The sequence below is a fragment of the Mauremys reevesii genome, linkage group 3 (genome assembly GCF_016161935.1).
Source record: "Mauremys reevesii isolate NIE-2019 linkage group 3, ASM1616193v1, whole genome shotgun sequence".
Lineage (NCBI taxonomy): Eukaryota > Metazoa > Chordata > Testudines > Geoemydidae > Mauremys > Mauremys reevesii.
In genome coordinates, this window is record NC_052625.1 from 68,502,812 (window position 1) to 68,574,900 (window position 72,089).

General features: G+C 40.6%; 1 long non-coding RNA gene across 1 annotated transcript; it reads left to right on the plus strand.

The window, feature by feature from the left end:
• Positions 1-21,817: 21,817 nt before the first annotated feature.
• On the plus strand, positions 21,818-47,208 carry LOC120401653. Its single transcript, XR_005596614.1, has 3 exons — positions 21,818-21,946; positions 27,292-27,385; positions 46,360-47,208. It is a non-coding gene; the product is annotated as an uncharacterized LOC120401653 (long non-coding RNA).
• Positions 47,209-72,089: the final 24,881 nt, after the last annotated feature.

Genomic DNA, 72,089 nt, shown 5'->3' on the forward strand with positions numbered 1-72,089 from the left:
AGGTCAGGCTAGATTCTCGGTAGGTCAATGGTGCGTTTTCAGAAGTGCTCACACTTGACCTGAATGAAGCTTTGAAAAAAATGGGAAAAGTCCTGTTGACTTTAAGAAGAGTTGAGCCAGTCCACTGATGACTGCTTTTGAAAGCTCCAACTCTAAAAATGCTGTACAGCACTATATTTGCCACCAGCAGCGCATTTCAGCATGAGGCAGGCATTTGTGAAAAATCAGACTAAAGTATCTGGATTTTTTAAAGTGAGCAATACATACTTCAGAAGTTTTTTTCTTTCAGTTTTCATGGTATATAGGAACATATTGAAGGCTTACCTGAGGACTTGTACTGTTATGACTCAGGAAGTCAGTATCAGTCAAAAATTATAAATCAGGCTGAGTTGGCTAGCAGAGGAAGGCAGGGAGATAGGGATTTTTTTTTGCCTTAACTTGCAAAAACACTACAAGGAAGAATCTGCAACTGGAGAAAAATGGTGCATCACCATGAAGCCAATTAGTTCATTTTATCATCCATTTATATTTTATATGCTGTTATGGTCAATTCACATGTTATTTAATATATAATCAATGTATGGTAAATAGATTTACATTACTAGCCCATAGGCTTACGAATGAACCTAGGAATAACCCTAAGAATAATGCTATGCCAGCAAAGTCACAAGATTATTGCAAGATATGTGCCAATAGGTAAGGTCACAAAAAACTAGATTGCAATAAACCACAAGGTATTGTCCAAGATTGTGAGACACCTAATTGTAACATCATGGATAATTGTGTCCTGACTGTGTGGCTCCTCTTCCCACATAATCATATTACATAGTAGATCAAATATACTTGGACTTCAGTAAAACATTTGATGTGGTACCACATGGGAAATTATTAGTTAAATTAGGGAATATGGAAATCAGGGCAAGCATTGTATGGTGGAATAGGAATTGGCTAAAGGAGAGAAAGCAACAGATTGTGCTGAAAGATTAATTATTAGACTGGAGAGACGTTACTTGTTGAGTTCTTCTAGGATTAGTATTGGGACCAGTCTTCTTCAATATTTTTATTAATGACTGTGGCACAAGAAGTAGGAGTGTGCTAATTAAATTTGCTGATGATACAAAGTTAGGAAGCCTTGTCGATGCACAGGAGGAACGGAATATTACATAGGATGATCTGGATGACTTTAAAGACTGGAGTGATACAAATGAGATAACTTCAATAGTACAAAGTGCAAGATCATGCACTTAGGATCTAATAAGAATTTCAGCTACAAGCTGAGACACATCAGTTGGAAGCAAAAGAGGAAGAGAGAGACCAATGTGTGTGGGTCAGTCACAGGATGACTATGAGCCATCAATATGATGAGGCTGTGAAAAAGGCAAATGTGACCTTAGTTTGTATCAGGCAAGGTATTTCCAGTAGAGATAGAGAGAGATATCAATGCCATTGCAAAAGGCACTAGGAAGAACCCATTTGGAATATTGTGTACAATTGTTACCCATGGTCAAGAAAGATGAATTTAAACTGAAACAGGTACAGAGAAGGACTACTAGGATGATCACGGCAATGGAAGATCTATCTTATGAGAGGAGACTGGAAGGCCTTGACTTATTTAGCCTAGCAAACAGAAGGCTGAGAAAGGATATGATTGGTCTCTATAAAAACATTGGGCAGTAAATAGGGAGGTGGACGAGCTATTTAATGTAAAGAACAATGTTGATACAAGAATACGTGGATCTAAACTGGACATGAATAAATTCAGGCTGGAAATTAGAAGACGGTTTCTAATCGTAAGAGGAGTGAAGCAATGGAATGGGGTCCTAGATGGAGTTGTGCAGGGTAAACAACTTAATTAGTTTAAAAGAAAGCTGGACATGTTTGAGTGCAATTGTTGGCTGGAGTTGGCTTCATTTCATCAGTTTAACAGCCAAATAAGGGTTCTGCACTTTTTTCTTCTTTCATTTAATATGTGATCATAGAAATAGCAGTATAACAACCTGAGGGTGTTTCTGTTCAATTCTATGATGACCATATCCTGAGCTATTAAAACTCTCCATTTAGCTTCATAATTTATTTGTTATAAACACTTTAGCCTTGGAGCTAATTCAACCTCTAGTAGAATAAGTTACTCAAAACATGAAGCACCTTGAAGTTATATCAATAATAAAAAGGTCCCATGGGTGCACATAATGCATTTCCACAAGAAAGTTTATGGAATGTATTTCTTCTGCTCCTCTGTTTCATGATGACTCAATTGAATAAACAGATGCTCAGATTCTGTCTGTGCAAAGGCTGGTACTGGATATCCTTGGATTCAAAACAATAGCTTCCCCACCTACCAAAAGAGAATTTCAGATTGGAGCAGTAGGACTGTAGCAGGGGCATCCTCTCCCAGGCTACCAGCTACTACAGAGCAAACTCAGGCATACATTTTCTCTATATTAAAACATATCCATATCTGTGCCTCTGTAAAGTCAAGATTTTACAATCTCTCCAAACTCTAAAAATATCACCATTTTAATTAATGAAATTTGGTACTGAAAGCAATGGATTTTTTTAGAAGGAAAATATTTTCTCTGCCCTTACAAAAAGGGGGGCGGGCGGTTTTGCCTTAGTAACCCGATTAAAAGATAATTGTAGCTAGCAACTACTTTGTTCTTCATTTTGCTTAGAGTGCTACACAATGGAGAGAAGACAAAGGAGACAAAATCTGAACAGAGAACAAACTACAAAGTGCTGTGGATAGAAAATGTAATTAATACAGGCTCAATCCTACAGCCATAGAATTAAAATGAGATGAAGATCCAGCCGCATGTATTTATTTTTAGTGCAAAGGCCTCACAGAGCATGGATTTCATACCCATTTGACATGTCTGAAACAGAAACCACCAGCATTCTATTTGTGCTTAATGCACTTGCTGTCTTTCAGAATATTCCATCACCAAACTTACCAGTGTAGTTTTAAGAGAACTGTAAATTGGATTTTCCTAAAGGAACAGAGCTAGTATGATTCCCATTAGTTAGATGGCTGGTGAAAACCCACTGGATCATATCACCACAACACACCTCATTCCAGGAAGTTTAGTTTGCTTGTCAAAGTCATTAGAATATACCTGCTAATAATAGATGTATCCTCTATAGTATATTCAGTCTTATTGTTTTGAAGTTGGTACAAGCCTGTTTGAAAACAGCAGTTTCCATAGGAACAGTTTTCCCAACTAACTCTTACATGGAGAAGTATGTCATAAATAATTAGTCTTGCCCTGAAGGAACTATTAAACACCCAAAGAAAATGCAAGAAGAGACACAGAGAAAAGGAAAGCTATCGGAAAGGTAACAAGTGATGGCAGATTGAAAAAAAGTACATATTTTTGAAATCTCTTTACGATTCACACTAAAATAAAACGGTATCACCCAAAATATAAAAAATATTGTCAGAAATGAGCACATTAATATTGTAACTATTGAGATAGATATTGAAGTTTTATTCCTCTTTCACTGTAACTGTTAAAATTGCATAGAGTACAAATCACTATAAATTATAATATAGTAGCTTTCTGTAGTAAATAGCATTCTTAAAAATGTATTTTGGCCCATTTGTGTCCCATTTATGTGCCTAATTTGCAGGAAAAAAAAGAAACTGAAATGGGCTGTAAGCATAGCTGGAAACAATTATAAAATTGTAGCGGAAGGGCACAGTCAACTACAAAAGGGAGCATTCATGTGTTACAGAATGTACCCATGTGTCCATACCTTACATGCTACTTTGGAACCCCCTTTCAGGTATTTGAAAGCAACTATCAAATACCCCCTCCTTCTTCTCTTCTGCAGACAAAATATGCTTTGTGAGGTATCATTTGAAAACTCATAATTTGCAGGTCATCCTGGTAAAATATGTGCGGCAACACTGTATGTGAAATTATAAGATTCCACTGTATGTTAACACGTGTACCAAACTGCGATTGGCAAACAGGTCTGTCTCAAACAAGTGAATGTGTGCTCTGCTTAATTTGCATGTAGGCAGTAAACAGAGTCATCAAGTAGGAAGGGGAAACAAAGGATGTTCAAACAGGTGGGAAAAAACCAGCAGGGAATATCCTTCCACATAGACTCTGTCTTCTGAATTTCATCAGGAAATATTTTTCAAGATGAGGACTGAAACTATAAAAAGGAGGGACAAACACCAAAAGGGACCTCTCTCCCTGCCCATCGTATTCACAGCATCTGAAGCAACAAAGGAAGCATTTGTTGGATTCTGGGAGAAGGGAAGTTTGATCAGTATGACTGCTGAAAGCATGTGCTGAGGAAACTTTGCTTTGAATTTAACACTGGTAAGTTAGGCACCAGTGGTGTTTTATATTTATTTTTCTTGTAACCATTTTATGCCCCATTACTTGTACTCACTTAAAATCCCTATTTGTAGTTAATAACCTTGTTTATTGTCTGATCCAGTGTGTTTAAATTGAAGTATCTGGGAAACTTCATTTGGCATGGCTAGTTGTGTGCATATTATTTCTATTAAAGAAATAATGGACTTCATATAAACATGGATTGTGTAGGAGAGGGCTGGGCAGTCCAGGACTTTGATATTCCCCAGGGTGCAACCTGAATTGCTGAACTGCTGTTTCCCTTTTGCTCTCTACCCTGGGATACCTTTTACACTGCTTTGCTCATGAACAACAAACCCCTCCAGGCTCTGTTCACTCACAGCTGAATACATGAATGCTATGCCCAGCCATCCATGAATTTTCTACAGGATGACATCCACATATCCCTTGGCCCCAGCCTTGTACCTCAGAAACGTGCCTCTTGTCGTGTTCAGTAGCCCATTGGATGTTACCAGCTCATATTTAGTCCATCATTCCAACAATGGGTAATGAATATGCACCAGCCCTGTTGACCTGAATAGAGATTTCCCGAACACTTCAATAAAACTCACTGGTTTAGATAAAACAGAAAAAGATAGATGTTAAGCAATTTACAAGTGATAAGGCATAAAAGTCAGTGTTGGTACAAAAGAAATAAAAAGATGCAAGCTTTACCAAGGCTAATAAGTTTAAAAGTAGTATGGTATCTCTCACCCAACAGCTTTCATCAGATTTCAGTGGCTGGAAAAACCTCCAGGCCAGGACTACTCACCCCTCCCCCACCCAGGTCAATGATGCACCTTTGTCTTTCAAGTCATCTTGCTGCTGTGTGTAGAGGTAATTTGTGTGTGTGTAATTTGTGTGAGTTCTCCATTCTTATACCTTTTCCCCTTCTTTGAGGATTACACCCAGCTGGGGTATAGACAAAACAGTCCCCTGTGTATGTGAGATTCAAAATGTTTTTTAGGTGAATTGCAATTTTCTTGCTTACACCTTTGGTGTATATGAAGTTTAAGCCACCTTGGAGATGACATGTAACATTTTTGTTTACAGTATCCCCTTCTAGTGAATGGTTGCTTCAGCAATTAAAAAAAGGGAAGGAGGAGGATCTGGGAAACTACAGGCCAGTCAGCCTCACCTCAGTCCCTGGAAAAATCATGGAGCAGGTCCTCAAGGAATCAATTTTGAAGCACTTAGAGGAGAGGAAAGTGATTAGGAACAGTCAGCATGGATTCACCAAGGGCAAGTCATGCCTGACTAACCTAATTGCCTTCTATGACGAGATAACTGTCTCTGTGGATGAGGCGAAAGCAGTGAACATGTTATTCCTTGACTTTACCAACGCTTTTGATATGGTCTCCCGCAGTATTCTTGCCAGCAAATTAAAGAAGTACGGGCTGGATGAATGGAGTATAAGGTGGATAGAAAGCTGGCTAGATCATCGGTCTCAACGGGTAGTGATCAATGGCTCCATGTCTAGTTGGCAGCCGGTATCATGCGGAGTGCCCCAAGGGTAGGTCCTGGGGACGGTTTTGTTCAATATCTTCATTAATGAGCTGAAGGATGGTGTAGACTGCACCCTCAGCAAGTTTGCAGGTGACACTAAACTGGCAGGAGTGGTAGATATGCTGGAGGGTAGGGATAGGATACAGAGGGACCTAGACAAATTAGAGGATTGGGCCAAAAGAAATCTGATGAGGTTCAACAAGGACAAGTGCAGAGTCCTGCACTTAGGATGGAAGAATCCCATGCATTCTTACAGACTAGGGACTGAGTGGTTAGGCAGCAATTCTTCATAAAAGGACCTAGGGGTTACAGTGGATGAGAAGCTGGATATGAGTCAACAGTTTGCCCTTGTTGCCAAGAAGGCTAATGGCATTTTGGGCTGTATAAGTAGGGGCATTGCCAGCAGATCAAGGGACGTGATCATTCCTCTCTATTTGGCATTGGTGAGGCCTCATCTGGAGTACTGTGTCCAGTTTTGGGCCACACCCTACAAGAAGGTTATGGAAAAATTGGAAAGAGTCCAAAGGAGGTCAACAAAAATGATTTGGGGTCTGAAGCACATGACTTATGAGCAGAGGCTGAGGGAACTGGGATTATTTAGTCTGCAAAAGAGAAGAATGAGGGGGGATTTGATAGCTGCTTTCAACTACCTGAAAGGGGGTTCCAAAGAAGATGGATCTAGACTGTTCTCAGTGGTACCAGATGACAGAACAAGGAGTAATGGTCTCAAGTTGCAGTGGGGGAGATTTAGGTTGGATATTAGGAAAAACTTTTTCACTAAGAGGGCAGTGAAGCACTGGAATGGGTTACCTAGGGAGGTAGTGGAATCTCCTTCCTTATTGGTTTTTAAGATCAGGCTTAACAAGCCCTGGCTGGGATGATTTAGTGTGGATTGGTCCTGCTTTGAGCAGGAGGTTGGACTAGATGACCTGCTGAGGTCCCTTACAACCCTGATAGTCTATTAATAGTTTTCTAACACCTGTGGACAGTCCTTTGTTGTCTCTGAGGAGCTAGTATATGGGTGTTCCCCAGGATTACAACATATTTCAGTAACAAACATAGAGAAAAATCATATAGTTTCACATGCAGTGTTGTTGCAAACACATTTCAACAGGTTACCCCGGGTTAGAGGGCAGGGGTGACATAGCTACTCACTAATCTGGATTGTACCCTGGTACGTCATATCATGACTGGCATTCTTACACTTTTTCACGACTTCCATCGTAAAAGTCCTGCGGGGGGGGGGGAACTACACACAGACAAGTGTTTGATAGTTTATCCCACCTCCTTGCAGATAAATGTTACAAGTACTGTTACTGACTGAAGCCCTCAAGCCAGGACACCTACAAACTGAGCCTGTCAGATCTTAGCTCTAAGAGGAGTTGAGTCGATCAGTAACTGGGGAGGGGAAAACCCAAATGATGTAAGAAGGAAAACCCAGTTGCATCTGATGAAGCCCATGAGAGCTTATGCCCAAATAAATTTGTTAGTCTCTAAGGTGCCACAAGGACTCCTTGTTTTTGCCAATTGCTTCTGGCAATTGCGCTTATAATTCAGTAGGCAACACTATTCTCCCAGACTTGATACAGAAACATATACTTTCTATAGTTTGCCCCATGGTGTTAGGTGCCACTGTTTGCAGAGTGTAATGGGGTGTCTACCCCACACTGCACATAGGGGGCTAATAGAGGCCAAGGGAGGTGGCACAGGAGGCAGCCAATTGGAGAGGGGCTGTGAGGAGCAGCCAATCAGGGCTGAACAGGCCCATATAAGAAGGGCTGCAGAGAAGCTTCAGTAGCTGTCTGGAGCTTGAGGAGGGAGGACCAGGCTCCTAGCAGGAGTGCCAGCACCCTGTGTGACGGGTTCGGTCACAGAGACCCCCCCTTGGGGCTGTCACCTAATGTGCCAAGACTACCTCCCTTTTTCTCTGCCAGTTTGGGCCTCCAGAACCCTGCCCAAGACACACAAGCCTGCTGCAACACAGACCCAGGGTCTGAACCACACCCCAAAGCTGAAGACTTAACTGAAAACAGCTTAAGAAGTGCTCCTGTCTCCAGCACCCAGATATCCAGCTCCCAATAACCCCAAATAAATCTGTTTTACTCTGTATAAAGCTTATACAGGGTAAACTCATAAATTGTCTGCCCTCTATGACACTGAGGATATACACAGCTGTTTGCTCCCCCAGGTATTAATCATTTATTCTGGGTTAATTAATTAACAAAAGTGATGTTATTAAGTATAAAAAGTAGGATTTAAGTGGTTTCAAGTAAAAAGACAGAAAAAGGTAAGTTACTAAATAAAATAAATCAAAATACACAAGGCTAACAATACACTAAGGATCTAGTTACAAATACTAACTACTCATCCTAGATGTTATCTCAGGTACAATCCTTTTCAGACCAACATTGTAGTTTATGTCCTGGGTCCAGCAATCACTCATACCCCCGCAGTTATAGTCCTTTGTTCCAGTTTCTTTCAGGCATCTCTTTGGGGTGGAGAGGCCATCTCTTGAGCCAGCTGAAGACAAAATGGAAAGGCATCCAGGGCCTTTTATAGTCTCTCTCTTGTGGGCAGAAATCCCTTTGTTCTTCTGTGCAAAAATCTGTGCAAAAATCACATCAACAAGAGGCGTTTGTAGCCACCTGTCCATAAATGATTCAGCTTTTTGCAGGCTGATGCCATTGTTTACATGTTAGTTTGAATGTTCCTAGGAAAGCTCAGGTGTGGATTGGTGTCTCCCAAAGTCTATTGTCAGTTAAGTACAGTACTCCCAATTACTTGAATAGCCCCTTCACAACATGTTGGCCAAACCTTCTTTATGTGTTTCCTATAGCAAACACTTCAAATACAAGCACAGAGCCAACACTCATAACTTTAGATATAAAAATGATACATGCATACAAATAGGAAGAATATTTTCAGTAGATGATAACCTTTGCAAAGATATGGCAAATGGAATATTTAACACAAAGCATGTTCCAGTTATATTTACACGCAGAAGCATATTTCCATAAACATATAGAGTGTAATGTCACATCCTGATCAGAGCAGTGCTACCCGCAGCTACCGGAGAAGCTAGAGGAACTCCTGGCTACTTGTTAAGACTGGCAAGCTGAAGTCCTGAGGTAAGGGCAAAGAAGGTGTTGGGGGCCATGGGGAAACGGCTCAGGGAAATGAACTGAGGAATCATGTGGCAGCCATCTACAGAGTCCCTGGGCTGGGACCCAGAGTAGTGGGCAGGCTTGGTTCCCCTCCACCCCCACTGTGATACAGTCCTCTGGAAGTGGGGAGCACAGAGTGTGGTACAGCTAGAGGGCTGTCTCCTGAAGAGGACACCACGGTCCTTTGAGAGACATGGGTCCTGGAGTGGAAGTGACGGTAGTGAGACACCACCAGAAAAGGGTGCACTGGCTAGCAGAGCTAATCCCCGGGAAGCCGCAGTGGTGAGTGAACCATGTCACACAGTGGCTGACAGTTTTTTTGGTCAGATGTAAAAGAGAGCTCTTGACCACTTGTGGTCATTAAAGAGACACTGGCTCTTTTCAAGAATTCCAACTTGGGTAATTGTGTTCTGCCTACCTAAAATTTATCCTGTGGTTTTAATTGATTATAGTATCCTTTTTTAAGTCACTGTGTAGTGTTGTGTGCTGTTAAACAGCAACCATCATGGAAAGACCATTCAGCAGTACACTCTTGGGGGCAGTACTGAAGGCATTTTTGTCAAAGTTTATGTAGACATAGCTATGAAGTGAGGAGGTCCGGTTGCAGGGCAGAACTTTGATCCACTATCAGGGAAGACAGAACTTTATGGGTTTGTCTAACTGCAATTAGACATCCGTGGCTGGCATGGGCCAGCTCACTTGGGCTAAAGGGCTATTTAACTGCGGAGTAGACATTCTGGGCTAGGACTGCAGCCTGAGCTCTGGTATCCTCCCATCTTGCAAGGTTCTAGAGTCCTGGCTTGAACGTGAATGTCCACAATGCAATTGAACAGCCCCTTAGCCCAAACCCAAGTCAGCTGGTACAGGCCATTTGTGGGTTTTTAACTGTAGTGTAGACATACCTGCGGACAGTGAGTGATGTAGGCAGTCAACAAATTATCATCGATAAAAATGGTCTTTGGGGCACTAGTGGATATAATGGAATATTCATATTACAATAATTGAATGTGTAATTCAATTGAATGTGATTGAATGTGTAACTCTGAAGCGCCAATACCAGGTGTTTCAGAGGGAAAGAATAGAACAGGTAATCATCAAGTGATCCATCCCCTGATGCCCATTCCCAGCTTCTGGCAAACAGAGGCTAGGGACACCATCCCTGCCCATCCTGGCTAATAGTCATTGATGTACTTCTTTTTTGAACCCTGTTATACTCTTGGTCTTCAGAACATCCTCTGGCAAAGAGTTCTACAGGTTGACTGTGCATTGGATGAATAAATACTTCCTTTTGTTTGGTTTAAACCTGCTGCCTATTAATTTCATTTGGTGACCCCTAGTTCTTGTGTTATGAGAAGGAGTAAATAACACTTCCTTATTTATTTTCTCCATACTAGTCATGATTTTATAGACTTCTATGATATCCCACATTAGTCGAATCTCTTTTGCAAGCTGAGAAGTTCCAGTCTTATTATTCTCTCCTCATATGGAAGGTGTTCCATACCACTAATAATATTTTTGGCCCATGTCTGTATCTTTTCCAATTCCAATACATTTATTTTTGAGATGGGGTGACCAGACTGCATGCAGTATTCAAGATGTGGGTGTACCATGGATTTATATACAGGCAATATGATATTTTCTGTGTTATTATCTATCTCTCTCCTAATGATTCCTAAATTCTGTTAGCTTTTTTGACTGCCGCTGCACATAGAGTGGATGTTTTCAGAGAACTATCCACAATGACTCTAAGATCTCTTTCTTTAGTGGTAACAGCTAATTTAAACCCCATCATTGTATATGTATAGTTGGGGTTACATTTTCCAATGTGCATTGCTTTGCATTTTTCAACATTGAATTTCATCTGCCATTTTGTTGCCCAATCCCCCACTTTTGTGATACCCCTTTGTAACTCCTTGCAGTCTGCTTTGGACTTAACCATCTTGGGTAGTTTTGTATTATCGGCAAATTTTGCCACCTCACTGTTTACCCCCTTTTCCAGATAATTTATGAACGTTGAATAGGACTGGTCCCAGTATAAACTCCTTGGGGACACCACTATTTACCACTCTCTATTCTGAAAACTAACCATTTATTCCTACCTTTTGTTTCCTACCTTTTAACCAGGTCCATGAGAGGAACTGGTTAACCAGAACTCAGAAAAGGGAACTCACACCCACATTACATCTGGTACACAGTAGAATTGTTTTCATTCATGAAGGTACTGGTTTGACAGATTACTTTAGATCCCAGTACTCCAATTTCCCCTGATGCACTAGAATCTTCACTGTATTACAATAAGGCCATATTGACTTCAGTAGAATTACACTGATTTACACCAGCTGAGAATCTGGTCCTATGTGTCTTGACAGTGGATGCGAACATTTTGAACATTTGTCAACTGTTACCAAACCCTAACCCTAACCCATGTTACCAAAAATGATATTGGAATGAAAAGCATGAAATTCCCTCTGCAGGAAATGATTTTAGGAATAGATAATACAGAAGTAGCAAATGCTAAAAAGCAAAAGATGGTAAAAGTGTTGTTCCTGGCAGGGAATCTTTCTATAATAAGGACACAGAAATCAACATCTTTGCCATCCCATAGTGAGTGGTTAACCAGGGATTGTATCCACAGGTAGCAGAAATAGATAACTGGACTTGTTCATATCAAAACAAACTGGCAAAAATAAAAGTTTTGTGGTCTTCTTTTCCTTTTGTCTTCCCGCCTTCCAAATCTTTCCTTCCATCCCCGCACTCCCTCCTCCTTCCTCCAAAACAATTGATTCTGCGCCCCCAAAATAGAGTAATTAATTCTGCCATGCCATGTGGTAATTCTGACCCATAAGCTCTGAATAAATTTTCTCTCATCCTCACTTCCCAATTCCATTATTGACAACTGTCAAGAGTTCAAAAATCATGACTCAGTTCCCCCCCCACACAAAAAGACTCATGAGATTTAAAATAATATATTCTGACATTTTTATTTTCCTCTGGTTTCTGAGCCCTCAGGCTTCACTTGTTTCACATTTTCAAATCTTTTAGAAACCACGAGTGCTAGAAACTTTTTTTTAAAATGAAAACAGATTTCTCCTGAAATCTCCTAATTCCAGGAAATCACGAGATTTGCAATCAAATCACAGGAGCCAGCAACACTGTCTACACACACATCTCCTTGTAGTTGCCCTATGGATTCTCTTGCTATTTTTCCTACTGTGAGACCCTGGGACCAAAGGGGGTAGAAGGCAGCTCCAAGAGAACTTTGTCCTTCCCACCCCATGTTTATTAAACCTGGGAAAGGGGGGCAGCTATGGGCAGGATCTCCAACCCCTCCTTTCTTTCCAAGGTTTGTGGGGGAGGAAAGCAACCTGCAAGGATTTCCATCCTCTCCCTTTCCTCAGAGGATGGACAATGCAGTAAGCTAGAGGACAGTAGAGGACATTCTATAGAGTTGACAGGGAGCAGCAGCTCCTCAACCAGCTCTGAAAATCCAAGACTGAGTCCTCCAACCTTGTGCTTTTAGTGGGAAAGGGGAGAACTCTCCCCACTAATTGAGGCAGTCCCTCAGCATATACATCTGCTTTGATTGACTGTCCATCCCCGAGTGTGTTGACTGGACAAGCACAGTCCAATCAGAGATGGATTTCCTCATAGACCTGGCAAGTCTATTAGGGTGAATGTGTTCCTATATGTCCGTCACTGCAGAGGTACAGTGGGTGTGGCTGAATATAAGTGACAGTGCCCATACATGTAGGTAACATGATCTACACTGATTGGCTTACTTATTGGAGGGGAGAGGTTCTTTGTAATCGCAGGGTTTACAAAGTACTCAGATTGCTATTTTCTTTAAAAGTGATGGTAAGCCTGATACAATTTGTGTTACACAAGCTGTTAAAAAATGACATTATTAATAGTTCAGGCCAACTTTGGTCAAGATCAAATCATTTTGGTTAACATTTCCTTAAAGTGCAGGGAACAAGAGAGAGAGCATGTTTCTTTAAAACGTTGGGTGTTTTTATAGTAGCTGTCATTGTCAAGCGATATTTTAGCATGAATTGACCAATAATAGTTTCTGATTGTAGAGGAGATTTTAATTGTGCCAATGAGGAGGGTACAGATAGAAGCCATCCGGAACCTCATCCATTATTTGTCATTTTATTTTGCGAGCCAATGGTTGAACTGGTATATGCAGGAATTTTAACTCTCATATGAGAGAATATACTTCGATGAGTAATTTTCAGTTTGTCCCTAGGGAGATTAGACAGATTTTATGCTTTTCAAAACTATTTAAATATCCTGATTGTCCCAAATGTGTTCTCTGATCACAGTAGAGTTTTATTTACCTTAATTTTATTTACCTTCTTTCACAACCAATATTTCAATACCTGCCTTTTATGGGATGATTATTTTTGTAATGTTTTAACATTCCTGGGGAGAGTAAGACCTGGGATACCTTCTCTTTATTGAGGCAAGGGTGGAAGGTAGATAAGGTTTAGATCAGATGTTTTTGCCAGCAATGCTCATAGCTGGGGACACTACAGCTTACACCAGAGGGGAAATAAATGAATTGGAGGAAATAAAAGAAACCGAAAAAGTATCTGACAATACCACACTAGGCTGAATCCATGCCTCAAGTATTTTTTTTAAAAGAGCTTTTGATGGTTCTTTTGGACAACAGACTGCACTAGTTTGTACTGTTTTAGGAACTAAATAAGATGAATAAACCTTGTGTGATGTTGGAGGGTATAGGGCCTGTCCTGGTGTCCCAGATCCTAGCGATCACCCCTTTGCAGCCACTCAGTAGGAGTGCTGTGAAAGGACTCCAAGCCTCTGCGCTCTGGATTCCATGGGGTGTGTTAAGCTCCTCCCTTGACCTCACAGCGGACATTTCCTGGGCACTGACTCTCAGTCTGCCAAAGAAGGCAGGCAGAATATCTCCTGCCTCTTGCGGGTTAGTACATGGTGGTCTCTCCCCTCATGGACTGGAAAATAATGGTCCCTGGGCAGAACACGTCTCTGCCCTTTTTGAAACCGTAAACCCTCCCTGTCTCAGCTTCTTCACATGAGCACAACTCCCCGCCAGGTGACTTCATTGCCAAACTGATTTCCCTGCTACTGAACCAGTTCTTCTGGACAAGGACCAGTTTTTTATCTATAGTGAATAGATTTTCAGTGACTGGGTACTTAGAGTGAACTACCCTCTGTTGTTACTCTTTTGCCACCAGCCTTTGGAATCTTAACCCAACAGGGAGGCAAACAGACCACAGAGAAAGCAAAAGGCTGCACATTCAAAATTGTGTTTGCAGCCTGACACAGCCACATAGGTTTATAATCTCTGTACTGAGGCAGCTGCCCCACTCCCTGAGAGCATAGGCTGCAGTAGGCCAGTGGGCCTGCGCAGACCGACAGCCAATAAGAAAAGGGCTTACAGGGGGGCCAATCAGAGCCAAGATTGGAGACAGCCAATCAGAGCTCAGCTTGGCCTTATATAAAGGCTGCCCAGGAAGGAAGCAGGCAGTCTGTGCCAGGCCTTTGACAGGGGAAGGTCAGTCTCCAGAGCTGGGATATTAGCATTGTGGACAATGCAGTGCAGCTAGGCTTGGGGAGCTGCAGGCCTAGAGGGTGCAAGGGGCCCTAGGGGAAGCAGCCCAAGGAAGTGGACAGATGAGAGGAGAGAAGGACAACAGTGAGGCTACTGCCAGAGGGTCCCTGGGCCGGGACCCAGAGTAGAGAGCAGGCCTGGGTTCTCCCCACCCCCACAGTATACCCAGCCATTGGCCGTGAGGAGCGGCCATCATAGACTATGCCAGATCCTTGACAAGAGGGATTAGACTTTGGGGGTATGGTGGACATGGTGGCTGAGGTGTAGGAAGACTACTGATCACCCCGTTGTCCCCCCCCCGGAAGGGGGTGTGGATGGACTGAGGGGCACTGCTGGAAGGCAGTGGTCCGAAAGAGGATGCCCCGAGCTCGGGAGCGATGCAGGCTCTGATACCAACCAAGGGTGAGACAATGGGCAGGACACGACCAGGAGAGGGTGCTCCACTGGATTGAGCTAATTCCTGCAGGTAACCAGTAGGAGGCGCTACAGTGGTGAGTCCCAACCCTGTCACAATCTCAAACAGAATTCATAAATTGGAATGTCATGTTCCAAAATCATCAGAGGGAATTTTTTAATGTTTCTTTCTAACCAAAACAATTCAGTGAAATTGACATGAACTTGCAAATTGTTTTGATATTGCCAAATCTGCATTTTTTTTGGTGGGGGGGGAAGAGGAGTGCTACTCAGAACTGTTCCTTGCAGAGAACATATGTCAGCCTGAGACGAAGCAGTGAGGCTATTCTGAAGACTGGGGTGGGGGTGGGGGAGAATATGACCCTGTTTTTGACTTTCATGTAATTGACAGCTACCCTTGATCCATAAAATAGTGGGGAGGTGTGTGGCACTGAAGGCCTTCATGTAGAATTTTCTAAGGCATATTTGTGTGGCTGATTCATACCTATTTTTTAAGGTCCGCATCCAGGAGAAATAATAGTCTTTCAGTTGTCACCAAACGGTCATCACATTATAGCCGAAATGGTGGAAAGAGGTCAACAGCTAATAAATCTTGTAAGCAGAATTGCTACTTGCAGGCTGCAGTCCCCATAGAAATTGTTTTTTTTTTGTTTTGTTTCCCCCCCACCCCCCCCCAGATGATGAAGGGACTGGCTTTTACTGTCGTCTGACAAGATGAAGGGACAAGGTTTTCAACAGAAAGCTCTGTTGTTGCTGTTACTCTTTGACAGAACTGGAAAAAATAAATTGTCTGCATTTTATATGGTTGTTTTAAATGATTGGAGAGTTCAGAAGGTTAGGAGTCAAGACAGGACTTTACAGTTACCATGACTACTTAGAGAACATATTTGTAGCCCTGTTTGAGTTATTGAAAGTAACTTTTTGTCCTCATTGGTTCTCACTGACCCAGTTCTCCCCTCACCTTTCACATTCTCATAGAGTTTAAGGTCAGAAGGAACCATCATGATAATCTAGTCTGACCTCCTGCACATTGCAGGCTACAGAACCTCACCCACCCACTGCAGTGCGTGTGTGTGTACCAAAGTTCAATGAATGGTTGACCCTCTTCAGCATTTTCAGCCCTGTCTCTGGGTCTTTTTAAATTCCAGCCCTTCTCTGGGCTTTGTCTACTGCCATTAGGGGGATGTGGACCTGCCCACTACTCCAGGTCCCAGCCCAGGAACCCTCAAATAGCAGCCACATGATGCTTCCTTTAGTAATTACTACTGCTATTCCCCGGGCCGCTTCCCACTTAGTCCATTGTATTTCACCCTTACCTCAGTGTTCTGTCTGTTCCTTCCCTATGCAGGGCCTCTCCCAGGCCTCCTTGCCTGGAGAATTTCTCTGTCTTATCCCTTCTGGTCCCTGCCAGCAACAGATCTGCTTAAGTCTTGCAGCTCCTTTTATTTGAGCCCACTGGGCTCTGATAAGCTGCTTCCCTGCAGCCTTTCTAATCTGGCCTGGAGAACCCATATTCATTGTTCCTTTCCTGGGGTGGGATATGGTAGGACTGCAAGGCCTCCAGCAGGGGGCCTCAAAGGGCTCGGTATACCCCACTCAGACCATCCCATGAACATAATACATTAGCCAGGAACAGTACCCACCATGTAATTAATTAGCCATGCACAGACAAATGCATGGGCTGCAACCAAGGGACGACTCATGATAACTGGCATCTGCCTGGGCCATGTTGCTCTTCACATCTTTGCTGACAAAGCACACATGTTGGATTTACAGTGCTCAGTGCATGACATCAATACTGATCGTATAATGGTGCCCAAGCTGCCACGCTACGCTTTCCCACCAGGACCAAGGTTCCAGGGAGAGACATGGCCAGTCACCATTCTTGTGCTTCCAACTGAGTGTTTCATAGGTGTTTGTTTTTATGCTTTGTGCCCTAAAGAAAGGTAACCACTCTGCTCTGTTCCATTTCAGGATGACATCTCCAGTCTCACCCCACTGGGGCAGGGAAGGAGGTAAAAGGACATATACCTCCATCATGCTGTCTATTCATCATGGTATTTGCATAGCAGAAGCACCAAACTCACTCTTTGGAGTCTGTTTTTGAAGTTTTTTTGTTGCAAAATTGCCACCTTAACCCATTCCTGGGATCTGATGATACATAAATAAAGGTTGCAGACTCACAACATATTAGGAAATTCATGTATGTTACCCAATTTAGCCAATACAAAGATTACACTTTCTCTGTTTTCAGGGTAGCAGCCGTGTTAGTCTGTATCCGCAAAAAGAACAGGAGTACTTGTGGCACCTTAGAGACTAACAAATTTATTTCAGCATAAGCTTTCGTGGGCTACAGCTCACTTCTTCGGATGCATAGAATAGAACACACAGACAGGAGATATTTATACATACAGAGAATATGAAAAGGTGGAAGTATGCATACCAACTGGAAGAGTCCAATCAATTGAGATGAGCTATCGTCAGCAGGAGAAAAAAAAACCTTTGAAGTGATAATTGAGATGACCCATAGAAGGTGTGAGAACTTAACATAGGGAAATAGATTCAATTAGTGTAATGACCCAACTATTCCCATCTCTGTTTAAACCTAAGTTAATTGTATCTAATTTGCATATTAATTCGAGTTCAGCAGTCTCTCTTTGGAGTCTGTTTTTGAAGTTTTTTTGTTGCAAAATTGCCACCTTCAAGTCTGTCACTGAGTGGTTAGAAAGGTTGAAGTGTTCTCCCACTGGTTTTTGAATGTTATGATTCCTGATGTCAGATTTGTGTCCATTTATTCTTTTGCGTAGAGACTGTCCGGTTTGGCCAATGTACATGGCAGAGGGGCATTGCTGGCACATGATGGCATATATCACGTTGGTAGATGTGCAGGTGAACGAGCCCTGATGGCGTGGCTGATGTGATTAGGTCCTATGATGGTGTCACTTGAATAGATATGTGGACAGAGCTGGCATCGGGGTTTGTTGCAAGGATAGGTTCCTGGGTTAGTGTTTATGTTGTATGGTGTGCGGTTGCTGGTGAGTATTTGCTTCAGGTTTGTCTGTGTAACTTTGCCACATTTTAAAGTCTTACTGAATGGCTTTCTTTAGCTAGTTGCATAAGTTTGGTAGATATAAATGTTCCCAATTATTTTAAACACTTATTGATCTACTGCATAGGGCAATTTGGTGTTAAGAACTAGCTTTCTTTTTAATTAATGGTTCATAATTACTTATTTTTCCCTCTGTCCTGGGGAAAATTCTGAAACAAGAATGGATTCCAGATTCATCCAGTCACTCAAATCTTGTAACGACTGTGTGGCCTAACATATAAAAGAAATCAATTAGTAAATAAGCTGATTTTGTGTCTCCATGGACCTACCCATCTCCAACTGTCTACATTTACTTCTCACCGCTATTCAGTCCTTATAGCTATTTCCAATGGTTCTACAAACAAAAAAACAGAGAAGGGAAAGAGATACAGACAAAAAGGTAGGCCTTGTTCCCCTCTTTGGACTAAAGGGTTCAAAAAAATTTCCATTCATTTTGAATGTGGTCATTTGATCTCTGTAAATAATGAAGATTCAGTTACGACATACAGATCCAAAATCCTATCAGTTGTATTATCAGTCCTTATCTATTGTATTTCAGTAGTGCCTAGATGCCACAGTCATGGAGAGCCTCATTGTGTTAGGCACTGTAAACCATATGCAATAGAAAGAGTAGCCCTGCCCAAAAGAACTTACAATCATGTGATGAGACAGTACAGGTGGAGATAACAAATGGAGAGGAGGAGCAGGGTAAAACAATTGACAAATGTCTATCACCAACCTTCAGTTAAACTACACCGTCCCCCATCAACAGTTAGGGTATTCCCTTTAGGGTTTTATATACATTGCTATTAATCATTCTAGCTTTGATAAACCATGTTTGGTCATTATTATATTATAGCTAAATATTGGGGTGAGTAATCACAAAATTGTTTTGCCATTCTTCAGTCAACTCCAGGCCCCATTCCAACAAATTGCTCTACATAGAGAAACAATGAGTTCAGTGGGGCTCTATGTGGGAAGCACCTTTCAGGTTTGTGACCATAATCCTCTGTGCAATCTGAGGCATATAGCCTGGCAATCTATTTGCTGAGGCTTTTGCAAATACCTCATTGTCAACATTATGTAGTGAAATAGGATTGTATGAAGAGCAACTTTAGTATTACTCGTTTTTTAGAATTTATTTCAGTTTATAAAAAATAATACGACATTCTTAATCTAATGCTCTAGAAGCATGTACAAAATACAGTTAAATAATACAATTATTATGTTTCAATGCAGGAGGGAAGCCTCCCTTTAGAGAGGAGTATGAATATATTTTGAGAAGGGTAATTATATATATTTATATTTTTGGGAAAATTCAATAGAAAACCCATCTGGGCCTGATGTTTTACTGAAATTAGATCATCAGTTGCTGTCTGTATTTCTGCTGGAGCTAATGTTTATTTAAATTGTTCCTGATTTCTTCTGACAGGTTGGGGAAAGGCAATTTTCATAAAAGGGCTTTTTACAGCCTTCACTTTTTTCTTCAATATATAATATCCAATAGAATTTTTAAGGCAATGGTGATTTCTTTGTCCTTTAGCACCCACCTTATCTGGATGCTCTCACGGGGACTTTGCCTTCTTGAGGTTTGATTAAATGTGCTATTAGTCACCTTGGTTTATTGCAAATTCAAAAAGTCTTTTACACATAAGTATCCCTTCCTTGTCCGTTTGCCAAGAAAAGCAAATTGTTCTTAGGTGTTCTTCATTTTCACTAGTAAAGGGAAGGACAGCTTCATAACTGGTAGCTACCTGACTCCAATAGAAATGATTTGCCCTCAAACTAAGTTGAACTTCTATCAACTATTATCACATAATTCAGTTACTTGGGGGCATTGCACATCCTTGTTCCTCTTGCTGAGCTCACACACAACAACAGCACAGTGAAACAAAGTCTCAACAAAGAATTTTCAGTGAGCCGGTACTGGAGTGGCCTAGGTATCCCAGTGTTTTCCCGCCTAGAACAGATACACCTAAATGAAATGCAATTATTTCTGTGTCTAAAGAAAACCAGGTGACAGACCCAGAACAAGTGGATTTACATACTATCTTTGACAGATGTGTAGTTACATTGCTTAATGTACAACTCAAAGGTGCTCAGATATTATAGTGATGAGCGCAATACACAAATCTACACAGACTAGCATCAGTTGGGACATAAATACCTATGCTTGCCAGGCATTCAAATGTCATTGCAGCAAGAAAACACCATAAAATGGAATGCAAGTAAGCCATCACTGTGCCTGCTGATAGCATGTGCTACAAAAAGAACAGGGAAGTCAATCCATTCAGAGGTATAAAAAGGTTTTACTTAAAACATATTGGTCTTCAGTTACACAGCAGGACGTGGAAATGTTAGCTTAATATACAGCAGTGATGTGTTTTTGAGACATGGAAAAACTTCCACATAAAGAAAGACTGAAAAGATTGGGACTGTTTATAGAGGAAACATAAGACAGGAATAATGACAGGACATTTATATGGATAATGAGAGCATCCAGAATTATATTAGTCAGGATTTTTAAAAAGTTTGGAAGAGATATAAACCATTATGTTTATGGGAATAAACCAACCTTTAACTGACAAGAGTTTGAAAGAAACATTCCCTAGGAGCAGGTTGTTACATAACTCCCTACTGCAGTTTCTTGTTCCGGCATATCTGGAGACAAGTTGTTGGACTAGATGGACCACTGACCTGATCCAGTATGGCAGTTTCTAAATTCCTAATTCACTAAGAGCTTCTATACATTAATCTGGGATCAAAATGTAGTCAAAGCTCATTCTGTGGGAAAGTTGGTGATGGAAAGGTAAGGGAGAGGTCATCTGATGATTAAAAATCTACAGATTCATAATTTCAATGGTGTCAAACTCTGCACCATGGCAGAGGCCCTGGGTGCCCCCACCTCAGCTCCCAGAACCAGGTCCTCTGGTTGGTGAAAAGTTTGAAAATACAGTTTCACGGGATATGGATTGAGTTGGGCATCATTTGAAAGCCCTTTCTCCCATGAACACAATGGTATCAAGCATGACAAATATAGAACAATTATGTAGATATATATTTGAGAAAATGCTTAAAAATCAACTTTTTAAAATTATACTTTAACACATAAAAACAGACATTGATCTTTGGTAATTCTAATGAAGTTAGCATTGACATGTAGGACTGAAAAAAATTATTCTCCAAAGTCATCATCAGTGGTTGTCTCCACTTATGGCAGCTCTGCTAGACATGTTGTCACGCTGATTCTCATCAGTGCCATGTTCACCCACCACCATACAAGGCAGGCTTCTGGCCAAACATTTGTAGGTGGTAAGCATCTTTGCACACAAGCATTTGATTATCTGACGGATTGATTGTGAAGTGCAGAGTATTTCACATATGATCAGTCCACCCTTCAAGACCCACCCATTCCATGCCCAATAGAGGAAGAAGTTTTGGATGCACTTCATCATCTCAGAGCCATTCCATTGCTTGATAATTTGCCCTCTTGATTGCTTGTATAAATGCACCCCTTGTCAGTGGCAATTTTTCTCCGTTTGTTTGCTTCTTGGAAAACATTCACCGACATAGCTCTGAAAGTGTCATAATGTCGGTCTTCAAATGGTAAATATGGCATATAAATGCCTCTAGTGCATTTATGACCTCATCAGTGATTGTCTCCACCATTCCAGGAACCTTCAGAGTGAGGAGAGAATCTTTGGAGGCTGAATCAAAAACCTTCCAGTAAGAGGGTCTTTCCAGCTGACCTTCTGGTAGTGTCACATCCTGAAAGAATATTGAAATCTGGCAGTATGGTCTGTGTGAGGTATGCAGTGATTCTGTTCCCCAGAAGCAGGCACAAAAACAGAATCCTGTAGATGTCTTGGGTAGCATTCCACAGAGAACACAAGAACGTGTGTGTAAAAATCCAGAGTTTAGTTGCATCTCTCTCTCTGTAAGACTGAAATCATGCAAGATAAGCTTAGTGTCAGCCTCCTCAGGGGAACGGTGAAGAAACTCCACTGAACAGTGAGAGGCAGCATGTGATGACAATTTTTGGGGGAGCAATTCTTTGCATGTTGGAGTATTTTTCCTGCAAGGTATGTGGTTAGCTCATCGGTCATGCGAGTATGAGACAGTAGCGTCTTTCTTGTGACACTGGAAATGTTTGTGGAGTCAATGTTTTTGTTGGACAGGTACAATATCATGAAGTCTCTTCTTTCTGGTAATATTTTTAATTGATTTCTCTGCATGTGTCAAACATGAGATGGACTTCGTCATAGGTCCAGTATTTCCTCCATAGTCTCATAATGAAGTGTTCAGCCAAATTTCAGCAGGTGTTCTCAGTTTCTGGCTTTCTGAGAACTTGTACCTGAGCCATACCATCTTGTATTTGTCAGGGCTGCCCAGAGGATTCACGGGGCCTGGGGCAAAACAATTTCAGGGGCCTGTTCCATAAAAAAAGTTGCAATACTATAGAATACTATATTCTCGTGGGGGCCCCTGCGGGGCCTGGGGCAAATTGCCCCACTTGTCCCCACCCCCCGGGCAGCCCTGGTATTTGTACATGCGTTCTAGATGCATAAGGAATGCTGACTGAACTGAGTGATCAATGGGACTAACAGGAATGATTGGCAAGATGCACGCACAGGTCATTCACTCTGGCACTTTAAATAGTCAGCCAGAGCTTATGGGTCTATTACAGCAGTGGTTCTCAAACTTGGGCTGCTGCTTGTTCAGGGAAAGCCCCTGGTGGGCTGGGCCAGTTTGTTTACCTGCCACGTCCACAGGTTTTGCCAATCGCAGCTCCCACTGGCCGCCATTTGCCACTCAATGCCAATGGGGGCTTCAGGAAGGGCGACCAGCACGTCCCTCTGCTCGTGCTGCTTCCTGCAGCCCCCATTAGCCTGGAGCGGCGAACCGCGGCCAGTGGGAGCCGCGATCAGCTGAACTTGCGAATGCGGCAGGTAAACAAACTGTCCTGGCCGCCAGGGGCTTTCCCTGAACAAGCGGTGTCCCAAGTTTGAGAACCACTGTATTACAGGAGAAGGTGGGCGATGCTCTGTGGCCTGCAATGTGCAGGAGGTCAGACTAAACCATCATGATGGTCCCTTCTGACCTTAGAGTCTGAGTCTAATGCTGAGTTAAAGGCAGACTATGTTGGAATGTACTTTTCTCCTGAAATGGTGTGGTGGGGTAAGTCCTGTGTGTCTTGATCACTTAAGGTACATTTTCCATCTCTTTTGATTTTTAATTTTTTTTGGAATATATAGCTACATAATTGTTCTAGATTTGTCATATATGGTACCATTGTGGTTATGGGAGAAAGGGCTTTTGAATGATACCCAATGCAACCCATTTCTGATAACACTGTATTATAAAAAATTTCCACCAGAGGAGCTGGAGCTGGGATCAGGGATGGGGGTGAGGGGGGTGGGGGCAGTGAATCTCCGCTGCTATGCTGCAAAGGGTGACACCACTGAAATTATGATTCTGCAGAGTAATTTACCCATGGAATTTACTCATGATCCCAGATTACCTTCCGCTCTTGATAGCCTGATCACATGTATCTGGTATTAATTGAAATTCAATGCTGAACTGGTGTTTGTGTTTGTATTACAATCAAAGACCTAATGTGGTATGTCACGCTGTGAAATTGTCTCAAAGTCTTGTTGAATTTACCCTGTCCCACCTAACTGGTGTCTCTTTCTATTTCTGAAATAGACAAATAAAAGTTTATAGTCATGGTAAGCATATTTAAATATCCACCGATGTCAGAAAGTGTTAAAACTAGTTCTCATGCTATCTCAGCAAATCTAATTAAAACAGTTATTTTGCAATGGTTGTCTCGATGTAGGTGCTAATTAATATCATCTTGACAATCAGAACTTTCCTGAGGCATGAAACCATCACACACTGGCTCCCTGACAGCCTCAGTCGTTACACTATACCCATACCCCTGGTCTCAGACATGTTTTACCATGTGGAGCAAACATAAGCAGGGAGGCTGGAGAAATTGTCTCAGCAACAGTGTTCATGTGAAGGAAAATTTTCTAAAATGAATTCCAATCTTCTAGCTGCCATAGCATAGTTATTAACACTATTCAAAGCAACTTGCTAGGCTGATTTAAGCAATCTGGGTTGCCATGGATTGTTCCTAGTGGGCCTACGCAAGACATTCTTACTCTGTTTTTATCTCTGTTCTTACTGAAACAAACTTTCAGAAAAAGTCCTGGTGAGTTTACTGGAATAAAATGATAGGTATAAAAATGACCATGAGAAAACTAAGCTAGCCGTGATACTACCCAAATAATTGATATGAAAAACATTTTGTGGGGTGAAAGTTGTTTAATATGTGATTATCACGCTGGCTGAGCTAAGAGCCTAACAGCATTAAATCAAATTATGCAATTTAACATCTCTAGTGAGTGCACTCGTATTTCAAATGCATTTGGCTCGGTAAATACAAAACTTCTCAGCACCAATATGAAGTTCCACACATTTGTTCATAAGTGGTATATTGCCAAACTCGTCAACCCACCTTTCAACTGTGGTGCATTATAGTGCAGGTTATGGATGATTTGGCATCCAGGAGGTCTGGTTTTGTGGGAGTTAGGCTAAAATCGTCACTGAGTAATTCCTGTATCAAGCCCATACGTTCTGGTGGAGCTATAGCATTATTTTAGAACAATGTCCAATCTTGATTTAAAGACCTTAAGTGATGTAGGATCTAGCACATCACTAGGTACAGTTTCCAACGTTTAGTTACCCTCTATGTTAAAAATGTGCACTATACTGCACCTCTTGCCTTTGGGCTCTCTCAGCTATGCTACAGCAATGCAAAATATCTAGGTGTGCTTAAGAAACTCCAACTAATAAAGAATACTGCAGTCAAACCTGTCTTCCACTCTCTACACTGGCTTCCTGGTGGATATTGAAACAAGTTCAAGCACTTATTTTCATGGCATTCCATGGTCTGGGCCCTGGGCTTTAAGTCTCTAGGCTGGAGACTGTAATTTGACAGTTTTGCTTATCTGGCACAATGGAACTCTTGACAATAAGGATAAAGCTCATCTATATGGAAGACAGAACTTTCTCAGAGGCCAGCCTAACATTGTGGAATTAACTCCCTCAGGAACTAAAGACCATCACACATATTACCACCTTCCACGCCAAGTGCAAAGCACACTTCTTTGGCCTTGCCTTCTCTAACTGGATGTGTATGTGCATATATATAATTCCAAAACAAAACATTCCCTGCACAGACATGACAGATATTAATTGCTTTGTTTAATACATTACTGGAAGGCACTCTGATACTACAATGATGAGATGGGTCTAAGAATTTATATAGAATAGAAATTATTTCTAATCTAAGTTTATCTAGTCACCCTTAGCTATTAGACATAGCGGGGAAGGAAAAGGGAATGACATACCTGTTCCACAGCATTTCTGAAGATCTGCCATTACATGTAAGCTCAGTATTCCAAACAGAGGTCAAGATACAAGTCATCTTATAGCATGGATAGCTCATGCTAGAAATGTCATAATGCATTAAGAGACTGGTTTAGTCTCACAATCAATGAAGAGATCCAGACTCTGCTTCTACCATATGCATACACATAAAGACAGGTACAGTACAAAGTCAAATAGTCAAAGTCACTGCTACAATGCATACGCACAGCATTTTTCATAAGGCAATGCCAAGAGCACAGTATACCAGGACCTACCATCGAGACCAGCATGAGCCCACCCTGGGAATTCAATATGCCAGCAGCAACCCATATGAAAAAAACATGAGTTTATCAAAATACCTAATAAACCCAACACTTGGACAGTCACCTTTGTAATGATATGTTTGTCAACACAGTTCTTACTGAGGATGTCAGACTGGTAAAAGAGCTGGGATTAAGGTATCCTCAGCAAAGAATAAGCAGAGGGTACTTTGCCTATTGGCTATTATGTACAATAAACAGATTCAGGTCAAGAAAGTGCCATATGCTTTTAATATAAACTATTTAATCTAAAAAGCAAGCCACCTGGATCTCTAAGTAAGTGTGATCCAGGGAAATTCTAAATCATGCTCAACAATACTCCATCTTGATCCAAGCAGACCAAAATGGAACATTTCTTGTCAAGGGTTTTGGAGGAGTGCCTTTTAATTATATACTTGTATTTGGTTTCTTTCTTTCATTTTATACGTGAATAAATAACTGCTGTCAAATATTCATAATCAGTGGAGTGGCTTCAACAAAAGAAATGGATTCTTTGCTTTTCTACTTGTGAGAACCAGATGTCTGCATTACTGTCATTTCATCCATATTTTCCAGAGAAACGTGAAAGCACCATTATATTATTGGATATTAGGAAAAACTTTTTCACTAGTAGGGTGGTGAAGAACTGGAATGGGTTACCTAGGGAGGTAGTGGAATCTCCTTCCTTAGAGGTTTTTAAGGTCAGGCTTGACAAAGCCCTGGCTGGGATGATTTAGTTGGGTTTGGTCCTGCTTTGAGCAGGGGGTTGGACTAGATGACCTCCTGAGGTCCCTTCCAACCCTGAGATTCTATGATTCTATGATTCTATGATTAGCTTTTCAAGCATGTTAGTGTACTCTCTCACTAACACTACTGTGTGCATCTGTTGTGTATATTAGGGGCATGGATGGAATGAGGGTCTTGGGGTTTAGGGTCCATGGGCATAGGAGAGGTTGTTTACTCGTGTTTTTGAGACATGGCTCATTTGAGTGCTGCCTCACATCCTAGAGCTTTTGCATTTTCTAATGATCATTATTTTTTTATCCAAGACACTTTAACAAATACCTCTTAATTTCCCTTGGTTGTGCAGAAACCTGAGAGTTACTTCAATTCATTATCTTTCATCAGCTCCCTCTCTCCCCCAGGCCACTCCCACCAGCTCAGCTGATACTGCATCTCTTCTCCCTACCAATTTACCAGTGCTTAGCTCCTTCGAACATTCCCTGTCCCATTGGAACCATATAGAGCTAATTATTTTAACCCCAGACCTGGAATAAACAATTTTGGGAACTACAACATACCTTATGAAACAGAACTGTGAACTAATACTATGTCTCCATTATATGCTGACCTAAGGGATCAGGAGGTACGGTGGGAAAAAAATGGCAAAGGCCTTTTTGACAACTCTTTCTTTTAGGTCTGCCAGCTGTGATGGATAAGACAAGACTGGTCATGCAGATCCTGAAATTCACATTCCACAATGTCCTACTGCCATTCTTTCTGCAGCCTTGGTATGTATTTGCACCTAGCAGCCTAGCACTCTGTGATAGGCAGAGATAATTGCTATCCAACACACATAGACGCTTCATTTACCATACTGTCATATTTTACATACATGATGTTTGATATGCAAAATGAGGAATAATGGACATATATTTTTATCTACCAGACATGAATTAACAAATCAAACCAACATATTCCACCACCAAGAAAAGCTACATACATTGCAAACACTGCATATTCATTAGTATTAACATTTCTATTAGTCCCAAGACATCATTTTGTTTTATATTTATAAACACAATGGACCCTGCATGAACTTATTACTTTTCAAGAGAATGAGTTGTGTTGCTTGTTGTAAAGGCATGTACGCCATTACTTAGCTGCCATGCTGATTGCTCTAACATGGTTCTTTGGGATAGTTCTTCTTTTCTATTGGTCTGGTACCATGTGGTATTCCACTGATGACCGAGGCATGTTTTAGGGTAACTTGTTTAATTAAAACCAGGAAATCATTAATACTGTAAACACAGTATCAATTATGCTATAATCTAGACTGGACAAATTCTCATTCTTTAACTCTGGAATTAATTTCTCTCTGTGTGTGAGTTTGATGGCTAACAGGGAGTTTGGATTCTCTAGTGTCCTGCACAGGGTGTGTCAATTTAAAATTTCTTGCTGAGGTATAACTCTTAATTGGCAAGTCTCCTGCTCTTCTTTTGGTCTGGCAGAGTGTATTTTGTTGTTGGTTCTTTTGGGTTTTTTTTCTGATAGACTGTATTTCTAGTACTGTAGAATGTTCTACATTTCAAAATAAAAGAAAGTGTGAGAGTCAGGCAAAAAAAAATTGGAGAAATATTTTCTTCAGGGTTGTGACAAGAGTGAGGATGGCTGGACACAGCAACACATATTTTTACTGCCTGAGAGTTCGTTGCCTGATGCTGCAGCCAAAATATTCACTGAAGCTTCATGTGTGGGGTGTGGATCATAGACCTGGGGCTAATCCCTTAATAACGTTTAGTTACACTTCCAAAAACATCCAGCATGAACCTAACCTTTGCACTGATACTGATCCACAATTATGTTTGTGGGCACAAAGGACCATGGATTGCTTGAGGAGAACATTTTCTGGGCTGCATCCCTCTGAAGGGATGTGGAGTGGATAGATTTTTTTTCCAGTGATGGGATAGTCAAAAATAAAATGTATTTTTTGTAATACATTCATGTTGTGGCTTGGTCATGTGAAAAGATGCATTTTAAATAGGCTTTTTCCTTCGCTGGGTGTACAGACCCTGTGCCTTGATTATCTAGGGAACAGTGAACTCTTTTTCCCTTGCAATTGTTATGTCCCTGCCATTTCTGCTGGGATACTCTAGAGCAAAATACTGGATGTCAGGGACAGCTGGAGAAAGAATCCCCCTGACACCATGTATAAAGGAGTCAGATGCTTGAAGAAAGAGAGGAAGGATATGTATTAACTGATGAAGAAAGACACATGGTCCTGTGAACCTCCAGCAGAAGCAAGAGCAGAAAGCAACATAGCAAAGTAGGGGGCTGATGCTTTGGTTTGTTAATTTTTCTCCTATGATCTTGGCTGACAAAACATCTGAATTCTCATCATGACCGAGGCTGGGGAGCAACAATGGGATGACTGATTCCTCATTTCCTTATCTTTGAGCTTGGCTAAAATGGGCTGTCCTTTGCTTGATCAAAAAGCTGAAAGGTGAAGGGGAAGAGTGTCAGATTGGTTATTACTGTTGAAACCCTCAGCTGTTTGCTGTGGGCATACAGTATAACATTAGTTTATTAGCATCCACCAACACTTGACACCTAATCCATAGCAGGTTGAAAAGAGGTGCATGTTAAAGGCAATGTGGCTCTTTGCAGGGCATGGTGTATACACCAATGAGTTCTTTGATGGATGCCGAGTCCAATTCATGAGTGACAGTTGTTCCACAGTAGGGCACTCTCATGCACTAGCAATGCTCTGAATCTGAGCACCAAATTATTTCCTTCTCTGACGCCAGTCATCGTAAAGGGGCAATCTGCACTCCTTTCCCAATGATCCACAGAGATGCCAAAGGATACTAAGTCATCTTTGCAACCATCCCAAAATCTGTCTAGTGGTCTGCCTCTCTTTTTAGGCCCTTCGTGAGCTTCAGAGTACAGCACTCTCTTAGGGATCTTGTAGCGGTGCATGGAAATCATGAACAAAAAGTGAAAAGTGCACTTTTTTCATTTTGTTCCAAATATTTATTTTTGAATTTTTTCAAAGTTTTTAGAAATTTTTTGAAAAATATTTCGGTTCAATTTTTTAACCCTGGGGGGGGGGGCTTTTTAAAAAAATGAGCAAAAGTGGGATTTTCCCTACCAAAAAGGAAACAGTTTATTTTCAAATGTTGAAAAAAAATACAAACAATTTTTAATGATTATTTCATCTAAATTATTTGTTGGAAAATGCTAAATTTAGAAGACCTTAAAATTTTTTGTGCAGTACTTCACGTGGGACAACAGCATTTTTGACTATTTTTTATTTTATTTGGGTGCAAAATTGTCATCAGCCTGGCCTTAATCCGCAAACCCCTGAAAGATGCATGTGGAGGCTACTGATGAGAGCCGCTCTGATCCACTGTCATTCATTATGATTAATGACGGATCAGGACTCTGTCGTGGAAGGGGTTTTGCGGGTACTCTTAAGGTGTGTGTCTGCTTGCATCTGGAATGTTACTGCAGTAGGAGAGGAAGTGTTGGGATCAATGTTGAGAGTCTTGTTACTCAGATGATTAATCATTTCCCTCCAGCATGGATGCTGGGCATGAAGACTCATGAGATTTACCCTTTTCCTGACTATGATCTTCCATCAGCATGCCCAGTGTGCTGGAAGAGGCTCATTAAGGTGTCACTCTGAGCCATATAAGGATTAGCACTAGTGGAGTGCTCAGTGCATACAGGAATGTTGTCCAGATCTTCTGAGGAACAAGCCTGGAGGCTGCTTGTCTAAGGCTCAGGGGCTTGACGTGATCTTATGGCATTCTCTGAAATTCCTCTCTCAATAGGTAAGAGTTAGCACATTTCAATATCTGCATGCATAGCAGCTGTGAGTTAATCCTTTTGTTGACTTGCTTTTTTTTCTAATTGTGAATAAGCACCCATACCTAGTAGGCTGTTGCTTGTTCTGTCGGAAACATTGTGATTCTGTAGGGACACCAATTAAGCATTTTTGACAGGCAGAGCAAATGTCCAAATCTGTCAGCTCACCTGATGTCATTAATGAGCACTGAAGAAAATTAATACTTGGTCATCCATCAGAGAATGCATTCAGACACACAAAAAGCAACGTGCCTGGTTAGTGCATCAGCATACAACATGTGAGGAAAACACTGCTGCTGTAATAGAAAATGACCTAGGACCTCAGTGTGAACATACTAGGGCTATCACAGAGGCTCCAGTAGTTTTATGGCAGACTGAAAACAAGTGACAAGCCTGCATGGATTTAGAACTCATGATATCTGCTGTCTGACTTTGGGCACTTGTCCAGTGCCATGTTTATCCTCCATAAACTTGTGTCTGTATGTGTGTGTCAAGGTTCCTTCCCCACTCCGAACTTTAGAGTACAGATGTGGGGACCTGCATGAGAACCTCTAAGCTTAATTACCAGCTTACATCTGGTTTTGCTGCCACCAACCAAATCATTTAAGAGTTATCTGGGAAACTCTGTCTACCTCCCCCCAGAATATCTCCCTCTACCAATTCCTGGTGAATCCAGATCCAACCCCCTTGGATCTTAAAACAAGGAAAAATCAATCATTCTTAAAAAGGCTTTTAATTAAAGAAAAAGGTAAAAATTATCTCTGTAAAGTTATTTTCCATCCTGATTTTACAGGGTAATCAGATTCAAAGAGCCCAGAGGAACCCTTTAGCCTTAGGTTCACAGTTACAGCAAACAGAGGTAAATTCTCTCAGCAAAAAGGAACATGTACAAGTTGAGAAAACAAAGATAAAACTAACATGCCTTGCCTGGCTGTTACTTACAAGTTGGAAATATGAGAGACTTGTTCAGAAAGATTTGGAGAGCATGGATTGATGTCCGGTCTGTCTTAGTCCCAAGAGCCAGGGGCGGCTCTAGCCATTTCGCCGCCCCAAGCACAGCGGCACGCCGCAGGGGGCGCTCTGCCGGTCGCCAGTCCTGCGGCTCTGGTGGACCTCCTGCAGACGTGCCTGCGGAGGGTCTGCTGGTCCCGCGGCTCTGGTGGACCTCCCACAGACGTGCCTGCGGATGCTCCATCGAAGCCGCGGGACCAGCGGACCCTCCACAGGCACGCCTGCGGGAGGTCCACCGGAGCCGCCTGCCGCCCTCCCAGCAACCGGCAGAGCACCCCCCCGCGGCATGCCGCACCAAGCACGTGCTTGGCCAAGAGCGAACAACCCCCAAAACAAAGAGCACACAAACAAAAGCCTTCCCTGCACCAAGATTTGAAAATATCTTGTCCCCTTATTGGTCCTTTGGGTCAGGTGTCAGCCAGGTTACCTGAGCTTCTTAACCCTTTACAGGTAAAAAGGATTTTGGTGTCTCTGACCAGGAGGGATTTTATAGTATTGTACACAGGAGGGCTGTTACCCTTCCCTTCATAGTTATGACAGTGTGCATGATCTAATCAAAATTACTGTCACTTCCCAGTGACATGTACTAGCATCCAATGCCATCCAAACCAGTATCTTCATGACTCTTCAGGTCAGTGGCTGTCAATGGCCCTGTAGCTGCAATGAGAATGTTTATTGCACTCATGACACAAATTTCATAGCATACCGTCCAACAGGTAACATTTTTACTATAAGTACACAAGAACTCTTATACTGGATGCTTAATAAAAAAAATTCCGCACATATCATTTCTAAGATTTGTCAAGAAAAATACATTCGTCCAAGATGTGTCATGACGTGCAGAATGATAGCAAGCTGCTAAACCTGCCATTTGAAAACGAATCTGTGGCAACATCTCAGTAAGGAAATATGCAGAGGGATACAACAAATGCTGTTCAAATTTGAAAGATGTGGCGTTGCGGTACAGTTACATATCAGCACACACAACACATGCAGGGGCTCATTTACATGACATCATAGGCTTGCTTCTATTATCAAACCCTTGCCCACATTGTTGGCATTGTAGTCGGCCTCAAGATGCCTGTTTGACTTTTAACACATGATCATCAATGACATTACTCCACCCAATGACGGTTCTTGAGAAGCTAAGGGCAAATGTCTGCTTTGTTGATTTGCTCATATCTGTATCATAGTAGTCTCCATCAACTCCCAAAGCCTACTGGAGGACACACAAATCTGTCCGAGGTGATTTGTGCTGCACTCTTTGCCAGCTAGGATAAATCTGCATCGTTTTATCCTCTTGTGGCAATGAAATATGGCTATGTGGGTTCTACAGAATCTGGGATCCTGAAGTGATTATGGCAGGTCTAGAATTCACTTCTTGAATCTCTGTGCAGTGCTTGTGAAACAAAGCACAACAAAAGGGATAATAGCTCAGAGGAAAAACAGTCCATTACTAACAGATACGTTGACATTGTACGTTGACTTAGCAGAAGTAAAAGTTTATACTTGATTTTGTATGTTTCCATCGCAACAATCCTCATCTACTAGTTCTTAATCTGTGATAGAGGGTAGCAGCTCCTTAATACAGGTCAGGTGCAGGTCACACTGTTTTTACTTGCCCTGGTTTGACTCTCTTAACCTTTCCCATCACACACTTTTCATGTCACACCATTTGTGTTTCAAGGTTTAATATCATATTCATCAACCCCCAGAGATATGATTTGAGAAATATGATTGTGCCAGATGGTTTTCTTTTTATAGAAGGAAGAGTTTCAGGCTTTTTGTCATTCCATTGTTCATTGAATTCTATATCTAAATGTATTAACAATGTGATTTTTCTCTATTGTAATGCATTTCTTACTTTTTAGTCTAGCTTCATAAATTGCCTGACCATCATTTTGTTTCTTATTAGCACTGCTCTTAAGCACTCAAAGGTTACTTGTCCCTATATTGTGTAAATCCATTTCTCTTTGCACCTGGGTGCTCCCTAACTTCATTTGGACTGTTCTGATTATTTGGATTGGACCTGGTTTGTTGCTTGCTGCTCAGCAATGTTGTGTACCTCTAGTCAGTGACAGCAGGTTGTGCCAATTTCAAGTTTAAACACCTACCCCTCAGACCCGGGTGATCTAAGATGGAAGGGCTCATTGGGGTAGTCATCTCCTGCCTAATTCACAAACTGCTGCCTACAGCATGTGCTGGTCAGCAAGAGATACTGCTTGTACTAAAAATGCAAAGTGCACCCAAGATTGTATATTTGTGGAACAGTGATGGACAGTCATGCTTTGAGAAACAATCAGCAGTAGAATTTGAACCACGACCAAACTTAGATAGAAAGAACAATTATATTCAAAGAGAAGGGGAAATGCACATATTTACATGAAAAGTAGAGTTCCATTATGCCATCAAATAAGCTTTAATATAAGCCTTGCATATTTCAGTCACTTAGTATGTTTGGGTATTGACATAATTAGCCATAGCAATTGGCTGTACTGTGAAAATTATAAGCAGCATAGTAATGTTTTTGTAGGTCTTAACATACAAGATATAGGGTCAGAAGTTACCACTTACTCCTATATAGGAATGGTATTTGCCATTAGATTCAATACAATAATGGCAGATGGTGCAGATGGGATGACATCTAAGTAGCTCAGTCATGGTATGAACCAAAGCACAGTTTTTGCAAGCACTGATGTGTCAAGCCCCTGAACAGGAGTCCTTAGGTGTACTAATTCTATGCATGCACATGGCTCCCTGACTGACCTTACACACTCTGTGGAATAGAGAGAATACATTGACCTTGGATTTGAGTATTGGACATGAGTGATCAGAAATGCCTACAGAGGCTTCAGCTGCGGGGATCAGTGTGCCATTAAGGATCTTTGTATCCTTTGGAGACATCAGTTAGAAAGCCATGCACATTACACACATACTCTGCTATGCTGCCAAAGAAATCCTTGCTGCTCTGTCTGTTCTTGCCACTGGCTCATTCCAGAGAGTCAGTGGAGACATCTCATTAGTGTCTCAATCTTTACTATCTCAAAATTTATTTGACTTTATAAAGGCCCTACTTGTTTTTGCTGGGAATTATATTCACTTCCTTAAGACTATGGAAACAGCTAGGTAGTGCCAAATAGGGTTTGTTTTTTTAACCTGTTAGAACACATGCACCCACATTCCTATCTCCAAGGCCCCCTCTTGGAGAGAGGAAACATATAGGAACAGAAAATACTCCGAAAGTTTTGATATGCAGATGCATGGGATGCAAGTGAAGTATATTGGCTTAACTTATATCTTGACCCCAAATCCAGTGTGCAGGTTGGGGTTGTTTTAGCATTCACTGGTTGCTCTTGCAGCAGCTAATCAGGTTTTGTGACTGACCTTACTTTTTAAAGGAAAAGCTGATTTGCTGGGTCAAAGAAAACCCCATCTTAAAAGGAGGAAGCCTTGGAAGGTAGGATACTGGATTTTTGTGTCTCACTATGGGTTTGTGTTGCCTTTCCCATCAAGCAGCCTGGAAGATATTACTCCATCAGTGATGGGAGTGCTTTGATCTATATATAAAACTGTGCTAAGATAACGGAAAGCGGTTCGCTGCATAGTCAACCCACTTATAACTGGTTTTTTTCTGACAAATGACTGGAAGGTGGCAACCTGAGCACTTTCGCCCATTCCCACAGCTTTGAAAATGACGGTAGTTATTGTGTGCAGCCTCCTAACAACTTTCCATTCTGCCTTAGTTGCCCTCCTGTCTGCAGGAGTGCTGGTGTCAGGTGTCCTCCCTTGTTCTCCTTAGGTCATGAAAGCTATGCATGTTGCTGTTGTGCAGCTTATGTGGGGGCAGTAGATTCCCCACTACATTTGTATGTTTTTGGACTAGAATGTGTACATGAATATTATCCCAATTCAGTTTTCTTCTTCCATTAATCAAGGAGGGTAAATCTCCAATATGGCTCTTCCTTCTCTAATTTTAAAGGAAAAGTCTTAATACAGAAAACATCATCTTCTCTCCTATGATTTGAAGTGGATGAGAATTTTTGGCCAATCCAATTTCATTTAAGTCTCTCTTACTCTTCACTGTGAAGTTCCTATACTGTTGGTCTGTAGGAACTAAAAGATGCTTTTGAAAAAATCCAGTCTCTAAAATAAATTGCATCACATTACTCTGCATGCAGTACCACCACTTTCCATGTAAAGAACAGATGTATAGCACTCTTCAGTTTCAAATATTTCTCTCTTCTCTATTCATCTAGACCCTTTTTTTTGTCAGGAAGTTGTCCACAGATGTAACTTCATCTGTTTAAGTGATGATGGGAGATCTTTTACACCGTACAGGGACTCAAGAGAATTTCATTTTCAACTCTGCCACAGACTTCCTGTATTACTTAGGGCAATTCACTTAATCTAGCCGAGTCTAGTGACTAGAATAAAACCACCAACAACTATTTTAATGTGTGATATTACAAGGTTTGAACCTAGATCCCCAGAAATTAAAGGCTACGTGTTTCTCATTGAATTGCAATCTAAAGCAAAGAAAATCTCATTCCCCCACCTGTACCCTTTCAAAGTCAAGTATTATCTGTCTACCTCTCAAAGCACACATACAAGTTTATATAGGGTTATTGTTATCATTGACACATTTTTTACTTATACTTTTTTAGTAAATGTCAGGGAGTTGTTAAAGAAGGGTCACCAACCTAAAAGTCTAAGAAAATCTGTCCTAGGGCATTAACTTAATAGGCTGTAGAACACCCTCTTCCACCACTCCCCTCGAAGTAAAAACAGTATTTGCTGTATGGACAACTTGTAGTTATTTATGCAGCTATGACCCAAATACTTAGAATTAAATGAGACAGGATTTAAAAATAATAATCATGAAAGATAACATCAAAAACATAAGAAGAAACTAAACAGTCATTTTCTATTAAAAAAAAATCACCTTCATAATTCAGGACCCAATAAGAAGCATTATCTTTAGACATTGCCAACAATATGTGTTTGGTCCAGAGGGAAGTTTGGATTTGAAACACATTCCTTCTAATTCACTCTGGAAAATTAGTGAAATCTCTTGCTGTTGTGTATTTGGTTGTCATGGTTTTTGTTGCTATGGCAACTGAGTTAGATTATTATGGTTAGCAGCAGCGGTTCAACCCAACCTGTGTGGTCTCTCTGTATATCTGTAAATAAAATGGAGGTTTTGGTTAGCTGCCTGCTCTCTGGCTTCAAGTGATTGCTTCCTACACCGGCTGCCCCAAGGATATAACACTTGCCTGGGAACAATAATTGTGATGTTGAAAGACCTGTACATCTTGAATGTAGTGATTATAGATTTAGAAAGCTGTGTACAAAAAGCTGTGTTATATGGAGATTAAAAAGCATCTCTCTCTCCCAGGAACCATTAATATATGGCAAAAATACTGTTCATTAAAAAGGTTATGTTTAACTGGCAGTGATGTCACCGAACTGAGTAAATGGTGGTACTTCATTAAAGGTCCCAAAGCCCCAAACCACAGTACTCATTAAGCCTGAGTCATAGATTAATGAAGAGACATTTTATATTTTCTGTCTGGGCCATAAATAGTCGTGTAACATTAAAAGCAGTAGTAGGCAAGGAGGCAGAGGGTGTTACTTGGCAACAGCAAGTACATTTTACAGAGTTGTGTGTTTGAAAAGGAATAATCAAAGTGAAAAAAGCACACTACAATCAAACAGAAGAAATGCAGGAGGTAGCTAACAACGAAGTTTCCTCTCGAGAATTTCCATATATACTTGACTAACAAAAACACCTTAACATAAAAGTGCAGCAGAACATATTATTGTTGTACGTACCAGACTCACTAGTATGTAGAATAGTTAACAGCAAATTGGAGCTTATACCAACAACCCTTTCAAGATTATTATTTTTTCCACATATAGAGAGAGGCCACACAAGTCCAGAGTTTTCTATGAGCCACATCACACTCAGGATATTTCAAATAATAAGCCACTACACATCTTTTAAACTGTAAAATATAGCAGAATGTTTTCCTACCATTTATAAATGGCCAAACCTCCAAGGGTTAGGATAAGAATGCTTATTTACATCTTATCCAAATGTCACCTGGCATTTGGGACAAAGTACATTTGTACAAAGAAAAGGACAGATACTTTGTCTGAAGAACTCACAAACAGGCTGCAGACCGCTGTACTGCTATATTTCCAGTGGCTTCTCTGGACCTGGGGCCTCATCTGGCAGTTGACTCCAGCAGCCACTTACACTCAGTTGTAGCAGGTATATTTTTAGCGACGTAAGAAAACTGGGGCTGTCATGGATGATGCAGTGAATGAACACTGCAATCTGTGGTGCCAAATTTTAATCCGCTCCAGTTTCATGGGTTATAGATGTGGTAATGATTAACATTTTTTACCGCAATTCTCTCAGCTTTAGTGAATATTTAAACAAAAATATGAATTTTGATTCAGCTATCAGAGTGATCTATGTTAACGTCTCAAAATATTTCAGTGCTTGAGCTTTGTTAATAAGAAATCCATTTCCTAAAGCAAATTTTAAAAAGTATATTTGATTGTTAATTTATTAAATTACAACATCTGCAGCATTTGTAATCTACAAACTGATGATATGCTATAATTTCCCATCACAGTTTAGAGGATTTCTGTAACTGACCAACAGTAAGAATTTCAAACTCTATATTTAATTATAAAATTTTCAGTTCACACAGTGTTGGTAAATTATGTTGTGTTTCTCATTCCAGAATAGACAATTTATAAACTCAGCATTATGAATCGTATATTTGAATGTAATTTGAACAATCAGCTGAGCGAGAATTATTTCACAAAATTCCATATTAAAAACTTTTATGAACAAAAACATCTCTTATTGTGACATTATCTGAGTTTAGAATTTGGACAAGTATTTTAGGCTAGTTAGATAAATAAAAGGAAATTGGACTCTCAAATTCTGAACGCAAGAATTTTTAGACACAATTCAAGTTAAATTACAAATATTGGATACATTTCAGGAACCAATTAAAACAATTTTTTTAGAATAGTTTCAAGCTCTAAATCAATAAAATACTTCATTATCAAAGTGATTTGAGATTGAATGCAATTATACTGGCATTTCAGGCAAAGTTACATATATTAGTTATATCTCAGGGATATAAATCCAGTTCAAGATATTATTGTATTATCAGACAATTAAAAATGGACCTTCTTATCCAAACTGAAAGGGCTTTCTGAAATCTTCTTGAGTAAAGTTCAGTTGTGAAATCATGACCTTCTCAATGTTGTCACTGGAGTTATGCAGCCACAGGCTCTTGAATATTAAATGAGGGTTCCACAGAGCAGAACAGGGAATTGAGCCTCAGGCTTCATTAACTTTTCTACAGATTTTCCTGTGGTTACTGGGAGGGGCAGAGGGAGGAAAATGGGGGTAAGGACCCCTAGAAGGCCCCTCCCAGCAGGAGGGGTAGATCTACACAGAGAAAGGACAATCTGCTCTGGAACTGCAGGGAAATAATTCTCCCCTTGGACTTGCTCAGATATGCATATCTAGTCAGCCTGTTCTTTTCTAATAATGCGGTGCATTTGCTATGATTCAAAGTGTATTGTAATTTTGGTCATCTGAATTTTGTATGGATAAAAAGGTCACATTAAGAGTTCAATAGATAAACGTTAGGAAAGAATGAACCATTGAGATTCAATATCTCCTCTTATGGGAATCTGTAAGAAAGATCCAGTAAAGGGATTGATGTAGTAAGAATCCCCCATCACACATACATTAAGCTTGAAGTACAGAAAAGAGCTCGTAGATTGTGGAAAATATCTCTCTATTACTCCATAGACACCTTACATCTAATACAGCCAACTTCTGAAGTTAAAAAGGTAAAGATTCAGATGGGCACGTGAGTCACAAAGTTCATATTTAAAGTAGTCCTTTACTAACATTTATGGGACACTAAAAACCTTCATGGAGTTAAACTTCCAATACTTCTCTCCCAAGATCAGAATTCTGGAGGAATCTCTACAATTTCGCATTAAAAGGCCCCATACTGGATCTCTTTGATAAGACTAAATTCTGTAATCTACCCAGCTCAGCATCAGGCTGCAATGATATTTCAGTAAGAGGAACATCAGATAAAATGCTCCTAAATGGATTAACATCAGAGAGGGACATAGGTGTGAATTCAATAGAAGCAGTGAAAATTATAATGGCAGGAATATTAGACATGCTGGATAAATGCAGCCAGGAATAGCAGTTCACAGCACATTCATAGGAAATTACTGAACAGACTATGCTGGACAAGTCACAGAATTATCACTGTTAGTGCTGTGATGATACCCAGCTTGCCTTAACAAACAATACAGAAAGATGCAAATATTTTCCCTCTAACAGCACAACAAATGACACTCGTAAGTCCTCGCAGAAGAATCTCCTAAAGGAACAGTTGGAGCTGGTGATGCAAACGGCAGCTTATAAAGAGGGTCAAGATATAGAAAACAAGGTCATGGAAAGCAATTTGAAAAATGAAACCCAATTTTATGGTTTCTGAATTTATATTATTTATAAATTACTACAGCACCTTTACAATGGCATCTGGGACAATGTCCAAATACTAGAAAAATGATTCACACTGAACTGGGTCCAACAGACAAAGAGAAAAGACAAAACAGGAGAAGCGATGGAGAACCCAGACTACGTAATGGAGGGTGAGGTGAGACTTAAAACTTCCTTGTGCCTGTGACAGATAAGGAAACATACAACACATTAATGGTCCCCCACACCATAACCTTAAAACCCTAACTGAAGCCTCATACTCTCCCACCAACAAATAAAATACTGCACACTCAACCTGTGCATGTGACAATGTTGAAAATTTGCTGACAGTGCTGACATGGTAAGTACAATTGTGTTCTATTATGAGGAAGATTAATGTGTTGTGTTTCCCTTATTTGCTGGCAGCAGAAGGAAGTTGCATGTGAAGATGCAGAGTGTCTCTGTCAGCAGAAATGTGCTGTAGGGGTATAAGGGTAGGGTTAAAAGGACTCCCATAACTTGACATTCCTTCTTTTTAAGAGCATGTATTGAAAGGTGAGGGGTGATATCAAACAAGGAAACTTACTCTCTTTTAAACTAAACTCATTTAAAGGATGAATTTATGATTCGTTTCCCCATAGTTGGAATGGGAATGATCCACATCCTCCTGTCTTATCCCAAATTCTACAGAACAGGGGATGATGATGCCAGAGCGGAATCGTTCTTGGTAGTGGTCTTCCTGGTGTGTCCTCATTGTCTCTGCTCAGACAGAGTCCAGCATTTCTGACTCTGACTTTATTTTTGTTTGCTTCACTGACAAGATAGATTCACTTTGGTCTGGATTGGCTGATGCCAGGATGACAATCAGGTCTGGGTTGTTTGTTTGTTTTTGTGGGTAGGAGGGAGAGAGAGGACAACTTTCCAGCATTTTGGTCAGATTCCAGGAGTACTTCTCAAACTTAGAGCTACAACTTGCTAATTGAATCTATACCCTTCAAAGCTAGTAGGGATAAATTGATTCTCTTATTAGTGAAGATTGTTGGGGCCTCCCTCCAGGGGGCAATAGTTCAAGCCTCTCTAATGCAAATGATTATTAGGTTCTTGGACAAAGCAGCCAGCTCCTAGTGTCGGTCTAATTATTGCCAGTCTGTACCAGTCTTTTTTGTGAAAAGTTGTTTAGAAGTTTATTACTAAGCAACTTTGGCATTTTCTAGACTTAACTTTGTTAGATCACTTTCAGCCCAGTTTTTGGTCTGGGTATGTGATGAAAACTGCATCAATATTACAAACAGATGATCACTTAATGACAAGTGACAGATCAGGGGTAAAATTTTGGCCCCACTGAAGTCATCCTTTGACACCATCGTCCATAGTCTGTAGTGTTGATAGCTCTAAGCCTTGTCAAGGATAGATCTGTGACAGGTTGGGTCACAGAAACTCCCTTAAGACTATCACTAGATGTGCTGGGATACCACTAAGAACAAAACCCCCTGCCAGAGAAGTCTTCCCTCCACTCCCGTCTTGCTCAGCTAGACACTCCAGTCGGCTGCAGCACAGACCAAGAGGTTGGGCCACAGTTCACAGAAACTAAGATTCACTTAGCCTAGGGGCTTCTCAGTTAACAGGGACTTTCCCAGCACCCATATTCAGTCTTTCTGGCAGCCTAAATCCTAAATGAATCAGTTTTACTCTGTATAAACCTTATACATGGTAAACGCATACATTGTCCGCCCTCTACAACACAATACCTTGGGAAGCAAATAGAGAGATATGCACAGCTATTAGTCACTTACTCTGGGTTCAGTTAATAAGCAAAACTGATTTTATTAAGTATAAAAAGTAGGATTTAAGTGGTTCCAAGTAATAACAGACAGAACAAAGTAAGTTACCACACAAAATAAAACAAAACACACAAGTCTAAGCCTAATACAGTAGGAAACTGAATACAGGTAAATCTCACCCTCAGAGATGTTCCAGTAAGCTTCTTTCACAGACTAGACTCCTTCCTAGTTGGGCCCAATCCTTTTCAGACCAGTGTTGTAGTTCATGGTGTGGGTCCAGCAATCACTCACACCCCCACAGTTACAGTCCTTTGTTCCAGTTTCTTTCATGGGTGGAGAGGCCATCTCTTGAGCCAGCTGAGGACAAAATGGAGAAGCTTCCAGGGCTTTTTATATTCCCTCTCTTGTGGGCAGAAACCCCTTTGTTCTTCTGTGCAAAATCACATCAACAAGATGGAGTTTGTAGCCACCAGAGCAAGTCACATGTCCATGAATGATTCAGCTTTTTCCAGGCTGACACCATTGTTTACATGTTAGTTTGAAAGTTCCCAGGAAAGCTCATGTGGATTGTTATTTCCCAAAGTCCATTGTTAGTTAAGTACAGTACTCCCAATTACTTGACTAGCCCCAAACCTCCCTTATGTGTTTCCTACAGCAAACACTTTGAATACAATCATAGAGCCAACACTCATAACTTCAGATATAAAAATGATGCATGCATACAAATAGGATGAATATATTCAGTAGATCATAGCCTTTTCAAAGGTATGGTTGCATGCCATATCTAGCACAAAGCATATTTCAGTTAGGTTATATTTACACTTACAAGCATATTTCCATAAACCTATAGAGTGCAACGTCACAAGATCTAATCAGACAAAAGAGAAGGAAGTATGGTCAATTGTTCATCTTCCCCAGTGGTGTCCTATGGAAACCTGCAGAGCTCTATTTTCTCTCCTGTTCATTCTGTATGTGAGGCTGATTGGGATGATAGTGAAGTGGATTATGCTGCTATGACAGCAGTATGCTGATGAAAGTCAATGCTGTCACTGAATGTAGATAATATAGTCTCTTGGCTTACTGAGCTTCTAGCCAAAACTGAGATTTGGATGATACCTAGTTGGCTGCTTTTGCATGTCCAAATAATCCCCTGCATCCGCTAGGGGCAAAACTAACAAACCATGTATGCAAGAGAAAGATGCAATCTGCTGGTTTAAAGAGTGAAATATGTTTCTTTACCTTTTGCAAGTCAGAAAGCACATCTTGGCTCTGTCAAAGTATCATAAATGTGAAGCATGGCAGTAGTGGGATATATGTTCTGCTTGGGAAATAATCTTATAGTTCAACATGTTCTTAACCTTTGGAAAACAATATTGTCTATAATTGAGTGTGGCTGCAAACCAGAGGCAAATGATCTCTACTACTTTCCACTTACAGTGTGTTCGGAGCTACTAGAAATATATAGATTATCTGGCAAAACCTTGTGTAAACTAAGTTCACAACACCCAGAAAGCTCTTGCTTAGAAGGGGTGCACCTCCTATTATTGTAGTAATGAATGTTTGATTCTAGTGCCATAAAAGGTAGATGCAGGTGAACTATGACTATAAAGCAAGAAGATTTTTCTTTCTTTCTTAGAATCTTCCCTAGCTCCTTCGATCCAGCATAGAACAGAGCATGTAACTTAGTAAAGGGAGTAGGCTATGTTATCCAAAGAAACAGGGCCAAATAGGAATAAGAATGATAGGGATGATTGCTAACGGTGACTCATTACAGGTATCTCGGGCCCCATTTACCTCTTTTCCTCTTGACTTTGCAATGAAAACCATTTAGATATAACTCTAATGGTGAGAGTGATTAATCACTGAAACAATTTACCAAGAGCCATGGTGCATTCTCCATCATAGGCAAATTTTAAATCCAGATTGGATGTTTTTTCTAAAAGATCTGCTCTAGCACAAATAGGCACTGTTTGGGGGGAGTTCCCATGGGCTGGGAACTGGCCTGGGCTGTATGGGAAGTCAGACTCCATGATTACAATGTCCCTTCTGAACTCTGCCGGGCTTTGAGAAAGCTAACTCAAACAGCTGATGCTAAGTACCTTTTCTAGGGAGAGTTGGCTGAGAATGTAATAGAAATTGTCTGTTTCTTTGGAGGCAAGTGTAACCTGTTGTAATAATTGGGGTCTGATAGGCCTACCCCAAGTGTGGGATCAACTGTGGGAAAATGGAGGAGGAGTGTGGGAAAGGGCAGTGCTTAATTTGTATCAGGGCTTGCCAGGGCTGAGCCCTAGAACCTCTAGGCTTGGCAGTTCATAGCTCCGGCACCTCTAGGCTTGGCAGACCATAACTCTGGGACCTCTGCACTTGCAGTGTGAAAGTAAAAAAACCAAACAAACTTGAGCTCTGGCACCTCTTTCATTACAAACTAAGCACTGGGACAAGGGGTAGATCAAATTAGTTAGCTAGCTGTGAGATGGATGAAATGAAAGGGGCAAGCCTTGCCATCATGGATGCTGTGCCCACCATCTCATGGGATCCACTGTGATATTGTTGGACCTTCATCATCCTGATGTTTGAGATGGCCTGAGCAGACCAGGCCAGAGAGAGGGACCCAGATGACATCACCACCTCCAAACTTAGCTCTGGGTAACTCATGACCACCATCTGGGATGTGAGACTGGTTCTTGCTGCCAGCCCGTCCTGGTGTATACTTTTCCTTCCCCTCACCTTAGTTCTTCTCTTTCCTTTTTTCTTCTGTCTAGTCTGTACCAGGGATAGAAGCTGCATTTTCCATCTTTGCTCTTCATTTCTGCCTCTGTGTGTGTGTGTGTGTGTCTCACTTTATCTTCTATGAAACAGGATATGACTATAACAATAACAGCCGCAACAGCTCCAACTCATCTCAACTAACTTTTTCTATTTCCTCGCCCTTTCCCCCCGCAAAAAAAAGACTGTAGTCACCATCTTTAATACCACTAAAGACAGTCAGACATGGGGTGGACAGGTGCCTATAAAATCTCTACAAATAAAGGGAAGGGAATAAGGGATACCATTAAAATTAAATCTATGCTTATTTATATTTCAAATGGTTTAAGTGTTTTTCCTTCTTTCTCTGAATGTTTAATAAGAGGTTTAAAAGATTTTTTCTAATGTGTTTGCCATAGTACTAAACAGACTGAAGTCTCTGTGTTCAAAACCCTGAACAATGTTTAACTGTTTAGAGTTGTACAATCACAAGGTCCTGTTAATACCTTTGAGACCCTGTGTCCATTTTATTCCATTGAAATTAATACAACAGACCCAAGAGGAAGCAGTACTACCGCAACATGTCTAAGGAGTTTCATCATGATTTATGTATATATATTTGCTTTACAATGTGTCCCATACATGTGGTAGGAGTCTGCTTGCTTTACAGGATTTGGGGAGTAGTACAATATTACTTTAATAATTGCTTGAAAAACCTCCAAATACCACCTGTCCACAATGCACTATAGCATTTTTCCTCCACTGTTTTTCTTCCTCCTCCCTTAAGTCTTTATTCATTTCTCCATTATCCTATTCTCCTTCTGCTTGTCCATTTCCTCTACTTCTATCCCTTCCTTCTCTATTATTTCTCTCCTGTAGGGTAGGAGTGTTGTACATGTTGCTCCCACTTCTCTGGATTGACACTATTTTCTGACTTTCTTCCTCTTGAAACACATGGGAGAGGGGGAAGCAGAGCTCTGAACAGAGAAGTGATCCCTTCAAGCATGGAACATCAGTGCTCCTCTCTGGGCATGTCATTTGTGTGCAGAGATGTATGTGATGTAGAGAGCAAATCAGAAGGAATTATATTAACTCAGCAGTATTCAGATATTCACACTATGGGATAAGCCTGGGCATGAACAATACCACACTATTAAGTATGTTCGGGAAGAAATGGGACCCTACATTCAGAGGTATTATTTTTACTTTTTGTCCAGTTCAGAAGAGCGGAGATCTGTGGTAAGAATCACCTCTCAGTAGACTGAGAAAGGGCTCAAGGAAACAAAAATAAATAAATAAATATTTTTGTAAAATGACCAAAGAAGTGTTTTTCTGGGTTCTATAAGGTAGCTGTAGAGCATGTAAGATTAAATATAAAAATATTTAAAAGACAGAGTTTACTATAATATCTCCAGATCAAAACAGATCTGAGTTAAACTCAGATAAAAATTGGAATGAATATCTTAAATTTAAAATTCATAAATAGGGAAGCTTCATAAGTTTTTATCTAGTCACAAGACAGCAGGCATCTTTCCTCCAACCCCACACCCCCAGTAATAATATATGAATAGTGTTCATTCTTAATGAAACATTGTATAATATTATGTAGAGTATATTTCCTCATTAGAGCCATTTCCTTCTCTTGCTGCAACCCATATAAACCTGAAACTCCATTTGCATTACATTGTGACTTTTTCTATTTTCTCTCATATACTCATCTCCAGTATTATTATTCTCACTATGAACATACTACAACAGATTAAAAGCCAAAGGAGAATAATCGGTGAGTTAAATTATTGTTCTTATTATCTATTAACAGAAACCATCAGAATAAGCTGATTTGGATAGAATAAGAACAGCTAGAAAGAAAAGAACAGATGGATGAGGACATGGGTGGAAAGACCATTTTCAGTGATTGTGGCTTGGAGGTCTAGTGGGAAAGTAATTATATTTGTTGAGAAAGTTCTAACTTTATATTAAGCAAGATAGAGCAGGAGCATTTCACAAGCTCCCTCCCATCTCGTTGACTTTATTTACTGCAGTTGCTATATCTAAGCACAGCTGTCATGAATCATCTAGAAGAAGCAGAACGGTGATAATAATTTTGGCAAAGTTTTAAATTTAGCTTTCTCAGTACAGTATGTATATTATCTTGAATAAGATAATTATGGTATGTTGACTATGTGGTCATTATGGAGTACCATGAAAATAAGGATGAGGGGTTTGAGGTTGTTGAGGAAACCTAGAGAAAGCTGGTATGGCTGAGATCCACAAAAAGGACTTAGGCACCTAAGTTGCCAATTTAGGTGCTACCATGACTCATGAAACCCCTTCCCCCTCAACTGTTGCCTAGCCACGTAGGCACCTAAACTCACTCAGCACTTAAATTTCTGCTGTAAGAGTTCCCTAAGGGCCTATGTTTCTCCCTGCCATTCAGACTCCTATCTCATGCCTAAACCCCAGAACAATCTTTAGTCCAGGGGAAGACTGGTGGAGGAATGCCTGTTTCACCATCGGGGCCTAATCCACTAGGGTGACCCTGCTTCAGTTCCCCCTGTGCCTCATGAGAAGAAGGGGTTTGAACAGGCCTTCCCCTCCTCTCTGGTGAGCACCTAACCAAAGGATTATGGAATATGCTGATGTGGGTTTTTCAAACAGAAAAAAGTAAACATGACCAGGTAGTCCAAAGGCCAGGGCACTCAGTTGAGAGGTAGGTGACTTCTATTCAAATCCCTCCTCTGCATCAGGCAAAAAAGGGAATTGAACTTGGGTCTCCCACAGCCTGGGCGAGCTTCCTAACCACCTCTTCCTTTGGCCATTTATGTGTGGAATTAGGCAGGTGCCTAAATTATGTTCCTAGGTGCTGTAGGGTGAATTTTCCCATTTACTGACTATCACTGCTACTGTCTGCTAGGCCTCTGTGTTACATTGTTCCCACTACACTGTATTTATTTATTTATTTATTTATTCGCCTTGTGCCTACAGGCTTTAGAGCAACATAAAGTCGCCATCATGCTAATAGCTATGTCAATACTTCCAAACCCAGAGTTGGAGCACTAGCAGTCTTGGCTAAATTTTAGTGTAATCATGTGACCGTTCTTTTTAAGAGTGAAACATTTCAAAAAGCCTTTGGCCATCCCAACATGTATGTCCTTCTATGTAAAGAAATGCTTTCTACTGATACTCTGTGCTTCTGGAACAATACTGTTAGCTTGAGGGGTACTAGGTGAAATGTATCCTTCCTAGGCACGTTTTAGTTAAATTAAATGATATTGTAAAGCACAGACTTTTGGAATTAATTGAGAGATTAGAAAAAGACCAGATCCCAGATAAATATTTTCCTTGGCTCTCCTCTGATTGGTTATTGGGAACTACTTCAAATTACTCTGTAATTTATTATTTTTATTAATCTCCTCTGGTGTGATTTTTATGAGCCTGAACATTAGCTTAAGGGAATTACTGGGTAAGTCTGATTCCTGGATATGTATCCAGAAGGACCAGACTGGTGACAGACAACTGAATCAAGCTTCAGGACCACTTGTGTATCACTGTGCATATAGTATATACTAAATACAATATATTTTTATTGTAAGGCATTATTGGGTTTTGACAGCAGGATTACTAGAATAGACAAAAGGTTTGCAGGCACGAAGTATGTCATAAAGGACATTGCTTTAACTGTGGAACGCTGGCGTTACATCATGTAAACTGAATACATCTGAAAGCTATGAGGACAGGAAGCATGAAGTCTGGAATGAAGACCATTTCAGTAATCTAAACAACATACAACAAAGACATCAATCAAAGATTTAACAGCAGAAAAAAGTTGAATGGACAAATCAAACAAGCTGTTTTAGAAATGTTAAACAAACGGAGCTGATGACTGTGAAAAAGAGTCAGTACACAGAGTCAAAGAAAGCTGATCTAAATGGATTCCCAGACACCACCTACTGTACACTGAGATCATACTAAAATATTTTAATTCTGTTAGCTGAGAATAACTTGGATAAACTGAACCATCCAAGGGCAAGAAAACTAAAATTTTATTTGTACTAGAGAAAGTTGCAATAAACAAAATTGTGATGTGGACAAAATATTGCATATAGTACAATGAAAAAGGAATATAATGAAACTAACATTTAAACAGGGAATCTCTCATGTGGCAAAAAAAACCAAAAAGCAGGTGTAACATGCTCTTGCACCATATCTAGAGCTGAACAAATTATTTATTTGGTTGGTTTGGTTTGGTGGCAGAACTGGGAAAAAAATTGAACTAAAATTGATTTTGTTTGCTTGTTTTTCTTGCCGAAATTAAAGACTGAAATTGACTGGGTCAATTCAAATCAGCACTTTTCATTTTGAAAATGTTTCAGTAGATGTTTTTCTAAATCAAATGGCTTGTTTAGAAAAATGGCAACATGAGCCAATTTGACTTTCTAATTTTTTGCCTCGCTTTTGTTGTTTGGTTGAAATGGTTCACCAAATGTGACCCAAATTTGTGAATAGTTTTGGTCATACTGAAACTGCATTTTTCAGTAAATTTAGCATTCACCAAAGGAGGAAAGAAGCAGAGTTCTAAATATACTCTCACTCAGCCTCCGACTCAGGGCTTGTTGAGGGTATGGCCACATCTCAGTGCACTCTGGCTACTCAGCGTGCATAAGGTCCCTTAGGGTCTATTGCCACTTGGTGTAAGTTAAAGCAGGCTCATGGCTGCTTTAACATATAGTGGAGCCAGAGCTAGTGCAGATGTACCCTGAAAATCAGTGAGCCACAATGAGCTCACCGTATCCCCACTCCAGTACTGAGGAGATCAGGATAGAATCCGGACTATTGCCTGAAATGACTGGTCACTACGCTATGGGACAATCTCTGTAGAGACTGAAGCACAGACGTTTCCCACCCAATGAGGAAAAATACTATGGTTAATATTAGATAAAATCAGATTAAGTTTTTCTCCATCTGTGTGTTCCAAATGATTGACTATCATTTGAAATGGTCAGAACTCCCAGGAGAAACATAATTGAAGAGAGGAGGTTCTAGCAGATGTCACATCAACGGGAGCAACCAATATCCAAAACAATAGGAAAGGAATTATAATACAAGCCAGCTAAAAACACAGCCCATCTTGAATAAAAGACATTATCCAGCACAACCACCTCATACTATGTGCAATGAGAGGCATCGCTTCATTTTCCTTTCCTTGGAAAATCAATGGTATGGGAACTTAATGTAAATGTGGCAGATAAAATCAAAAGACAGTTTCTGAGAACTATTAAAGGCTTCTTGTTTTACCATGTATTATCTGGTTTTAGCATTGTTTCCCTTAAAATCACATGTAGCTATTTGTTTAAAGACTCCATTGCTTTTTGCTCAACAGCCTTCACTGCCAATCCACTTGTTTTTTAGTGACTACATGAAAAAAGTGCTTCCTGAAGTTTGATTTAAATTAATTTTTCATTTTATTTCCCTTTAGCCCTTTGTCCTGTCATCTGGAGTTAGTTCAAACCAGTATGGCACTGTAACATGCTAAATTTATCTCTCTTACTCCAGTTCCTCCTTTCATGCTGGGTTATGTAATTTTTTCCCCAGCATATCCTGTTATTTCCTTTTTTAAAGTCCTGAGCACTAATTGATGTCACCTTTTCTAGAGAAAATTAAATCTGTTTCTATTATAGATGTTTATCATGTTTTATAACTTCTCAACCCTTCTGTTTCATACAGTCCCCCAAAAATACAAATTACATTCCAAAAACCAAGCTATTTATTTCTAAAACATACAACCCACACAAATGCTTAGGTCAGGGGACTTGGACAGTTGAGAGGAAACAGTCAAGTGATTGATGCTGAGAGTTATGACTGAGGTGGTCTGGAGCGTATTTCTAGCTCTAGGCCATGTTAAACTGGGCACCCAAAACTGAAGGCTCCCAGAATCTGTGGCTCCATTTAAAAGTCTGTCTGTCTGGTGCTCATTTTGAAAAACTAGAAAATTATTTTGACCTTTGCCTATATTTTTGAATTTTTTAGGGGGCAAAATTACATTTGGATGGGTGATGTAAATTGGCTGGGGAGGCAGTGCGTAATGAAGGATTATATGAAAGCAAGAAACAGGTTGGATCTATTTGCTGTCTAATTCCACACAGTCAAATGGTTGGGATTTTTATTAGTTTATTTATTTAGATTTAAAATAGTACTAAAAAAATCAATGCAAAAATCTCTAGGCACTCTAACAACTTAATTAGACTTAGCACAAATGACAACCATCTACCAGAAAAAAATAATCATATAGGATCAATGAATTAACACAGCCAGCCAATCAATTAGAGTAGCAAAACAGCCCTTTAACCTTTCCAAAAATATATCCTTAATCTCTTCTCTACCTCCACCCCTCAAAATCCATTCAAATAAAAGGCATCCTTTTAAAATACTGTAATATTGATTTTGGGTGATGCTTGGGCTTCAGTAAAATGCACTTGCAATTTTAACTCTTTTAATGATGAGTTTTTTTTGCCAACTTGTCTGGTGTTTTGATTAAGCACCAGAAATTTAAATCAGGTGGGTGTGGAAGGCCTCCAGGAGGGGAAATCTACTTTGATGGAGCTTATTCAGTACCTCAAAGCTAAGCTAACCTTCCTGCAGGCCTTATGCACTCCGTAGAAGGAGTGAGAGATGACAAGGAGTTATAAATAGGTGAGATTTGTGGATGGTGTATGCTGGATTGGCATAGAGCAGGAGGTTTTCAGAGAGTGAAAATTTTAAGCATTGAGTTTTGTATCTAGAAAATGTGACAAAAGTTTTACTTGGTTAAAAAAGTCTGTGCTCTTTACTGTTCTTCTCCATGACAACATCCCCCTATTCCCTTCCCCATTAGTTCCCTGCACTCCCTCTAGGCCCCTCCATACCCTGCACCTAGTTTTCAAACTACTTTAGGCCCTAGCTAAGCCTCCAAGGCAAAGTCTTTCATAAGAAAAAATGTAAATGAAAAGAACAACAGATTAGGGCCAAAGGCTTTTAAATGAATTCTTCTCCATGATGTTTGTCTGTCATCTGTAATAAAGCCAGTCTACATTCCACTGTCATCTGAATGTATTCCAGGGAAATTTCAGTTGTCACTGCAAATAGAATAATTGGTGCAACTCTGTGAGGAAATGGCCTTTCCAGGCCACTTCGTCTTGGAATGTTGAATTCATTTTTTGATATATTTACATCCATGTAGATGGTGTGAATCTCTCTTGCTCATCACAGGGCAATAACAATAACAGGTGTTGGAAAAGAAAGAGATGTTAGCTAGATGGGAGATTCAATATTGAAAAATCAGATTTAAAAAAATAAAAATTGTTTAGTGTGTTGTTGACATCTCTTTTCATTTTTTAATATTTGTGTTTAAAAGAGGATTTCAGTACAGGGTAGTTCAGTGGATAGGGCATTAAATAAGGGCACAGGAAACCTGGGTTCTATTCCCAACTCTGCCACTGATGTAGTATGTGACTGTGGGCAAGTCACTTTTCTTCTCCATGCCCGTCTTGACTGTTTATTCTTAAGTCTTCAGGACAGAGATTCTCTCATTATGTGTTTGTACAGCACCTACCACAATGTGCTTCCAATTTTGTTTGGAGCCTCTGGGCAGCATCATAAGAGAAATAATTAACAATAGATACCTTGTATCCATGTGGAAGGTGTCACAGTTCAGGGCAACTGTACCTGCATTCCCCCTTGGTGGTCTCTTGAGGGCACCCACTCTAGGTTACTAGCTCCTCAGCTGTCATCTCTCTTTGGGTATATACCCACATCTCTCTTGCATCTCACCAGGGTTTTTCCAAGGTTGCTCACTTTCCTGCCTATACTGTGATCTCCCTAGCAATACAGATTGCCTAAACAGACCAGTGTATGCACTTTGCTTTTCTCCAAAGCTATAAATAGCAGAATGGAAACAGATTTAAGTTACCATACAACTTTGTATAAGGAAGCACATTTATTCTTAAGGTGAATGCATTACAGAAAACACATATTACAATCAATTTTAAAACCTTCATACGTGCTAAAAGCTTACCAGAGGTCACCCCAACTCCAGTCTCAAGCATCAGTCCTTCAAAACCCACAGCTGGGTTTTCCCCATGGTTACAAGGTCATAACTGTCTCAGATTCAGAATCAGACCCACCAGGAATAATTCAGTCTTTCCTTTATACAGCTGGGGCTTTGATTTTGGCAGACAGGTGATGAGCAGAAAAAGACCCACGCCTTTAGGTATATCTTCAAAATGTGGAGTTTTTGTGTAACTGAAGGAAGGGAATTTACATTCCCTTCCCTCTAGCTATTTGCTGGGAAAAACACTTATCACTTTTTGTTCCAGGAGTTCATTCTTGTCTGGCACATTGTTTGGCATAGACCTTTGAACCCTCAGGTCTCAGATTTGTTAGCCAATGACACAGAGAGTCTAGGAGTTTTCTTAAATGGCTTGGTCCTTTCTAGGTAAAAGACAATGTTCTCCTGATATCTAGTGTACACAAACAGCATCCTCCTGATCTAATATGATTGAAGGAAGAAAACTGGGAGCTTGATAACCCAGTTAATTTGAAATTCTGATTACACCTTAGGTAGGAATTTAGGGTGAGGATGTAGCAAAAGCTTGTCCTTGAAGAAATTGTAAAGAGAAGGTCTGTCATTAAAGCCTCTATTTCCCTGACTCCGACAGGAAGGCCATTGTCACAGATAGATTAAGCAGGGAACAGGTCACCATTGGCTCAAAGGGAGGTCTGATAAGGCATCTCACTAGGTTAAGATCCCACATTGGAGTGGGTTCTTTCACCGAGGGAAAACATTCCCTAGTTCTTTGATAAATGTCACTGTTGTGGGATGAGCTAACACTGAGAAACTCTCAACCAAGTAATAAAAAGTCATGATAGTGGCCAAGTGAACTCTGATAAAGCTTAGGGATTAACCTGTCTTTTTCAGTCCCAGCAAGTGGCCCAAGATAGTTGAGAAGAGACAAGAAGTAGGTGAAAGATTAAGCAGATTGTGAAGGGTTACAAAGGGATCTCACAAAACCAAGTGTCTGGGAAACAAAATGGCAGATGAAATTCAATGTTGATAAATGCAAAGTAATGCACATTGGAAAAAACAATCCCAACTGTACATGTAAAATGATGGGGTCTAAATTAGCGGTTACCACTCAAAAAAGAGATCTTGGAGTCATTATGGATAGTTCTCTGAAAACATCCACTCAGTGTGCAGCAGCAGTCAAAAAAGCTAACAGAATGTTGGGAATCATTAGGAAAGGGATAGATAATAAGACAGAAAATATCAGATTGCTTCTGTATAAATCCATGGTGCACCCACATCTTGAATACTGGGTGCAGATGTGATCACGTCATCTCAAAAAAGATGTATTGGAATTGGAACAGGTTCAGAAAAGGGCAAAAAATGATTAGTGGTATGGAACAGCTGCCATGTGAGGAAAGATTAATAAGACTCGCACTTTTCAGCTTGGAAAACAGATGACTATAGGGGAACATGAGAGAAGTCTATAAAATCATGTCTGGTATGGAGAAAGTGAATAAGGAAGTGTTATTTACTCCTTATCAGAACACATGAACTAAGGGTCTCCACATGAAATTAATAGGCAGCAGGTTTAAAACAAACAGAAGGAAGTATTTTTTCACACAATGCACAGTCAACTTGTGGAACTCCTTGCCAGGGGATGTTGTGCAGGCCAAGACTATAACAGGGTTCAAAAAAGAATTAGATAAGTTCAGAGAGGATAGGTCCATCAATGGCTATTGGCCAGGATGGGCAAGTATGGTGTCCCTAGCCTCTGTTTGCCAGAAGGTGGGAATGGACAACAGGGAATGGATCACTTGATGATTGCCTGTTCTGTTCATTCCCTCTGGGGCACCTGGAATTAGCGACTGTCAAAAGACAGGATTCTGAGCTAGATGGATCTTTGGTCTGACCCATATAGACATTCTTATTTTCTTATGGTCACACGACTAGTTAAACCTTCTCCACTTTTGAAGGTAGGTATTTATAGTAGATTCTTTCCTACTGTTCAATAATACCAGTTGTACCTCAACAGAGCAGCCAGTCTCTATACCTGTGAACCATTGAGGAGACACACCTTGAGGTGAAGAATTCCCAAGTTGGGGTGAAGTATTTGACTTGCAACCTGAAAGAGAGATGAATGGAAGGCTGATTGCTGACTTCTAGATGAACCATATAAGAATACCTGTCTGCCATGGCCATGTTGGAACCAGTAGTATGAGCTTGGCTATGTCCTGTCTGATCTTGTCCACCATCTTCAATATTTGAGGTGTTGAGGGAAATATATACAAAAATCCCTTCATCCAAGGTAAGAGGAAGGCATCTCCCAGAGAGTGAAGGCCCAGTGTCCCCTTGAACAAAAACTGACAATTCTTCATATTGATGATGGTGGCAAAAAAGTCAACCCCTGGAAATCCTCAGGTCAGAAATATACAAGATCCAGCTCCACTCATAATCCTGGGAGAATTACTTTCTGAATGTGTCAGCCATGATGTTTTGAGTGGCTGGAAGATACATTGACGATATGAGGATATGCTATCCACCAATTCCGTAGCTTTATTGTTTCATCACAAAGAGAAGGGAATGTTGCTCCCCCTTGTAGGTTGCGATAAAACATTCAAGCTTTTTATCTGTCATAATTTTGACAGAAATGCCCCTGATTAATAGAAGAAAATGAAGGTGGCTATTCCAGACTGCCCTCAGTTCTAGAAGGTTGATGTGCAGATAAACTTCCTGTGTTGACCATCTGCCATGAATAGTGAGAGTCCCTCTATGTGCCCCTCAGGTGGAATTGATTTCCTGTCTCAGCAAGTGCTTGTGGGAAGGGTCCCTGAAGATAGACAGGGAAGTTTGGTGAGTTAGAGGAAGGGAGGTTAAATGGATGGAGTATCCTGATATCTCCAAGACCCATTTGTTGGTAGTAATTTGCTTCCATGCCTGTTGAAAGTGGAAGAGGTGGCTCCCAAAGGGAGGAAGGTATGTGAATTGTTGCAGCTGGAATTTTGGAAAGAGGGGTGATTCTGACTCTCAATCAACCAGTCAAAACTGATGTTTTTAATAATGATGAAGGTTGTGTGGTTGGGCCAGATGTATTGTTTATTGTCTTCCCTGGAACCTTATTTTTTTTATTTTCTCAGAGGTTCAGTAGGCCTTTGTAACCTGGGGAACTGGGCAGGGCAGGATTTCAGGACTTTTTCAAATCTGCTGTGTCTCTATTTGTTCCTGGAGTCCTTTCAAGTATGTAGAGACTTGCCAGACAAAGAGTTTCAAGCCATCAAAGGGAAGGTCCTCAACTGCATTTTGGGAAACCCAAAGAGCTGGTGCCAAGATGCCTGCCACATGACAGCTGTGGTGGAGATGGAATGAGCAGGAGTGTGAGTGGCACCTGATGGAAGCCTGTAATGATGTTCTAGATGAAGCTGGTTCTTCACTACAATGGCATGTAATTGTTCCCAAAGTTCATTTGGAAGGTGTTCAACAAATGACTGAACTTAGAGTAGTTGTGTGATTCTACTTTGCCGTAAGAGCCTGGTACTTGGCAATCCTAAACTGCAGGATCACTGAGGAATAGCTCTTACATCCAAAAAGGTCAAAGCATTTTTTGGTCCTTGTTGTAGGTGTTGACTTAGTCTGATTCTGACTTCCACATTTGTTGACAGCTTTAATTGAATTAGGAAAGAAGTGGAGAAACTAAGAATTCAGAGTCCTTGGTCAGGACGTATTTTTTGTCAATTCAATTACAAGTGGGTGGTATTGTTACTGGGGTCTGCCAGATAGTCTTGGCAGGATCCCAAAGTTCCTCATTAATGTTCATGGTGTCTCAAGCAGACAATGTTGTTTCTAAATGTCCAGCAGTTTGTGCTGTGACTCCTTGACCTCCTCAAGCCATATCTGAAAAAAATCTCCCACCCATTTCATAAGGTCCTGAAAACTGCTTAAAGTCATCAGCTAGGGAGGCTTCACATCCTATCAGGAGAAGGCAAGGAGATATTAATCTGCCGGGTGGCCTTCATGTCTACTTTAGCTTCCTGCTCCTTAAACATTTCCTCCTGCTGTTCAGGTAACTGAGGAGGAAGAGGTAGGTGAGGGGAATGTCTGTCTCTGCACTCCCAGCAGGCAAGGCTAGAGGCTCTAGAGAATTGCTAATGGCAGGCTGCCCAAGGGTCCTACTATGGCCACGGAGTCATAAGGGGTGGCACCCATGACTACTCATACCACCAAGGAGGGCCTACAAAATGTCTCTCCCAAGCACCAATCCTTTCTCTGTAGATGTCAAAAAGAGGGCTCCTATATTGGTGAACAGGAGAACCCTGGACAGATATTTGAGAGGCTGAAGAGACATCCTTATCCAGGAGGAGCTCCACCAGAGAATGTTGGTGAATCAGGCAGTACCAGAGAAAGGTGCAATTCTGTGCAGTCATTGATACTGAGGGGCAGTCAGTACCATCAGTAGGGAGACTCTGGCTCCTCTGACACAGAATACCTAAATTCCTGAGGTACTGGCTGAACTAATGATTCCAAGGTGGAAGTCTGTTTAGAAAGGTTTCTGGATGAGGAAGCAGATGGCACCAATGATGTGGTAAGCTTTGAGGCAGAAATAGGCTGAGGTCGCTGCTTAGCCCACTGCAGTATTGAGGATCCCAAGATGTTGGGTACCACAGACTGGAGAGTGTCTGTTGGTACTGGTTTGCTAAGAGCAGACTGTCTCCCTGCTGCCTCAATCATGTCCTGACGGTACTGAAAATGTCTTAGATACCAGAGCATGGCTCAAACTGTGATTCTTAGAGGATCCCAGGACTTGGCAGCATCATCAGTACCAGAGGAGCCTGACCCCTCAATGGTATCGGGCCAAGAACCTGAAATCTCAGAGATAGTAGACGTATAAGGAGACCAAGGTCTTTTCGGTGCAGGTTCTTTAGGGGGAGATCCAGAGCTCCTTTTCTTAGAGCCTCTTTCAGAGGTCTCTAAAGTCTTTCCCTTAGAAAGACTAGGGGAATGTTGAGCTGAGGAAGTAAGAGCACTATGATTGCTTGGAGACTGATGTATGGAGGTTTCTCTTGACCTGGGTCTGAAACGGGGCAAAGGAAGCACTCCATTATAAACTGTCTCAGTCTAATCTCCCTGTTTTTCCTTGCCTTGCTTATAAACGCTAGACACAAGTTGCACTTCTGTGGGATGTGTGTTTCCCCAAGACAGTGAATGCACCTGGAATGTCCATCACAATCCGGGATGGCCTCCCAGCAAGAGAGGCAATGCCTGAATCTTGGTGATCATGGCATACCCCACCACTAGAGAAGAGCCTCCCAGAAGGGAGGGGGCAGGGAATTAAGAGGACAAAAAAGAAATTATCCTTTATAAAAACTAACACTCTAATTAGCTATAAAATGCTAAATTAATTTGAACTCTAAAAGTTAAACTAGTTGAGGCAAGCTTGGCCCACAGAGGCAGACACACAGAATACTCAGTCTCAGGAAGAGGCATTTGAGAAGAAATTGAGGGCAGTTCAGCCTTGTTGTGGGGCAAGAGGGTGTGTAGGGCACATGTGAAGGTGGAACAGGCACTGCTACCAAAAATCTCTGATCAAGTATGCGTGGTCTTTTGATCCCACACACTGAGTCAAGATGAGCAGAATTTCCTCTCCCACCCGGCTCATGGTCCTTACATTTTCACAGACCATCAGGCAATCAGAGACAGTGGGAAGAAGTTCCCTCTTCTTCCTGACTTTAGTTACCTTTGTCATCTCCCAAGCAGCTGTCATATACTTTACTTGTGCATTTCCCATGCTTGGGTGGGTGTCATAGGTTTCACAGTGCACTGCAGATGCCTCAGTTTCCCTGCTTTTGGCTGGAGCCACTGTCATCAACATGCTCTATACTTCCCTGGTAGTGGTAGGCAGAGAGTTCATACCCTGGCTTGGTCTTCAGTATGCAGATAATTTCCCTTCAAGTTAGTAGGTCTTATCTCTCCCCTGGAGCATCTCATCATCCCTACTCTCAGGTATTTGTCTGCATACTCTGGGGACATAACTTGATTCCTCATGGATACTAGTAGGGGAGAATCTACTTCCTTGTCCAATCAGTTACCCCATTTGTATTGTGGCTAACAGTCCCTTGCAGGTCTGGAACCAACTGCATCCAATGAATGAATCCCCATTGACTACCTCCTTCTGCTCCCATTGGATCTGCACTCAGAAAGATACAGCATGACATGTGGGCAGTGGTTTGGGGTGTGAATGGCTCAGCATGAACATTATATGCCAATGGCAGACTGGCTGTGTGACTCCTTCTCTCTGGAGATTCAGTCACACAGTTAATGCTGTGAGGCTGGGGTGCAGCTGACCTTTTCAGTACTACATGGGGTCTCTCAGTGGGCGGAGTGGGCAATTCCAGGCAAAAAGACCCCACTGGTCATATATGGAACACTAATTTTCCGCACCCATCCCAGAGCTTCTCAGAGGTGGTTTCTCTCCACCGTGGATGTGGGTTGTGGGTCTCAGCTTGGGCCTCATCCCTTCCCTATTAGGCTGTCTATCAAACCCAGGCAAATTATGCACTTAACGGTCTGCCAATTTCCCAGCTAGAGTTACATCTCTAGTATCTTTTTCTGTTAACCATGATTTTAGGTCAGGGTGGTAGAATTTATAGAACTATTCTAAACGCATTAATCCATAGGTCTCATCAACCATTGTAACCCGCCAACCAGCTCCCCATTTTCTTACATAGCCCCTAATTTGAGTTGAAATCTATATGTCATGTCCCATTGTTTTGGAACTCCCAGAAACCACCTCCTATATGCTACAGGAGTCACCTGAAACTTTTACTACACTTGTTTACATTTCCCATGATCTTTATAGTTCTTTTTCTATAAGGGTGAAAATGTTCAAGGCTGTTGTCCTTGACAGTTATGGAGCAGGTACCATATCAGGTCCTCCGGCTCTTTCTTGTTCAATTCACACCCCTTTCAAAACCTTTTAGAAGCGCATTCATGCCATCCCCTTCCCCAAAGCAAAGAAATAATTGGAAGTCTATACTGTTTACATGGGGTTGGATTCATCTACTGGATTAGAGTTTTGCTGGTTCTTCGTGTTGTGCTAATGTTGATGATCTTTCTCTTCTCACTTGAACTAGCACTGCTGTTCCCAGACTGTTCTCTCTTGCCAGTAACTGTCACAGCAGTTACTACTGGTAACTATTGGGATCTTGGGCAGAGTGGATACCTCATACCTGCCTAATATGCACTAACTGCTGAAGATTTATACAACTGAATTACACTTATTTTAACCTGAAGAGGAGCTCTGTGTAAGCTCAAAAGTTTGTTTCTCACCAACAGAAGTTAGTCCCATAAGAGATATTCTCACCCACCTTGTCGCTAGTATCCTGGGACCAACACAGTCACAACAACACTGCATACACATATTTTAACTTGCAGCTAATTAACTATTATTAGGAAACTAATTAACTAATATTAGGAAAGGGTGGCTGTCTGATTAACTTAAGGCTGCTTCTATACTGCAAACATAATTGCCTGTATTCTCGATGTGCCTGCTCTGCATTCTTTTGTGAATATTTGAGTTGTCTCCATTTCAGGGACAGGCAATTAGAGCTGGATGGGAATTTTCTGTTGGAATGTTTTTCTGACAGAAAATGTCTTTTTTGCTGAAAAAAAAATCTAATTTTCCATTGGGAAAAATCAAAATGATGGTTCCCTAGATGCCCACCTGGAAGGCTCCTGTCGCTTTCACTTTTTCCCTGCAGCAAGTGAAATTGACAAGCATCTTCCAGGCAAAGTGCCACAGGCTGATCCCTCATCTCTCTACCTACCCTCCACCCCCAGCCCAGCTGCTGACTGTGGGGAAGTTGAGAGTTGGGGCATTCAGCCTCCAGATCACCTGGAAAGCTCTTGTCAATTTCATTTTCTGCCAGTGGACTAACATTCCACTCATAAAGTGCAAGCAGCAAGGGTAGGCATGTGCTTGCAACGAAGGCAAACACTAGAACATTGTTGTCTGAAATCAAGTCAATTAAGTTAATAGAGTTCATAGTATTTAAAAAGACATCTAGTCTTGATTTAAAGACACTTTGCTTCATCCCTGCTAACCCCTTTTTAATGGGCAACTACCCTCCCTGTTAACATTTTGCTTCTTATTTCCAGTTTGAACTTTGCTGACTTTTTGTACCTTGCCTGTTAAATTAAAGAGCCTTCCAATATATCCTCCCTGTATAGGAATTTATAGAAGTCTGATATGGAAACCTCCTTTGGAGAATTAATAGGGGATATAAAATGTGCTGTTAAAGTGATTGAAGAGACTTCAGATGGTTTAATGCAAGGAGCTAAATTTTGAGCAAAAGTTGATGATTTGGAGAACAGGAAGAGTAGGGAAAGCACAACATTGAAAGGTGTCCCAGAGGAATAGTAAAGAGGAGCCCTTAAAATGTATGGAAACCCTATTAAGAGGGTTGTGTGGGAAGGAAGAAATGGCACCCTTGAATCTAGACTGAACACAGTTTACAAAACGAGTTGTTAGGTCTGCCCAAAGCAATAAAATTGCCCAGGTGCAGAACTCGGACATTAAGGTTGCTTACTGACAATGATAAGAGAACATAGGAAATACACCGACAAAAAGCAGCTGTTTTTCCAGGATCTGTCTTCACTTGCATTCAGAAAGACAAGGGAGCACAGCAGAATTGCTGAGGTGCTGCAGCATGCTACTGTGGCTTCTCTCTTAAGATTTGGGGCTGATATTCCACTGGGACTTCTCATTTAACTTTTGCTTTCCCCATAAAATTCAAAATTGTGTAGTCAGAACTGTGATGGAAGGGAGAAAATACCTTAAAGATTATACTTCACCTGGAAGAGAGAAATGAAGCTAACAAAACATCTCCACTGATGTGGCAGCAACTCAAGCCATGGAGGACCTGTTACCAGAACAGGCATTTTTCCAAAGAGAATATATGGCAATGAATAGAACAAAGAGGAAGCAGAGGATAAGCAGGAAAGAGATGCTGCTCACTGCAGGGCTGAGGAAAGTATGGGATATTCTTGTAATGGAAAATCTCACAGATGATCTGAGATGTAGGGATCTTCACAGGGTCCTAGAGCCTAAATGGTAGCCTGAACCAGAATGGCAACACCACAGTTAAAAAGCCCTGCAACCCCAGTCCCATAAGCCTGAGTCAGCTAGTGCTGAAGTCTATGTACCTCTCTGTCTCCCTTAGAAAGAGCTATGACTCAGCAGACTTACAAAAGGCAGTGATATCCTTAGGTGTGTACTCCCCTACTGTACTTGAGATGTGTGAGTAAAGATACGCAAGTGATCTTTGATATATAGGCAAGTCAACTCACCTGTTTTTTCTGATTGATGTAATACAAAGAAGGTAGGTTACGTTTCCAGGACAAGAATTACAGAGACCTTGATAGCAACAGGTTAGATGGTGATTATCTCAGAGCCTAATAACTCTGTTCAGGTTTCTAGCTGGAAATCTCTGGGTCTTTGATTGAGTAGAGCTGCTGGCCAAAGAAATGAGGATATGGAACCTAGAAGTCAATGGCACACCTTTCTTTGACTTGACTGGGTTCAGGGTTTCACCCATTTTTGAATACAGCTATATGAGATGAGTGCATACTAACTTTTAGACCCACTGGTAAACTATCATGTAAAAATATCTAGGAGATTGAAATTCTGGTGCCATTGAATTGCACATGTGAACTACGTCTGAATTCTACATTATGCTTTCAGAGTTGATTGTGTTTTCCAGATAACTTCAGAGTGTTGATGATGTGCTCTGGGTAGTTTCTTGTCTTGTGCGCTCCTTGATGTACAAGGCTGTCAGCTGGAAATATTTTAGATTTGGATGGAAGATGGTACTGTGATAGAGCATATTTTCCTTGATAGGGAGCCTTAGTGAGCATCTGTCTAAAAGGTCATTCATTATTATTTTTATTAATTTTTAGTTCTATTATCATAGTGCCTAGGAGCCCCAGTCATGGATATTGACCCCATTTTGCTAGGTACTGTATGAACAAGAAGACAGTCCCTGCCCCCAAATGCTTACAATCTAAGGATAAGACAAAGGAGAACAGAAGGATACAGATGTGCATGCGTGATTGTCTAGCAGTTGTTTCAGGCAGACACCAGTGCATAAGGCCTGGCCTGTCTCTCATCACTTCAAGGTTACATTGCAAAGGTTTGCTGATTAGTTAGGCAGGCTGCGGTTGAAGCTCTGAGATTCTAAACCTTGCATAGTTAGGCATGCCCATGCCTTCCCAGGCATTGGATGAGGAGATCGAGGCTGGAAATTCCACTTGGTGGCGAGCTGATTAGAGGGTTAGGCCATGCAGCTTGAGCCAAGCAATGCCTGTATACCGTTAGACATCCGGGCTTTTGTGCTTTTTGAAAAAAGTGACTATATAGTCTCCTTTTTCTCTTCATTTCTTCTTCCCCGGCTCACATAAACATGCTTTGTTTCCTCCCTTCCACAGCAACCCCTAGTGGACATACCAAGGTTAGCAGCTCTTTCTCTGATAGGCATCCAGGCTGTGCAGGCTATTCTGTGCAATAGTGATCCCACAGCACCCAGGGGATCAGTTTGAAGCATGGAGCCAGTACTGTGTAAGCTGCCACCTTTCATTACAACCCAGTAAGCACCAAAGAAACAAGTGCATGCACCCACACACTCCACCCCCAAACAAACCCCTCAACTAGCTCCATTCTCCACTAAAGCACATAGGCATGTTTGCCATCACAGATCCAAGCAGTTTGGTCAGGCACTCAAACACTCCAGGGCTCTGTTGGGGGCCTATAATTTTCTAGGTAGCTATCAAGCCCAGATTAAAGAATTTTGGGGGCCTGTGCACTATGGAAATTGGGGATCCTCAACTTCCTTAAATCACCCCTACCCCATACATACCTCATCCCGCACATCCCCCATCACACACAGACCACAGAATGCCCTTCTCTCCCCACCACACAGACAGACCCTCTGACTCCGCTCCCACCTCACATATACCCCAACAACTCTCCACCAGCCACCACTCACATCCCAGCTTTCTTGACATGCATCCTGCACACTGCAACTTCCAACACCTCAGCCTCGACAGGCATAGTTCCCAAAATCAATCCCCCCACACCTCTACCCCTTCTGGAGAGTCCCAGGCCAGACCCTGCATGGACGACAGGATCCCATTCCTCAGGGCCCCCCAACCAACATTCCCTTTCCCCCACCACTCCCCAACACCCCCTAATACTCCCAATAGACCACCAGCAACTTACCTCACTACCTCTGGACCTCTCTGGCCACTCACTGCCACCACTCCTGGCTCAGCATCCTCCTGATCTGGGCCACTTAGCTCCATTTGCTTCTGTCACCTGCCCTGCACTCATATGGCCCCACTCAGCTCAGATTTGGCCCACTATCCCACCTGCATTATGGCTTGGCACCCTGACCAAATTTCAGTGAGAGACATTGGAACCTGGTCCATGGGTTCACAGCGCTGTTGAGGTTTGTTTTGTTTTCCCAGGAGTTGGAGTCACCCTCTCCCTGCCCAGCAAGTGCACAGAGTACACATTGTTTAATCCAGGTCACATATAAACAAAGCACATGGAAAATCTTCATCATATAGGTTGCTATAGAGGAGCCTATTATGTTTTGCAAAGTATTTTTACAAAATAAAGAAAGATGTTTATTCAGGCCACTAATGTAGGCAACAAGACATCACCTTCCTATAGTTCACAAGAGAAAACCTTCTGAGTACAGGGTAGCGAAACAAAACAAGAGATATAGAGCAGATCACTCTTTGCATTAGACAGTCCTAAAATTGGTTTGAAGAGTGGTGGGCTATAGTCAATGAGTTGACTGTAATATTCAAGAAACAAAGACAAAACTATGACCTTGAACTAAAACTACACTTCAGAATACATATTAAAGTTACTCTTATGTATATATTGTATAAATACTACAAGCAGTGGTCCAGCACACTTACCTAAACATGAATATTCAGCATCAAATAATTACCTTCCAGTGTATACTTGTCAGTGGCTGCTAATATTGCACCAAATAAGTGTGCATAACTCTGTTGCATCAGATACCTATATATATTCTTGTGCATAAAATGATACCAAATATTTATGTTCTTTCTTGTATATGACAATACTATCCTCTATGTTCATGTCCATCTATATTTATTACATGCAAAATTGGCTGAAAGCTAGATTTACCATCCTGTAGTAAATTCCAAGATTTCAAAATGTTGTTTTGTCCCAAATCTGGATGAAAAGAGAAAATCTGATTTTTCCAAGAAGTAAAATATTCCAAAATATTTTAAGACCATATGAAAATATTGTTGAAAGGTTTTATTTTGACTTCTGCTATATATAATACATTACAACATAAACAGTGAAATAATCTTTAATAATTTTCTATTGACATTTTTGATTAAATCTACACTTTCCCACAAAATGTTTGATCATTGAATCAAATGTTTTTTCGGACAGAAAATTGGTTCATTAGAAAAATTTTAACCAGATCTAAGTGCATGTTTGTGTCCTTACTGGCAAAATTGTTTTTAAAAAAACCTAAGTAGTAGAAAAAATATAGCACAAAATTGCAAAGGAAATTTAAAAAATAGGAAAAATGATTTATTTTTAAAAGTAAGAAGAAAATAGCAGGAGTGAGTGGACCCATAAAGGATACCAGGGGGGAAATATTAGATTTAGTAGTTAAGAGTATCTCTGGGAACCTGAGCTACTTCTGTCTATTAATAAAAGAAGCTAGAATGAAAACTGCATTGCTAAGATGGAATATGTTTTAGAAAAAAATGTAGGCTGGGATGCAGAAAGACACTGAAATGTCTAAAGTATTTATGTGGACACCAGAGCACATAGTTATCCACTTAGTACTATAAAAAGTAAGCTGTTCTGACTTCAGCTGTGATGCATGATAAAGTCACATGTAGAACATATAATTTAAAAAAAAATAACTGGAGATCTCCTAGAGCTGGAAGGGACCTTGAAAGGTCATTGAGTCCAGCCCCCTGCCTTCACTAGCAGTACCAAGTACTGATTTTTGCCCCAGATCTCTAAGTGGCCTCCTCAAGGATTGAACTTGCAACCCTGAATTTAGCAGGCCAATGCTCAAACCCCTGAGCTATCCCTCCCCCCATGATAGTTCATAAAGGATAGTCAGCATAGATTCATGAAGGGAAAATCATGGATGACAAATTCCCTTTGAGCACTTTGCTAAATTGGAAGACAAAGTTGAAATGGCTGATACCATTTATCTGAATTTCAAGAAAGTTTACAGCATTGGAACATATGGAAAAAAAATGATCTGCAAAATCAATTAATGTGATCTATAGAACAGAGGTACAAAAAGATTAAAAATAGGTTTGAAGACATGAAACAGAGTATCAGTAAATGACCAGGTGAAAGATAAAAAGTCGTAGAACTTTTTTGGCTTGAGTATTTTTATGGGTGACTGTGATGGGGTTTACAGATCCCACAGTAAACCAGAGCAAGGCCCAGGGCCATATTGGGTCAGTGAGGCATTGCCCCTCTTCAGCTGCAGGGCATGCTCCAGGTGGAGGGACAGTATAAAAGGGCACTAGTAGCCCAGGGACAAAGGACAGGGGGAAGGCATTACAGTCTGCATCAGGAAGTGAGGCTGATGCCTGGAGCTGTAGGAAGGGTGACTCGAGCATTGGTAAAGCCACTCTGGATGCAGTGATCCATATTTCTTGCTCGCCCCCACTGCCTTTTGGAGTTGAGAATCCAAGAGAGGTCCCAAAGAAGGGGATGTTGTCCCTCTGGCAGAATATGCTGATACTGCTACGACTGTGACCATGTGTGCTTGCAGATTGGGCTATAGGTAAGGCTCTTGCATTCTAAAGGTCTGATCCTGCTGTCATAAAAGCCACTGAACTCAGTGGTGCAGAATTGTGTCCTAAATGTCATGGTGTTTGCTAACTGGAATGTTCCAATGAAGGAGTAAGCATTATGCCTGGAAATAACTGTTTACAGGATCAGGCCTGTATATTAATAAGTTTCTTGAGGGACAGAAGGCTTTTATCTCCTCTGTATTCAGTACAGTGTTAGCATTCAGGGTAAAGTTTTCAGAAGTGCCAGTGTGATTTAGGAGCCTAAGTCCTGCTGACTTTTAAGAAGACTTAACTCCTAAGTAGAGCAGCTGGTAAAATTTTGCACATTTGAAAAAAGTTTCATACTGAAACAGCAAAAACACAACATTTTTTATGGGAAGGGATTTCCAGAAAATATTACATTGTAGGGGAACCAGGCCAGAGTTAGGAACCTTACTCTCTTTGAGGAGTGGGGCTTAGACTACTCCCCTCTTGGCATTTCCTATTGGTTAGCTCAGGCAGCTACCTACCCAGTGTGCTGGCTTTTGTGAATCCCATTCTAAGGCACCTAATTATTCCCATGATTATATAGGGAGTGTTGGCTTCTAACTCATGGTGGTGGATTCTACTGGACAGCAGGACACCTAAAATTAGGAACTGCAAGGCTTAAGTCCTCCTTGTGGATCTAGCCCTGTGTGCTGAGTCACTTTTGAAAATTTTACCCTCAATAAATATATATAAGGGGCTAACCTTGAGGTCCTTAATCTATTTTCACTCAGTCTAGGAGCACACCCTTTCACTTCAATGGTAGTTTGCCTGAGTAGAAAGGAAGAGCCTCAGGATATGACCCTATGCTTCTTTAATTCTTTAAAACTCCCAGTGAACTCTCCTCATTAGCAGCACAACAAAGAGATGTTACTGTATCACTATTGTTAAATCTTTGAGGAGGGGCCTGAAAAGTGCCTTTCATTGATTTAAGATAGGATAGTGGAGGCTTGAATCCTAATATTAGGAACCACAGATTTGATTTCATTTTCTTTCAGTTATTGTTTATTTTTAAACAAAAAACAAAGCAAAACAAAACTTTATAGCGTTTGTCAGAGAAAGATTTTAGGACTAAAACGAACATTAATCCCGAATTACTCACATTGTGGTAGATTCAGAAATAATTCATACTAGACTCATGTCCCTATAATAAGAACAAAAAATAAAGTTCAATGAGTCACCATAGATGCCAGGGACCTTGCTGTGGGGCCATGACTTTTACTATAGAAGACTTAACAGTATGGCAAAGAATTACTTGACAGCAGTTTTATTGTAGAAGACCAAGTTTTCTTTGTTTAGTTGATTGAATCTACAGTATATAGTGAAAGAGAATAAAGGTTAGAAGGGTAGTTAATTTCTTTTGCAAGAACACAATAGTTGTGCAGATCATATTATGGAGTCAGCCTGTAGTTGTTGTCTAGTGATACAGTGAATGTACTGTACAGATAATGTGGCTGACATTTACCTCAGTGGTAAGTGCTCAGAGAATCATGAAAGAAAACAAGCCATCTGCAGATAATTTCAATTACCCGCTTCAAGCGGTATCATTCATTAAGTACAGGTTTTGTTTTCAACCTATTACATTTCATTTAAACGTTCCATCCTGTTATCTCCCTTAAACTGTGGCAGCACACTTTGCAGTTGTATGATCAAGCCCCGTAAATGGGGAAAAAAATATAAATCAAGTTCAAAGGGGGGTGGGGGGGAACCAGGAAGAAGTCATGAAGATTTGGAAATGCCTTTTAAAAAAAAAAGTACCAATGTCTTTTAGGTCTTTCCTTTTTTTTTGGATCAGATCTTTATATTTGTGCATATAAAAAGTAAGTAGATTTGCAATGAATGAAATTACCTTAGCAGCATTTGAACTCATTGATTTTGAAATATGAAACAAACTTTGCATAGTTTTAGTTAGACATTGTGTGGCTACACAATAGGCACATTTTCTGTAAGTATTAAATTAGTAACAGAAGAGCATCCATATAGTTCCCTAAATACAGAAAACACACATTGAGAATTACAAGGAGAAAATGATGATGACTATAGAGGATCAAATTCAACCCTAATTTAAGCTGGTGAAACACCACTGAAGACAATAGGCTAAAAATGAAATGTGCTCGTTAATTCTCTTTGTCATATAATGTTACTGGCTTTTTAAAAGTAATTACAATAATTACCAAACAGGTGTTGCAGCTTTAGTCATGCCTGAGGCATGACTAACTCATCAGATTCAAAGTAACACACACACACACACACACACACACAGCACAAAGTTCCTTGGATCACATAGACAGCGCTCCCACAGACCCTGTTATACCATAATTAAAGACCACCCCACACAAACTATTTAGGTAAGTCACTAGAGAAGACTGAATAATCTAGAAGGCTTCAGCAAGGTGATGTGAATGGATATCATGATGGTAGATGAAATTCACAATCTAAAATAAGCAAACAAAGAGGAACCACAAATGGGTGAGATAGGATAGAAATTAATACTGAAAACAAAACAGTGACATTACACAATTTGCTGGTACACACAGCGACAATACTGTATTCAGTTCCAGTCAAAAAAGATATAGCCAAAATAGAAGGGGCACAGAGAGGCAGAACAAAAATGATCAGAGGCAGGGACATTTCTATATGAGTGACTGAACAAAATTGGGACTGTCTAGTTTAGAAAGGAGATGAATAATAGGGACATGCTATGAAAGGGATAAGATATGATATGTTTGGTGCTTTTATTTACCCTTTCTCATAATATCAAAACAATGGGACTTTCAATGTTATTTAAAGGCATCACATTAGAAACTTATTAAAAGGAAATACTCTTTTCACACAATATATAAGCAACCTGCAGAACTCAGTGCTACAAAATATCATTATGTCTGAGTGCTTTTAAGACTTAAAATGTATATTTTTATGGGTAAGTGAGCTGCCACTGTTTTATTACGTAGGCATTTTAAAAGAAGGAATAGAAATCTTTATGGTTCAGGGCATAAGGCAATGACTAACAAGCAGAGGTTAGGAAGAAACTTTTCCATATAGGCAAGGTATTCCATGAATAGCTACTGTATTTTTTCCTGCACCTACCTCTGAAGCATCTGATACTGTCTTCTGGCAGAGACCACTAGTCTGATCTGGTATGACAATTTCTAGCTTACTATGTAAAAAACTAGATCAAAGTTGCTGAATGCCTGATAGAGCAAGATACTTAAGTATATGCCTAACTTTAAGCATATGCAATTTACACTGAACTCAATGAGAACTATTCACATGCTTAAAGATCAGCTGTGTTTAAGCACCCTGTCTCATCAGGGTATATGATAATATACTTATCCCATGATTTAGAAAACTCAGGCATTTGAAATAGGGAACTGATGTGGTGTTATACATATTACTGGCCAGATTTTTTATCTCCGTTAGAAGAATGTAAATCCAAAGTAATTCTATTTGTCATGCTACAAGACACTTGGCAGATCTGGTTAAGAATAATGGCTAAGACTTTAAAAACTGGATGCCCAGAGTCAAGCTCCTAAGTCTGTTTTTAGGTACCTAATAAGTGTCTTTATTATAAAAAGTTCCAAAGATCCATCAGCTCCCTGGGTAGATATAGATCTACAAGCTGTAATCTGAGCAGGGAGCCTGGACTAGAAAGGAGAATAGGATCATGAGGCTTTTGAACTACACATTTCTCATGAGGTGCTGCAGTAGCATTTTCAAATAAAAATATTTCAGTTATCAGCCCAAATTTTTCAGTTTTTGAATTTCTGCTGAAAATTCAAAAAATTCAGTGGAAAATGTAGATGACTTTTTTTCATTTTTGCCAATATATCTTCTGAGGGAAAAAAAATTCTACCAGCTATATTAATCATGTTGCTTAATTCCAACCCGATAGCTTCAGTAGATGAGTTTTCAAGGAGATTAACTCTATGAATATTTTGAAGGGGCAGAAACAAGTCATTTTTGAGCTGGAAGAGACAAAAAATGTTAGGCAAAAACCAAACTTTCAAATTGGAGGTTTTTCTGTAGTAACCCGGAACTCAGAATCAATGGTCTTCATACTTTGCTGAAATATTTTCTTTTTCTCTTCAGATTATATCTGGCAACTGTCAGGCCAATCTAATTTTCCAAGTTAAAATAATAAAAGTAAAATAATTTAACTTTAAAATAGAAGCTGGTTGCAAGATTAGTATGGAGAGGTTACTGACATTCCACAATTCAGCGCTACATGGCATCTTCAACCATCTTCTCCCGGGCTAACATTCAATCATGGGTAAAACATCATCCATCCACATGCGGACATACTGATGCTTAGTTCATTCTCTGGCTTCATTCCAGTGAGGCTGCTTGTCATATATCATTGGCAATGTAATACAATAGCCCCAGGGCCATGGATATTTTATGCCCTTACATTGCAAGGAGAATTTAATTACCATCAGTATGGTCACTTCTAAATATAGACTGATTCTGTGCAATGGAACAACACCTTTGATATATATTCCTATGGTTTTGGAGTGAACACTTGTCAATCTGCTCCTAAACTGAACACACTGAACACTCATAAGTAGAACATCATTTTAAAACAATAGATCATTGGAGTAACTGCAAATGAATAATTAGCATTTATTAAAAATTGATGTTTTTCCTGTTTCTTCTACTTTTCTCCCCCAGTTATTATTATTTTTCAAATTAACTGTCATAGTTATAAATTTGTCCTTTATGAAATCTTAGGCATTTCTTTACCTATTTGAAGTTTTTATTAATTTATAACTTCTTATGCTTCCTTTTTACTTACCTTGAAAGATTCCTTAGCAAGCCTGAGTTGCATACAAGGCTCAGAATGTGTAAGTAGTTTCTTTCTAGCTGAAGGCTGTAGTTCTAAAATAAGTCCACTCCATTTCACATATGGGTTGGACTATTTCCCCTGCTTCTTGTAAGCTTTATTTTTTAAAATGCTTTGTGTATTTGCAGACAAAAGTTACGCTTGCTTTATTAACCAGCCTATGTTTGGATCTTTTTGAACTTCACTCCCAAAATCAATTCAAGTTTTTTTTCAGTGCATGAATAAGAACAAATCTCTAAGTTGTTTTTCTATTTGTATTAGGGTCTTCTTTCCCTTCACAATGGCTACAGTTAAGTCTCAGAAACTAATCTCTTAGATTTTCATTAGCTTTGCATTTCATTCTGTATGCAGGTCTGGTAGCTTGTACACTGTCATGGAATAAGCCAAAAGTTTCTTTCAGCAATATAAATTACATCAAAATTTTCTTTGCTTTTTGAAGGGTAATTATCAGAGCATTCGTGGTGATCAGAATATCAGGCCCATACTAGCAACTGCATTTGCTCTTTTAGTATATGCAGTATATCAGGCAACTCTCTACTCTCTTTTTATGTGGCAGATGTATTCTTTAAATGAATCATTTTTCTTTCAGTGTGAATATAAATCTTCTCCAATTGTTATCTACTGCATCTTTTTAGAATTGGACATTCTAGGTTTTTTATCTGATTTTCCTTTTTGTTGTGATTTGATACTAAGTGGATTTGACAGAAAGACCTTCCTCATATCATCCTGGAAAGCTGGGAGAGAGGGAGTCTTGATTGTACTTTTTCTTTTAATT